Genomic DNA, 63,715 nt, shown 5'->3' with positions numbered 1-63,715 from the left:
TGTGACATCCCCGATTTTGGGCCTGAGAAGCCAAGAATAAGTGGTGAACGAATAAGCGAGTAGTTCGAGCTGAGGGTCGGTAATGAAACGAACAATATGGTCGGAATAAGTGTACATAGGGTTGATCGTGGTTCAATCGAAAGATTGTTCATGATATAGCCTAGGGATCGACAGTAGAATGACTTCCCGATCGCGTAAGTTGATTAGAGTGATATGGCTATGGATTGACCTTTCAACCATAAGGGCTGTTAGTGATATGGTTCGAGATAACTGTGGATCAATACCGTGTCGGCATGTGTCGGTCGCGGGTGATACCGCACGGCTATGCAGAGGTCACGGGTGACCATGAGTTAATTCCAGGGTACTGATTTCCACGAGGCTACATGACAACCGAGGGTCGACCATGAGACGTTGATACTCGAACGTGGCTCTGTCACGGATCGGCCACGGATCATTGCGTCGAGTTAGGTAGGCCATGGACGAGTCAAGTGCTAGGCCATGTACATAGTGGCTTGGATACGGCCCGGGCAAGATTGCCAGTCGCACTGGCCAAGGCCATGTGCCCGGACATGACCGGCCACCGTGCCTGTCAGCTGGGCCACGGACCGACTATGCGCTCGGCCGTGTGCCGGTCATTGTGCCTGACCCTCGTGCCAAGCGTTGTGCCCATAAGATCCAATTCCGACCTAGTTCCGTGCTTAATGAACTTGGCCATGAGTCATGCATTGTGCCCATTCATGAGCCAATGCTTGTGTTTAGCCCATGGACCAATCCCTCGCTCGTGTGGCCCGGCGTGGTGCTCAGCACGTTGCTCGTGTAGCCTGGCGTGGTGCTTGGCACGTTGCTCGTGCAGCCCAGCGCGGTGTTTGGCACGTCGCCCGTGCAGCCCGGCGCAACGCCCGTGCACTTGGCCACACGCCCGGCCATGTGCTAGCCGTGTGCCCGTGTGGCCCGATAGCGTGCTAGGCCATACGCCTGGTTAGACGAGGCCACGCGCCCAATCATCCGGTTGGCTTGAGCTGATTCCATTTAACTTGAACCTTGGCTTAGTTGTATTTGGTGATATTTGAGGACATTCTCGCACCGAACCTCATATTGAATGAGATTATTAAGTGAGTCTTGGTCGCGGAAAACCCTCGGAAATCATGGAATTGATTATGATGCGGGTTTGCGACTTAAGCATCGATTAGTTGTTATTGTGCAACCAGATGGTGCTGAGTTATTGTGAGTCGAACCGACATTTCTAGAAGGCCAAAATAGGCTCCGCGTTTGTTTTGTTGGGAAAAAACTAGAAGATAAGCTTTGACCTAGTCAAATCTTCCTCAAGAAGCCTCCACTATTGTTCTTGACTTAAGGACCCATTTCATAATTACAAACATTAATTGGCTTGGACTTTGGAGGCCCCTTCATCATTACAAGCCATAAATGACCTTAGACTTTTGAGGCCATTTCATGATGTTATTTTGTCTCCTTTTATTAATGGCCTAGAGTGATGACCAAGAAAGACTTTTATAAATAGGGAGGAAGAGAGAGAGAGAGAGAGAGAGAGAGAGAGAGAGAGAGAGAGAGAGAGAGCCTCACGTGAAGCCCTCCTCCCTCACGCCATTTCCTCTTCATTCTCACGTCATCACCATCTCGCTTCTTGCTTCCTTGCTTCTTGTTCACGCCAAATAGAGAGAGGGGGAGAGGAAGAACCGCACCAACCCGTCATACCTCTCTAGTGTTCGGCCACATAAAGTCCACGTTCAAGGGCCGTGTGATAGTGTTCGAGCCACACACCAAGAACTGCCCGAGACTCGCCGAGGCCCTCGTGTCCATCACGCACCTTTCATTTTCTAGTTCTTGTTTTATACCGTTGGGTAAGTAAACTTCCTAATATCGGGAACGGAAGTTGTGATGCGTTGTGACACGGTTTGCTTGGACCGTTTTTCGATCGTTTGGTTGGTCGTAGTTGGTTTAATCCCTTGATTTGACCATGTTTCATGTTTGATGTTTGTCTTGAGCTAGAATCGAGATTTGGCTGGTAAAGTGCACACGTTATAGCCATGCGTGGTGTTCTCTTGTATGAACTTTTCTATTGATCTGCCAGTGATGCGGGTGCGGTAAGAGCCGACTTATGTTAACGGCGATCCCCTCGTCCTTGCTTGATATTAGTAGGTTTACTTATTGAGTCTCCCCGACTCATCCCTCGTTGTTTCCTTTTCAAGTCCGAAGAATGGCATCTCTCCCGACCCGGTTCGGCAACCCCGTGGAAATGAGAGCCGAAGTGCTCACCGTGATAGATGCTCAAGAAGACCGAGCCTACCGCCGGATAACGACGTATGTGATGGTCAATGAGGGCCTAACGGACTTGATGCCTCACCCATACGTAGCATGGCATGGTTACACTGACGGAGAATGAGTTAGACCCCTACGTGAGTTCAATGGACTTTTTTTTACGGCACGGGCGGGCCGGCTCCAGGGCATGCTACCGGTGGGGTGTAGGTCGGCCATGCGGACGGGAAGCGGGGAGGAGATGTGAATGGAATTAGAAGCGAGAAGATGAAGTAGAGGGGATAGGATCACCCAAATCAAGTTTTGCTATTCATAGTCGACTAGGAACAGATGAGCCTCGAGAATATGCGTGTGAAATATGTGTTGTTTGCCATGGCCCGAAGGGCTTGTTAAAATATGTTTGCATGCACTGTAAACATAAGGTTTGCTCATGATGCTGCTCGTCTAAATTCCGCTATTGTTCTGAATGTGATTGTCCCGAAATTATACTTCCGCTTGTGTGTAAAGAAAGATAACAATGAACCGAACGTCACGTTAATGACCTCGAGGTGGGGGCATTACAGTATAATTTGGTATCAGAGCAGGTTCCCCTCCGGTAAGTGCAAGTTCGGTGTTGAGCCAAGAAGAGGCTGTGGAATCCTGAAAGGACCCAATTCGATGAGGGCAGGGAGTGGTCGCCGAGGTAGAACCTGATCAAGGAGTGGCTCTTGGCTATGAAGTGGACGCCGGGGCATGAGGCCTGATCAAGGTGCGGCTTCTAGCAAGAGTGATCGCCGGGGTTGAAGACCTGAACAAGGTGTGGCTCCTGTCAGGCTTCTAGGATGATGGGTAAGAGAGGAACAAACCGAACTATGCACTGAATGGGGGAGAACGATTCTAAAATCCAAGCAGAAATAAAGACCTGGAGTGATAAGGTGCGCTGAAGTTGGGGTAGTTAGCTCGGAAACAGCCCTGCACATGTGAATGGTTGATTGTGGTTGAATAGGTTGTGTGCTAATATTTGTTTGTGACCACTGACCTATTCTTGTGTTGTAGAAAGATCCTTTAGAATACCAATATGAGTGCTTGGGACCCGGCTGCGACCTCGACTTCAAAGGAAAAGTCAAATCAAGACCCCCGAATAGACGGAATTCTGCAGGCTCTAGCGACCGTGGGAGAACTGTTGGGACAGCAGGCCTAACAACGAATGCCCAATGCTGAGAATGTGGCAACAAATGGAAATGGGAATGGTGACCGAACGATGCATGGATTGGTCGAGCAATTCCTGAAGCTACGACCCCCGAAATTTGCTGGAACGGGAGATCCCGAAGAGGCGGAATCCTGGATCGATGAGTTACAGAAAGCATTTGAACTTTTGAGATGTTCCGAAGAAGAGAAAGTGATCTTGGCGACATACCAACTGTAGAGTAACGCCAATCAATGGTGGAAGGCGACGAAAGAAATTGTGTTCCCAGGAAATATGGCTGTCAACTGGAATGCCTTCGTCGAGGCATTTAATGGAAAGTATTTTTCCGAGTGTGCTCGTGATCGAAAAGTGAAGGAATTCTTGCAACTCCAGCAAAACAATATGATGGTAGACCAGTACGAAGCAAGGTTCGCTCAATTATCAAGGTACGCCCCTAGACTTATTGAAGATCCAATGGAAAGGGCAAAAAGATTCCGAGATGGTTTGAACCCAGACATCCAGAGTCAATTGGTGCCGCTAAACCTTAAGGATTACAACGAACTGTATGAACGAGCCCAACTGGTAGAGAAAGAGTCCTTGGAACAAGGTGCCACTGCGACTAACCAAGGAAAGCCCTATCATCCGGCTTCTCAATCCAACTAGCATCATGACAAGAGACCGATGTCGGGAGAAAAACGTTTCTCCACTCCCAATAAGAAGATAAAAAATCAGAAGCCAATTTCCACTACAGACGATGCATGCCATAGTTGCGGAAGGCATCATCGAAATGCTCCGTGTCCAGTACGAACGGGAGCATGTTTCGGCTGTGGTCAACAAGGCCACCGCATAAAGGATTGCCCGCAACGACACCAAGTAAAGCAGTCACAGCAACCACAAGTGATGCAACAAAACGGAGTTCCACCGCATGATAATCGTCCTCCAGCTCAAGGAAGGATTTATGCCATTACTCAAGAGGAAGCGGAAAGCTCCAAGAATGTTATTACGGAGACTTGATAATCGGGTGACTGAACTCTACTTGTGCTATTTTATCATAGTATTTATGTATGACATTTCAATATACCCGAAAGATCCAAGCAAGCATAAGAAATATTTAAGGATGGTAAAAGATAAATCAGAGTCGCATAGCGGAAGCGTGGGAAAGCCAAAGTTTGAAGACATTCACCGAAAGAAAATTTTTCGACGTTTTTCGAAAAAGTTAACTAGGGCTACCTTCAGAAAGGAAGGTAGAATCCAACTGTAATAACGGTTATCAGCAAAGCATCAAGATGGCACCATTTGAGGCATTATACGGTCGAGCTTGCAGAACTCCAATCTATTGGAACGAGGTCGGGAAAAGAAGGTCACGAGTCTAGAGCTAGTCCAGCTCACCATAGATGTTGTCCAGATAAGTAGAGAAAGACTTAGGACGGCACAAGTCGGTAAAAGAATTAGGCTGATAGGCGCCAGAAACCGCTTAAGTTTCAGGTAGGCGATCATGTCTTTCTGAAGGTGTCACTAATGAGGGGTGTGTCACACTTCGGAAGGAAAGATAAGTTAAATCCCAGGTACGTAGGACCTTTTTAAATTCTAGAAAGAATAGAGAATTTGGCCTATTGGTTGGCGCTGCCATCAAAACTTGCTCAAATACATGTTGTGTTCCATGTATTAATGTTGAGAAAGTATGAGCCGATCCGACATGCGTGCTGAAGTTCAACGAGGTCGAATTGGACAGCAGAATGTCCTATGTTGAAGAGTCGGTGCGGAACGTGGATCGTAAGGAGCAAGTGTTGAGAAGTAAGGCCATTCCCTTAGTAAAGGTCTTGTGGTGTCACCATGAAATAGAAGAAGCTACCTAGGAAAGTGGAGAATTAATGAAGCGTTCATATCCCCACTTGTTTGAGGAACCAGGTACGTTTTAAATTTCGGGGACGAAATTTTCTTAGAAAGGGAGAATTGTGACATCCCCAATTTTGGGCCTGAGAAGCCAAGGATAAGTGGTGAACGAATGAGCGAGTAGTTCGAGCCGAGGGTCGGTAATGGAACGAACAATATGGTCGGAATGAGTGTACCGAGGATTGATCGTGGTTCAATCGAAAGATTGTTCATGATATGGCCTAGGGATCGATAGTGGAATGACTTCCCGATCACGTAAGTTGATTAGAGTGATATGGCTATGGATTGACCTTTCAACCATAAGGGCCGTTAGTGATACGGTCCGGGATAACTGTGGATCAGTACCATGTCGGCATGTGTCGGTCGCGGGTGATACCGCACGGCCATGCAGAGGTCACGAGTGACCATGAGTTAATTCCGGGGTATTGATTTCCACGAGGCTACATGACAACCGAGGGTCGACCATGAGTCGTTGATACTCGAACGTGGCTCGATCACGAATCGGCCACGGATCATTGCGTCGAGTTAGGTAGGCCATGGATGAGTCAAGTGCCAGGCCGTGTGCCTAGTGGCTTGGTTACGGCCCGGGCAAGATTGCCAGTCGCACTAGCCAAGGCCATGTGCCCGAACATGACTGGCCACATTGCCCGTCAGCTGGGCCACGGACCGGCTACGTGCTCGGCTGTATGCCAGTCATTGTGCCTGACCCTCGTGCCAAGCGTTGTGCCCGTAAGATCCAATTCCGACCTAGTTCCGTGCTTAATGAACTTGGCCATGAGTCATGCATTGTGCCCATTCATGAGCCAATGCTTGTATTTAGCCCATGGACCGATCCCTCGCTCGTGTGGCCCGGCGTGGTGCTCAGCACGTTGCTCATGTGGCCTGGCATGGTGCTCAGCACGTTGCTCGTGCAGCCCAGTGCGGTGCTCGGCCCGGCGCAACGCCCGTGCACTTGGCCATACTCCCGGCCATGTGCCGGCCGTGTGCCCGTGTGGCCCAGTAGCGTGCCAGGCCATACGCTCGGTCAAACCAGGTCACTCGCCCAGTCAACCAGTTGGCTTGAGCTAATTCCATTTAACTTGAACCTTAGTTTGGTTGTATTTGGTGATATTTGAGGACATTCTCGCACCGAAACTCGGATTGAATAAGATTATTAAGTGAGTCTTGGTCGCGGAAAACCCTCGGAAATCATGGAATTGATTATGACGCGGGTTTACGACTTAAGTGTCGATTAGTTGTTATTGTGCAACCCGATGGTGCTGAGTTATTGTGAGCCGAACCGACATTTCTAGAAGGCCAAAATAGGCTCCGAGTTTATTTTGTTGGGAAGAAACTAGAAGATAAGCTTTGACCTAGTCAAATCTTCCTCAAGAAACCTCCATTATTGTTATTGACTTATGGACCCTTTTCATAATTACAAACATTAATTGGCTTGAACTTTGGAGGCCCCTTCATCATTACAAGCCATAAATGACCTTAGACTTTTGAGGCCATTTCATGATGTTATTTTGTCTCCTTTTATTAATGGCCTAGAGTGATGACCAAGGAAAGACTTCTATAAATAGGGAGGAAGAGAGAGAGAGAGAGAGAGAGAGAGAGAGAGAGAGAGAGAGAGAGAGAGAGAGAGAGAGAGAGAGAGAGCCTCACGTGAAGCCCTCCTCCCTCACGCCATTTCCTCTTCATTCTCAAGCCATTACCATCTCGCTTCTTGCTTCCTTGCTTCTTGTTCACGCCAAATAGAGAGAGGGGGAGAGGAAGAACCGCACCAACCCGCCATACGTCTCTAGTGTTCGGCCACATAAAGTCCACATTCAAGGGCCGTGTGATAGTGTTCGAGCCACACACCAAGAACCGCCCGAGACTCACCGAGGCCCTTGTGTCCATCACGCGCCTTTCATTTTCTAGTTCTTGTTTTATACCGTTGGGTAAGTAAACTTCCTAATATCGGGAACGGAAGTTGTGATGCATTGTGACACGGTTTGCTTGGACCGTTTCTCGGTCGTTTGGTTGGTCGTAGTTGGTTTAATCCCTTGATTTGATCATGTTTCATGTTTGATGTTTGTCTTGAGCTAGAATCGAGATTTGGCTAGTAAAATGCACACGTTATAGCCATGCGTGGTGTTCTCTTGTATGAACTTTGCTATTGATCTGCTAGTGATGCGGGTGCAGTAAGAGCCGACTTATGTTAACAGCTATCCCCTCGTCCTCGCTTGATATTAGTAGGTTTACTTGCTGAGTCTCCCCGACTCATCCCTCGTTATTTCCTTTTCAGGTCCGAAGAATGGCATATCTCCCGACCCGGTTTGGCAACCCCGTGGAAATGAAAGCCGAAGTGCTCACCATGATGATGCTCGAGAAAGCCGAGCCTACCGTCGGATCACGACGTATGTGATGGTCAATGAGGCCCTAATGGACTTGGTGCCTCACCTGTACGTAGCATGGCATGATTACACTGACGGAGAATGAGTTAGACCCCTACGTGGGTTCAATGGACTTTTTTCTACGGCACGGGCAAGCCGGCTCCAAGGCATGCCACGGGTGGGGTGTAGATTGGCCATGCGGACGGGAAGCGGGGAGGAGATGTGAATGAAGTTAGAAGCGAGAAGATGAAGTAGAGGGGATAGGATCACCCAAGCCAAGTTTTGTTATTCATAGTCGGCTAGAAACGAATGAGCCTCTAGAATATGCGTGTGAAATATGTGTTGTTTGCCATGGCCCGCAGGGCTTGTTAAAATATGTTTGCATGCACTGTAAATATAAGGTTTGGTCATGATGCTGCTCGTCTAAATTCCGCTATTGTTCTGAATGTGATTGTCCCGAAATTATGTTTCCGCTTGTGTGTAAAGAAAGATAATAATGAACGGGACGTCACATTAATGACCCCGAGGTGGGGGCGTTACACAAGTGATCTTTTTTTGCCGGAAGTGGTACTTAAGTGAGCGAAAAAAAAGTTGTGGCACTCCTAGTGTTCTTATCCCTCTTTAGTTATGCCTCCGATCCCAACATCACCTATCGCTCATTACGGTGCTCCCGTTGATTTTGAGGGGGAGCTATACTAGTTTACAGACCCTGATTTCCCTTCGGTTATATTCGTGCGCTATACCGCGACACTATGGGTGGATGTTGGAGTTCCGGGAGGTCTTGTCCCATATTGTTTCGTTTCGACCTTTGTGCTTGTGGACGGTCAGCTGGTTGAACCGATCCCCTACCTTGATGGTGGCAGTAGTGATGATGGTGATAATGGCGAGGAGTAGTTAGTGGGAGTTGGTGTAGTAGACGCAGGGGAGACAACTTTTGAGATATCACGATAGTGACTTTTTGGTGTGGTCTAATCGATCGGGTGAGTGATGACGAGTGATAGCCGAGGAGGCTTCGTCCAGTGGTGGCTAGGGAGTATATAACTTTTTGATTCCTCCCTACTACACCAACTCCTATTGACTACTCCTCGGCATTATCACCGTCATCACTACTGCCACCATCAAGGTAGGGGATCGGTCCAACCAGCCGACCGTCCACAAGCACGAAGATCGAAACGAAACAATATGGGACATGACCTCCTGGAACACTTAGCATCGCGGTATAGCGCACGAACATAACCGAAGGGAAATCAGGGTCTGTAAACTAGTATAGCTCTCCCTCAAAATCAACAAGAGAACCGTAACGAGCAATAGGTGATGTTGGGATCGGAGGCATAATTAAAGATCTGTAAAAATAGATATCAACGGGAGTGAGCTAATGCTCAACAAGAGATAAGACTAGATTATAAATCGACGGATCCTACTAACTCTCAATTCCTAGGACACATCTAACATAAAATAATTAATGTTTCCTATCATGAACGCACACTATCTAAAAGCAACATCAGTAATCACAAGTATCATGCCAGCATGCATCATAGCACTAACCATATCAAACGTCCTCAATCAACTCATTTCCAGATCATAGCAATCTATAAGAACAACTTAATAATTTGCAGGCATACCACAACCACATGCCACATTATTTCAATGTTTCACTTGTTTAGTCTCATGCCTAACTCATGGATTACGCTAGTTATTCACTGGTCCGCGCAAGGCACTCCAGATTATGCCGATTTACTAATTGGCTTGGCTTTTGTGGTTTATCGACCACAAGTATCTCTACTCCGAGGCATCGCAATTTTCTAATCACGACATCCCCGCACACAGCTCAGGGGCATCCTGATCTCCTATGGGGCATCATCGGCGCAAGGCCCGATGGACATCTTTTATGATGAATTCATATCACACAACTCAAGCACTTTCCTTTATACACGCAGCAACAAAACCATTTCACGCCATACATTTTATCATAGCTAGCAAATACATTGAATAACATGCACCTTAAGAGTGTTTTAACACCTGAGCATCACACATTAGTCATGCACATCCCAAAATTTTTCAGAATTTGTTATCACAAAAGTGACCTACTTTGCACAATCATATCACATCACATTGAGATCAATCACATCTCATTGGAATGCTCAGAATGTATAGATTTTATCTCCAGAAGACATCAAATTGAAATTTCAACGTTCTCATATAGAAAATGATGAATTTTTGCAATCTGGCAAAACTAGACGGTTTTGCACTGTTCATGAAATCAGAATTAAAAATATAGTACATGGACTCTGAAAATTCTAAAATTTGAATATGTCATAAAAAAAATCTTAACAAACATTTTTCATGAGAACACAAAATTTGGATCTTTCTGTAAACACAACTTTTAGTAGCTCAAAGACAGACCAAAAACAGTTCGCTGGAACAGAATCCTTGCTTCTCAAAGTAAGCTCTTTTCAAAAACCAAATCATCTCGAAAAATTCCCAAATTTTTATATGTTATATATAAATAAGTTCTCAACAAATTTTGTGAGGAAATTTGTTAAGAATCATTCTATAAAAACTTGTGGAAAATCAAGAAGGTGTAAAGGTCACAGAAACAGTAACACTGGATGGTTCAAACCTGATTAGAAAGTGATCCTTCGTACAAACAAAATCAACTTAGAAAAATATAAATTTAAAGTATGTTATACTTCAAGATGTTGGGAGAAACTTTGATGAAGAAAGTTTCTTAAAATTCGGTCCACAAAAATCTCTATAAAAATAGTAAACCGAGGAGGTATAGTAACAACGAATCTGGGTTTCAAAATCAAACTTCAAGGATTCAAACTCCAGTTGATACCCACGAATTTTCATCCCACAAAACTCAATCCAAAAGATCTAAACCAACATGCAATAGCCAATCTTACCTTTATTCAACAACCTAGACCCATCTTCTTCACATGCAACTCAAATTGAACATCAAAAACACACATGCTAGGCTACTAATGATCATAGAATGCACATGCAACCATTCTAGATGTCAAGAACCACACATGCACTCAATTTCCAGGTCTGGTCATACCCATACATGCCCAACAAACTCAAGAACAGCACATGCAAGTCATAAAAATGCATCCATAAATTATTTCTAACAAAACCAAGGGTGTAGGAACATTGATAGGCTTAGAATCAAGTCTCATCTCCTTGCCTTGAAGATCTAAAAGCTAGAATCTTTCCCTTCTATCTGCTGGTAGGTTCTTTAAGCTTGAGAATAGAGGAAATTAAGATGAAGATGAAGATGGAGATGGCGGTGAGAGGAGGTGAGAGTGAGCTGCCGAGAGAGAGAGAGTAGAGAGGGAGAGTAGCTTGTGGTGTTCTTGTGAAGAAAATGAAGGGGAAGAGAGAGCGAGATGGCCGTAGGTTTAAGGGGGAAGGGGAAGTGAAAGACAATGATGGTTCATCATCATTAGCTTCAAGGGAGAGTGTTAAGCCGACCTTGTCATTGTGCATGAAATTTTAGTGGTTGAAGTGGGTGGCCAACAATGATTATAAGACCAAGTCCTCAATGCTTATGCCCATATCCCTTGAGGTTGGTTCTAAAGCCTCTTTTGTCTAAAAAAAATACTTTTGACATGTATAAAAAATCAAAGTATGGTCCTCAACATGAACAAAAAATAACATTATCACTTTGACCGATACAGAAATGGTGTAATTTTTATATTGAATTCTAATAATTTAAATTTTTTTTTACCCCAAAACATAAAGTGCCTGTCCCACGTAGAATTGAGAACCGAATCAAAACCAACGGGTTCACCTTTCTAAAGCCTTTTTGTTCTTGTTCGTCAGTGTAGCACTCACTCATGTCTCCACGTTGCTCATATGTCATGCCAAATCGTAGCCCACGACTCAAGTGCTTGAGCTCCCTCACCGACTTGGCGAGCTGGCCTGTGAAGTCTCCCATTCTTCAAAGACAACGATTTAAGGAAAAAAATTATTATGAATGGGAGCTTGGGTTAGGTCTGGTATAGGGCTATTGTTCTTGAGAAATGACTCAGTTTGGGGGTGGGGCCTAGAGAAAGAAAGGTGGGTTCGGATCGGGTTGGATATGGGTCACTAAAATTTTATTGCATAAAAATGGATCAATACGGGTTCAATTGATCAATTTAGGGACGCCGAGATAGAAACTTTACAAAATTCAAGTTAAGTAGATCTTGGATAAAAATTTCAAAGAGCATATTGTAGATATTATATAATTGAGTCATCAAGCATCCACGATAAAGATATACTTCACGCTAGCTCTGTAGGTGTCCCTGGAGCAAAAGATCTTTAAAGCGAGTGTCATTGAGGCACTAAGAAAGCATACTTAATGAAAAGGAGCATGGCGTCTTGTGGTGTAGACAGCAGGGCTACACCGGTAGGGAAGCTTGGGCGGTGGCCCGGCGGTGGGTGTAGAGGGAGGCGAAGGGGAAATGGTAAAGAAGAGATAGGAAAAACAGGAAAAAGAATTCAGGACGTTCAAACTGTACTTGTATTGATGCATTTACAAACTACAAAACATATCACTGTCACTGCGGAAAAGCACATAAATAAAAAGATATGTTATCCTAAACTGAATAACCCTTTCTATAACTCAAAGGGCACAAGGCCAACTTAAGAGAAGCCAAACCTGTTGAGGCGGTAGAGACAGAGAGAGGTTGTCGTTGACTAGACCCCAGAAAATATGGGAGGAAGAGGAGGAGGTCAAGAAATTGATGAAGCAGCTCTTCTTGAATCTCCTCTGATCCAAAACCGAATCCAAGATCGCGTACACGACAATGGGGATGACAACCGAGCACATTCATACAGCTTGGTTCGAAGAGATGGGAAACGTGCGATCATAATCGAAGAAGTGAAGAAGCAGGTATGGCTGTCGGGGCCGCTGATCGGAGTGAGCATGTTGCAGGAGAGCGTGCCAGTGATCTCCACCATGTTCGTGGGCCACCTCGGGAAGCTCCCTCTCTCTGGCGCATCCATGGCCACTGCGTTCGCTTCAGTCACCGGCTTCAGTGTCTTGGTATACTCTCCATTTCATCACTTTCTCGTCCTCGTTAATTATGCTGCGACATTCATGTTCCTATTAGTTCATAGCAGTAGTTGCCGTTGTTGTTGTTGTGGTGGTTTGCCATTGTCTCTGATAATGGTCTTACTGGTTAAAAGACAGGAATAGACGAAGTAATTGAGGAAAATGTGTATTGAAGAAGACAATAACTCAGCACAAGATACAAAAATTGAGCAAGATATGATATAAATCGACATATCGAAACACAGTTTTTTAGGTACAATGCACATTCTTACTGTAACATTTTCGAACTGAAAAAAAGTTCGATTGGTTGCCTTGAGATGGCATTCGGGTGCTAAATATGAAGAAGTCATGGTAAAACTTTTCTGAGACTTATCTCGAGTTTTCACTATCCTGGTCTCTAAGCATATATCATGCTTCTCTGGTGTTAAATTTCCACGCGCGACACCGCTCGCAAAAATAACATGCTACATCTGCTCAGATCAGCTATTCTTTGAGCATAATTCACAGGTTGTGTGAACTTAGATTTTCATTTTGTTCGCAAACTAATTTGTTGTGATTTAAATGTCTGATGATAGTTAGGAATGGGAGGTGCATTGGAGACATTGTGTGGCCAAGCCTATGGAGCCAAACAGTTTCGCATGCTTGGAGTTCACACGCAACGAGCTATTCTTACGCTTCTATGCCTAAGCATCCCTCTTGCAGTCATATGGCTCTACACCTCCGACATTCTCATGGCTTTTGGCCAAGACGTCGAGATCTCCACGGAAGCGGGAATTTTCAACCGTTGGATGATCCCAAGTCTGTTTGCGTATGGCCTCCTCCAATGTTTGAACCGGTTCTTGCAGACGCAGAATAATGTTTTACCGATGATGATGAGCTCTTTGATTACTGCTTCTCTTCACATAGTCGTCTGTTATGTCTTCATCGTTAAGTTCAGACTAGGAATCAGGGGAGCTGCTTTGGCGAATTCGATTTCAAATTGGAACAATGTGATTCTGCTGGTGATTTACGTGAAGCTCTCTCCCGCTTGCATCAAAACTTGGACCGGTTTCACCAGAGAGGCCTTGCGGGGCATCGTTAGCTTCATCAAGCTTGCTGTTCCTTCAGCAGTTATGACTTGGTGAGTACTTATTTATGCTTACGTTAATTAATGTAATGCCAAAATTTATGACAAGAGAAAAAATTAGCGGTTGTTTTGTTATTTTGAATTGTTTTGATGATAATTGATCTAACTGTAAATCTATGTCCCAATTTCAGAGGTGAGAGTCAAAGCCTTGACTTAGTGTACTCACATCACTTGTCTCTTGATTTACTTTCTTTCGCAGTTTCGAGTACTGGTCCTTCGACATGGTCATTCTTCTATCGGGCCTTCTCCCAAATCCAAAACTAGAGACGTCTGTATTATCGATAAGGTATGAAGTGAAAATCACTGAGCAATTAGAAGCATTACAACCAGGACTTTCCTTTTTCACGGAATGATAAGTTCAGAACTACCTTCATGTCCTTGTTTTTGCAGCCTCAACACTTGTTGGATGGTCTACATGATATCTGTCGGTCTCGGCGGAGCAATCAGGTTCATTGAGTTATTCGCTTCGCTTGCAACTTATTATGAATAAGAAACAAAAAGAAATAAAGAGAACTAATCTTGCTTGGCATTACCTTCTCCTGGATGCATTTCCAGAACTATCAGTTGAGGGTAAAATAAATCAGATTCTGTGAGGACAAGTCTCACAATGCTCTTGATGCTGTGGTACGGAAGGAAACAACAGCATTGACTGCCAAATGTTTGATCATCTGTTTATTTATCGAGAATTAGATAGAATATAAATATCTGTTGTTGATCCTAGCTCATACATTTGGACAAAAACGAAAAATGTTAATATGTAAAACTCTCCGTGCTCATTTTGTGCAGTACTAGAGTATCGAACGAACTAGGTGCGGGCCGCGCTGCAAGCGCCCGCTTGGCATTGCGAGTTATGATTGCCATTGCCATCATGGAGGGCGCAATAGTTGGAATCATGACGATTTTGGTACGCCATGTTTTGGGGAAGCTGTGCAGCAACGAAGAGGAAGTTATCGAGTACGTCGCCAGAGTTTTGCCAGTTCTCGCTTTCTCGGATTTCTTGGACGGGTTTCAGTGTGTCCTTTCAGGTCCTAAATTTGACTCCTCTTAATTGTATTCTCATTCTATTACCGGCTAGTTTTAGGGTAGTGTCACGTATGTATCTCAGATCTCCTGATTACAAATAGCACAGGAATTGTTGGTCTTAACCTTTTCACTTGCTGTCGGATTACCATTTCAAGTCCTTCACATACATTATGATAGTGATCGATCACAGGGTCCGCAAGAGGATGCGGATGGCAGAACCTCTGCGTTTGGATAAACCTCGGGGCATATTACGTTGTGGCAATTCTGTTTGCGTTCAGTTTCCATGTCGGAGGGATGGTATGAATCTCTCTACACGTTTGTGCACGCGCCGTGCACGCGCCGTGCTAAATACTCGTCTGTTCCGCATCGGGCGATGACCAAGTGATTGATCTTGAAACAGGGTCTATGGATGGGGATCATATGCGGACTCTCTGTACAAGTCATGGCACTCGTCGCAATGATTGCACGTACCAACTGGGATCAGGAGGTACTTAACCCCCACCAAGCTCTCTCTTGTGCAAATGGATTGATTCAGTACCTCTTTAATACTCCTGCAACCTTTTTCCTTCTGTTCAGGCAAAGAAAGCCGTGGATGAAGTTACAGCACTAGGAGCCCAGTTTGATGAAGAACAAGAACAGAGCCAGACGTGCTAAATACTGAAATTAAGCTATGGGTTTGTACTGTTATAGTCTCTCTAGAATACAAAAATATAACTTGCTGCGTCTACAATAGCATCATCTGACTGAACAAAACATTTTTACTATATATAAGCATTTGACACGTAGATCCGCATATAATGTTTTCGTAAATTTTTAAAATTTAAAGATTGTTTTAGATTTTGGTGGAAAATTGAAAAAGTTGATTTTTGACTTTTACAAGTCCGAACAAACAAGCACTTCAACTTTCAAGTATTGACTGTGCATATCACGAGAACAATCCGTGCATTGAAGATTATTATATTTTCTTATTTAGTTGTTTAATAAGCATCACGAAGGCATTTATTGAAAAAAAATTATTAAAAAAGGTCCAATCTTTGATCAACTTGACCATCGACATGTTACTCTTTATGTGCTACAAATTTATGCATGTGTTTCACTAGAAATGGGTGTTGACCCAAATAGTGAAAAACAATTTACCAAAGGTTCACCTCTGGGTTTTCTTCAGATGGCTTAACAGTGATTTCTAACAGGAATTGAATTGGTGTGAAAAAGAAGATGAACAATAAACTTAAAAGTAAATGACTAGACTATAAATGATTGAAATTTAAAAGAAATTAATATTGATAAATTAAAAAGGTACATCGGGATTTTGTTCTTAATGATCGTGTACACTACAATAGTTATACACTGCCATATATATAATCTCTAATTATAACCGCCCATTAGAAGTTTTTATACTAAATAAGTTGTAACTACATTTCCAACTTCCAAGCTTTAGGCCTCTTATATGCACGCCGATCTCATCCACAAATGATGGCAACTCCCAAGGCTATCGTCACTCAATTGTCGATTGATAACTTTGTCGTCAATCGACGTGGTAGTCTTCGTGTTCTCCTCTCTATCTAGAACTTAGCTAGATTTAGTTGGCCAACTCGTTGTGCTCATTGTCGACATGTCTAGTTCATTGCCGCTCGACTACTTGTCGATGTCATCTTGTTGTCTATGGCTACATCATTGATGTAGAGATTCACACCTTTATTCGACATCTTCACTTTATTTCCTTTTTTTTTTCTTTGTCCAACACTTAGCCAATTTTGCAACATCGCCACCGATCGGTATTGTTATTGAATCGAGATATTCGTCAATCACTTGTCTTTGTACGCCGATAGCTGTATTTCATAGTCATCGATACTCATCATCCACAATCGTCAATAAGCTCTTTTTAATAATCATCGATAACTGCCTTATGCAATTATTACCGGATAACATGGCCTGTCGATATCGATTCCATTATCAAATTCTATTTGACCAAATTGACTTGGTGTTGATTACGAAGAGTGGTTATTTTTTTATGGGAAAAATTTCAAATAAGGGTCTGAAGTGGATTTTGTGTCAAATAAGGACCTGAAGTGGATTTTGTGTCAAATAAGAACATGAAGTGACTATATCTATTTCAAAGAAGAGCCTAACTTTTCTTGTGGTGAGGGCATTTTCGTCTTTTAATTTTTTTTTTCTTTTTTCGTTTTTTCTGGTTTTCCCTTCTTCCCCGGTGGCTGGTTGCCGACCATCGGCGAGGGTTGGGCGAGGGTCGCCCTCACCCGATCTGGCGAGGGCCGGCTTCGCCGGTAACAAGCGAGGAACGGCCTTGCCGGTAACAAGCGAGGAACGGCCTCAACTAGGTGAAGCGACCCCCTCGCCCATGGCCAGCGAGGGCGGCCCTGCCCAAGGCAAGGGTCGCCTTGCCCAGTCGAGGCCGTCCCTCGCCTATTGCCAGCGAGGGCGACCCTCGACCCACCCTGCCAGGCTTCACCGTTGGCCGGCCGGCCGGTCACCAGCAGACCGACAGGGGAAACCAAAAAAAAGGAAAGGAAAAAAGAAAAAAATTAAATTAAAATTAAAAAAATTGGACGAAAATGCCCTTGACCTCGTCGTTTAGAATATTTCGCCGACCGGTGATCGACGAGACCAGGTCCTTATTTGAAACTCTCATGGTCACTTCATGTCCTTATTTGATACAAAGTCCACTTCAAGTCTTTATTTGAGAAAATGACGGCACTTCACGCCCTTATTTAGAATTTTTCCTTTTTTTATGTAAAATAAAGTAGAAATACCTCAATTTAAAAAAAATGCCATAAGCTACGGAGCTCAGATTTAAAAAAAAAAAAAAAGAACAATCATAAGCTATCAAGCGGAGCCTCAAAAAAACGGCACGTCGTTTAACCCTCTGACCAACCGTTGTGCTTCGGTAACGTCGCAAGCTTTTTCCCATTTCGTTTTTTCTTTTTTTTATTTATTCATTCCATCCAACTTTTTCTGGGATAGAAATGGGAATTCAAAAATTTGTAAAAATTGGAAAACGAAGAAACTTTTTTTTTTTGAAAAAATACGAATATTCCCATTTTGCGATCGCCGCAGAAAATGGGAGGAAATCGTACGCCCCACCGGCCTCCCCCACCGCTGATCTTCCATCCCCGATCGTTCCGACACGTGGACCGCGCGATGACGTGTAAGGCCGCGGAGCCGCGGTCTCACGCTAGTTAGGCGGAGCTCGGCCGTAGAGGATCCCACGCAGCGTTCGCCTCCCCACTGTGCAGCTAAAACACACCCAAAGCAAGCAGAGCCTCCGCTGCAACCCTAGCATTTCTCTCTCCCTCATCTCGGAAGCCCCCAGCCATGGCTTCGCGCAGGCTCTTATCCACGTTCCTCCGATCCTCCGCCCGGAGAGCCAGCGGCAGCCGATCGCCGTTCCCGGGCCCCAAGAGCTCGCCGATCCACTGCCCGCACCACCGCCCCTCCCCCCTCGGGTACCTCCTCACCCGCGCGGCCGAGTACGCCACCGCCGCCGCCGCCGCCCCCTCCCCCGCCGCCCCTCCGGCCCCCGCGAAGAAGGAGGGCGGGAAGGGCCGGATCACGGACGAGTTCACCGGCGCCGGCGCGGTCGGGCAGGTGTGCCAGGTCATCGGGGCCGTCGTGGACGTGAGGTTCGACGAGGGCCTGCCCCCGATCTTGACGGCGCTGGAGGTCCTGGACCACTCCATCAGGCTGGTGCTGGAGGTGGCTCAGCACCTGGGGGAGAACATGGTCAGGACCATCGCTATGGACGGGACGGAGGGTCTCGTGCGGGGTCAACGCGTGCTCAACACTGGCTCTCCCATCACTGTGAGATCACTGTTTTGGATGTCATTTCTGATTGTCGATGGATGCTTGTGTGGTTCCTTTGCGATTCGGTTGCAGCGATGGAAATGTATGATTTTGATGGTGTTGATGCGAGTCGGTGTGCAACCTTGGAGTGCATTGTTGAAAGTAGATCTGGGCTGGCAGAATCAAAATTTTTTTTTGTCAGTATTGCTTTTTGGGGAATGTAGGGGAAGAGACTATTTCGTTCTTTTGGATTTCGAATGATTTTATGAGTAGTTGCCCTCTGCTTTCTCAAATGTTCGCTAAATTACATGAGAAGTTCAACTTTTTCTTTTCCATGTAATTCTTATCGTTTGCCTTCTTTCATCTACTTGTTCTTCCTAATTTCAACTTTATATTTGATGTGATGCTGTAAATAGTCCTACATATCAGTTATTTGTTTAAATTCTGCGGTGTGTAGTATTGTCTGTGTATATAGACTTCAATGCTTCTGTCTTTTTAAAGGAATTGGCTTAGGCTGATGATGCTGTGTGGCTGTTTGAGTAAAAATTATCCCAGTGCAAAAAGCGTTTTTTGAAATGGGTTTGATTCTGCGTCTAGGTGCCTGTTGGTAGAGCTACTCTTGGCCGGATCATAAATGTCATTGGAGAGCCCATCGATGAGAAGGGAGATATAAGTAAGGAACTTTGAGATGCTTAGCTCACTGGATTTGAACTAAAAATATTGTGGTACTCTTGTTATTTCAAGCCATTTGATCTTTGTATTTGCTTTTACTCATCAGAGACGGACCACTTTTTACCTATCCATAGAGAAGCTCCATCATTTGTTGAGCAAGCAACTGAGCAACAGATTCTTGTCACTGGTATTAAGGTAAATGTGCAATTGTGAGCAGCAAGCTCAATTTTTTTTCTCACTTGTGTTTCTTTTTCGTCTTTGAACAATCATGAAAGGCTTTCTCTAGAAGTAGAGATACATCTTTTGTTCTGGCCATAAACTTAATTTACATTTTTCTCATTCCCAGGTTGTTGACCTCCTCGCACCATACCAAAGAGGAGGCAAGATTGGACTGTTCGGTGGTGCTGGTGTAGGAAAAACAGTGCTTATCATGGAACTGATTAACAATGTTGCTAAAGCTCATGGTTAGTCTTATGAAAGTATATGTCATTGAAGATGTAGGTTGGCCTTTTCCTCCAGTTGTTCTAGATGTATTCATTCTTTATTGGTTCATTGTAGGTGGTTTCTCTGTGTTTGCTGGTGTGGGAGAACGTACTCGTGAAGGTAATGACTTGTACAGAGAAATGATTGAGAGTGGTGTCATTAAGCTGGGTGATAAGCAGGTCAGTTGTGTTAGTTACATGTAGTTTTGCTCTTCTCCTTGGCTTTTATGGATCCTTATTGATATTAATTATGCTCTGGTACTTGAAATGATTTATATTTCATCTCCATTTAATGCAGGCTGACAGCAAATGTGCACTAGTGTACGGTCAAATGAATGAGCCCCCTGGTGCTCGTGCTCGTGTTGGTCTTACTGGGCTGACTGTTGCTGAGCATTTCCGAGATGCTGAAGGGCAGGATGTGCTTCTTTTCATCGACAACATTTTCCGATTTACCCAAGTAAGATTGGCTTGGATAAATTCATCAGATTGTTTGCAGGTTTCACTTGCTTATGCTTACTAATGTTTAATTCATGCATTCTTCCAAACGTTTCTGCAGGCCAACTCAGAGGTGTCTGCTCTGCTTGGACGTATCCCATCTGCTGTGGGTTATCAGCCAACTTTGGCTACAGATCTTGGAGGTCTTCAGGAGCGTATCACGACAACGAAGAAAGGATCCATCACATCAGTCCAAGCCATCTATGTGCCTGCTGATGACTTGACAGATCCTGCTCCTGCTACCACTTTTGCCCACTTGGATGCAACAACCGTGCTGTCTCGACAGGTCTTATGATTCTCCTTTGTTCACTTTCAGCTTGTTGTGGTGGTACTCGTGATCATGCTCTTACAATCTAAATTCCGTTTTGAGCAGATTTCTGAGCTCGGTATCTATCCTGCTGTCGATCCGCTAGATTCAACATCCCGCATGCTTTCTCCTCATATTTTGGGTGAAGATCACTATAATACAGCTCGTGGTGTACAGAAGGTTCTTCAGAACTACAAAAATCTGCAGGATATCATTGCTATTTTGGGAATGGATGAGCTCAGTGAAGATGATAAATTGACTGTGGCCCGTGCTCGTAAGATTCAGCGATTCTTGAGCCAGCCTTTCCATGTTGCAGAAGTGTTCACGGGTGCCCCCGGCAAGTATGTGGAACTGAAGGAGAGCATTAACAGCTTCCAGGTATCTCTATTCTCACCCTATCTATTGCACATTTAATCGACCAACGTGATGCCCACAGTACATGCCTGTTCCAAAAATATAATCAAGATCACTAATGGGGAGCTGCTGAGTACAATAACATTAAAATCCAATGACAGTTATATGAAGTAGATGTTGTAGTAACATTATCTTTGTGTATCGACAGGGTGTGTTGGATGGCAAGTATGATGATCTTTCGGAACAGTCATTTTACATGGTTGGTGGAATCGAGGAGGTGATTGCTAAGGCTGAGAAGATCGCCAAGGAGTCAGCATCTTAAGGAAATCATCCTTGTGCCTTCTCTTTTCTTGTTCTTTACTCTTGATTATTGTGAAAATCAATAATTTAGGTGGTGCTGGCGAGTCCAGCAACAGGAGCTTTTTTTTCAACTATGACTAGATCTATCAGGCATTCCTGTTACTGTTTGACTTATATTTTTGAGTGTGAAGAGGGAATGGAGTTGAGATGAGACACCTGCCTGCTAGAACCTTTTTCTCAACGTCACTTAATAAGTGAAAAAAAGAAGGCGGACATGTATATTTGAATTTTTCTTTTCAAGAAATTGGATGCTTAAATTGCAAAAATCCCTGTTTCATGAGTCTGTTGCTGAACGATGTGCCTGACGGTTTTCTCTGTGGTACTGGTACCATACAGATGCATGCTCATGTGTTTGAAACATTGGTGGATGCAGTGTTGTGAGTTGTGAGGTAAGTTTCTTCGGGTGGATAGTAGCTGCTGGCCTGTTTGGCATGACAAACACGATGCTGCTATTTTGTGGAAGTGAGAATAGTTGTCAAGGTGGAAAAATTAGTTTGCGTAATGTTGCTATGATGCCGCGCTGTGTGCCTGGTTTTCCTGAACAAAATAATTACTATTTTCCGTCAGTAAGCGTAGTTTGGATAGTTCCTCCTTCAGTGAATGCACTGAACATGTGGCTTAGAAAACCTCGCGGTTTGTGGGTTATCATATCGGAGAACAGTGTATCTAAACCTCAGTCGTGGCATTGGGAAAGCAATGGAAATGTAAGAGGTAACATGAGATCCTTGGCGTATGCTTTGCTTGTGACACGGTTTATCGATTCCAGGGTGCCTGAGCTTATCATTGTCCCTTTCTACACAAATCCGAGAGTTCACCTTGTGGATTTTACTTATGTGGACATCGTAGATAGCATTAGATTTTGGTATATTCACACACTTCTGTCCTTATATTTGGTTATGTCGTGTATTTGCCATTTCATAATAGGTTGAAATGTTGCTTGATTTGGAAAGACTCAAAGATGAAATGAGGTGCTCCTTTAGTTGATTTAGGGAGAAATCATATGGAATTCTTTCTTAGTGAAATCAATTTCTCATGTATTTGTGTACTGCTCCATGAAAACTAGTTTAACTTCCAACGAGCTGTGCCAGAGGGCAAACAGGTATGTTTAAGGTTTCGTGGCAATCTAAAGAATACCGACATGTCTTCGTAGGCATAAAATCTAGTCACATGTGTTACGCTCGAACAAGGTAGTTTGTTTTTGAGCGGGCGTGATTTGGTTTGGTTCGACGTGGACTGTGGAAAAGCTTGAACTAAATCCAAAACAAGTCAGAACAAAGAGCAAAGAAAACTCTGCCGAATATTTTGCTCCAGATTCAAAATCAATAAACAACGCTTTGATTCGACTCGTAGAGACCTCTCAATGAAATTGTGCAAAGGAATCTTCAATTACGAAAGTGTAGCATGGCTAGCCTAAAGAAGAATATATTATACGTAGAATTTGACAATATTGGTAGGATTATATTGTTAGGTATGTATTAAACTTACACATTCGCCGTTGGATGACTGGTATGTGTGTATGGAGTTAGTTTTTGTAACCGAACTGTTCCACGTGTTCACAATCTAAATGTGATTGTGTAAATTATTTCTTACACCAGCAACGGATCTGATAAATCGATCTTACAAATAGATTTAATTTGTTATAAGAACCACTAGTCGTTCCGCTCAAACATTTAATAAATTTTGTCACGCTAATAAATTTTGCCACCATCGTAGCAGGTGTAGAGCATTCATGATTATCGTAAGGCCGAAAAACGAATAATTAATGTTTGGTCGTCCTTCTCAACGGTCCTTCTCAACGTTTTTACTAATCAGAAAAACCTTGAATATATATATATATAGTAAACTTTTATTATTTCCTAAAATACTCCTGCTCATTAATCATTATTGATCTGAAGAAAAAATGAATTGTTGTATTATTCGCCACTCCGGCTATCTTGGAAGACGGCGGCCTACGGGCGGTCCTTCTCCGACGAAGAACGCAAAAACTCTTCTTATCCATTCCCCTCCTCCCAGTTACCAGGCGACCCCCCGAGAAGCCGCCACGTGGACACCCACTCCCCCTCCCCTCCCCCTCCCCCTCCCCTCGCCCCTCGAGCCCCTATCGTACACACCCACCGCGCACGTTAACCGTCGCCACCTCATCGCCGCCTTCGTCCCCCAAGTTCAGCGCCGCCTCTCTCGAAGCTCCGCCGCCCTACCGACCACCATCTCCCTTCATATACGACGATACGCTCCCCAAACATGTCCTTTGCCCTCTCCCCTCCCGCGCCTCCCCCCTCCATCGCGCCCCATGCGCGCCTTAGTGCCGCCGCCCTCCCCCCCATGTCAATCCTCCGCCGCCTAGCCCCCCTCCACCTCCGCCACCCCTACCACCACCGCCGCCGACGCCTCGCCTCCGTCGCCGCCGCCGCCGCCGCCGCCGCCGTCCGCCAGGACACCGCCGTCTGGACCCCCGCCCCACTGTCCTTCGTCGAGCCCGCCGCCGAGTCCCTCTTCCACGTCACCATCGACGTCTCCGACGCGCCCGAGCTCGCCGGCTCCCACGCGCGGCCCGGGCAGTACCTGCAGCTGCGCGTCCCCGACGCCACCAAGCCGACGTTCCTGGCCATAGCCTCGCCGCCCTCGCTCGCGGCGGCGCGCGGGGAGTTCGAGTTCCTGGTGAAGAGCGTGGCCGGCAGCACGGCGGAGGCGCTGTGCGGGTTGAAGAGGGGGGATGTGGTGGAGCTGAGCCAGGTCATGGGGAAGGGTTTCGACATCGACCGGATCGATCCTCCCGAGGATTACGCTTCGGTTTTCATCTTCGCCACGGGATCTGGAATCAGGTAAGAAGAACTCCTTTTCTCGTTCGCTCGTAGAAATTTGAAAATGAAATCGGTTGTCACAGTGATGTGGTAGGGCCAAAACAAACTAGACCTTGAGCTTTAATCTGCAAAATGGTTTGCTGCTAGTGACCTAATGGGAAAGCTAAGAGTTGTGGTGTAGCTCTGTTTACTTTGGAAAAATTATGTTATTTATGTGGTGTTGAACTGATTTAAGCTGAATGCCATTCTATTTCGGTCGAAACATGGATCGGATGTATTCCAGGTTGTGGTTGTTTGGCAGAATATCCTACTAAAATTGAGGTTTCCTCTTGAAAAATCCGGGGTGCGATGTGAATGTCTCCTCGTACTTCTGAGGAAGTGATTGCCGTAGTTTATACTTCTGATACATTGTTTGACGGCTACTCCTTTTGATGCTCGAGTATATCAACTGTAACTAATTGCTGTAACATTGAGAATTGGATCATAACCATCACCTCAGCGGGCTATGCTGATGACATGGAAACCTCTGTATCTTAAAGCTATATCGGGATCCATAGACTCGGAGGCTTTGCTAGATCAGTTTTGGTTAATAATTGATGCATTGTGAATGATTGATTAACATGTTAACGATCAGGGAAAGAAGTAATTTCTAGCTGCTATTTAAGAGATGGCCAATCTGGAAGTGGGTGATCGAAGTTTGAGCAATTTTTATTTGAGTGTAAGCAAAATTTTGTGTCCTTCACAATTGAACTGTTTTGCCGTGATTAACAATGTCAATCTCCGTGTCTTATCTTATGACGTCAGTCTCTTTATTACAGCATGAGACTGCCTTAGGATTTTGGAGCTTTCATGTTTTGATAGTTTTTTACCTTTTTTATCGCATGCTTTTTATGAAAGTTTTGATCTTCCTTGACTTTTGGTTCTTGTATTCTGCCATTTATTGTGCCTCTAAATATGTGCAAAGTATAAATGTATAACCTAGTCGGTTACTCATAAATATTATCTCTTTCCTTATGCAGTCCGATCCGATCTCTAATTGAGTCAGGATTTGGTGCTGACAAGAGAACCGATGCTAGGCTCTATTATGGTGCTAGAAACCTTCAGAGAATGGCTTACCAGGTTTGAATAATTCGGCGTTTTGTTATCCTTATACAGCTGCTTTTTGTGCTCAAATAGTAATAATAAGATGAGTTCTTTCTTCATTCCCCACAGGATAGGTTTAAGGAGTGGGAATTGTCAGGTGTTAAGATTGTACCAGTATTATCCCAACCAGATGATAGTTGGAGTGGGGAAACTGGCTATGTACAGGTACTGTTATTTGGGTGTTGGGCGTTCATTCAGTGCGTCATACTCGACTAAGTTTATGAATCTTCCTATCCCACCACAGGCTGCATTCAATAGAGCCAAAAGGAATTTTAGCCCTCAGTCGACGGGTGCTGTGCTCTGCGGTCAGAAGCAGATGACAGAGGTTAGATGCTGTTTCATATCTTCCCAATTTGTTCCTTCGTGAGTTGTTCTGGAATCTTGGTGAGCATGACAATGTAGCTTTCTTTTGGCGAATTTATTCCTTTTACTTTTTTCTATTTATCTGTTATGTCGTGCTAAAGATTCTCATCAATGCATTGCATTTTTCTTTCTTGTGCTTCGGTTTATGCTGATGCCATGTTTTTCTGATTGTTTACTGGACTATTAGTGTCATTATTAGCTCCATCTCTCAATGACAAAAGTTTCTCATACAATGGCGATGTACCTCGTTGAAAGGATCATGCTTGGCGGTAGCACGAGGTTTGGTGCATGAGGAAGTTTCTGCTAATAAGTGAAGCATTCGAGGTTGATGTCTGGTGGTTCTGGAAGATGCATGAGGGAGTTGTATGGGCGATTAGATTGCATTTAGTGCAGTGTCAATGAGGTCTCGGGCATACAAATTGCACAACTGCCATAGGATAAGTTCTTTGTGGTAATAACATGAAGGATGGATTATTTTTATTTTTTTGCCAGTTGAAGGATGGGCTATTTACTTTGTAAATTTTGAAAGAAAAGCTGTGCGAGGGTCTAAATACAATGTTTGGAAATGGTCAACCCAATTTCTTCCTGGCATTTTCTCTGTTGACGCAATGGAGATGCCCATCACAGTTGTGCATACTGCATAGTACTTGTCTAAAAGAAAGGTATCTGCGCGGTAAGATCCCTCTTGCAGTTTTTTGGCTGGTATCTCCGATACCTCAGCCGTTAAAAATCATAGTCACTCTACTCTTTTAGTTAGTTTTAAGTATGGACATCATAGTTTTTAGTGCAGGGATTTAGTTAACTCAAATAGAGTCCCCATCTTGTAAGTAACTTGGAGTAAACAAGCAAGCATTCACATTGTGCCAAATTAAGTAGGGATTTTCTTCCATGTTGTGAAGATGAGACTCTTTTAGACTCCGTTTGTTTATAATGATAAGTTCCTGGTTTTGATTATTTATATCTATTAGTAAAATGAGTTAATGGAAAATGTTTTCTTGTGTTGAACTGCTGGTGTTTTTGAAGTTCAAACTAATGTGTCAAACTGCTTAGAGAAAGTGAGCCACCAGTTCAAGAAAGATGGGGCGCTACTATGGAACTAGTTGATTTTGATTAGTAAGTTAATACATGACCATTTAATTGAGTATAAGTCAGCAAAGCCTCCCGCAAGGAGTAGGAAAAATGAGATGTTTTTCAATTGTTGTCTGCACTGTTTTAGTCTGTAACTTGTTGGTATCAGTCAAAGTTCTATATGTAAAAAGAAGATGCTACCCTGGTTCAATGAAGGAAAACAAAGCTCCTAACCAAGATACTCTAGCTTTGCTTTTCTTGAAGAAATTTTATTTCCTGTTTATGCTTTTCCCTGTTGAAACATGATTCCGCACTGAAAAAGTTAGTTCCTAGAAAACTTCGAATTTCTCACTTGTGCAATTGTAACCTGTTTTTGGGAGGTTCTGTACCTTGTAATCTGGCACTGCTGGCAATTGGAGTAGTTTTACCATTTTAATCACTTTAAACGGTTTCTCACTTTAATTAAGGATACCATTTCCATCTTCGTCTAGGATTAGTGAGGTTCCCACAATTGGATTGGAAGACTGAATCTTAAGATCTTAAGATTTTTTTAAATTATAAATATAATTTCTACAGACAGAATGATCGTAAAAGTATACATGATTAGACCAAAGAATTAAACGAACTAAGTGGTGAGGTTTCATAGCATCAACACCAACATTGACGGCATATAATTGGATGAGTCAAAAACTTGCACAAGTAAATCTATTTATAGCACCTGAAATTGACTTTTTCAGAAGTAATATTAACAGTAAGATAAAACCTAAAAGTTTAAATTTGTTCACATGTAAATTATATTCTCAAATTGACAGTAGCGCTAAAATGTATCTACAGATGAACTCATGAAGAGAATATAATATCCTAATAGCAACACTCTACTCCAAAAGACTCAAATTTCTGTGGAAGAAAAACTTATATTAGCTTTTCTGAAAAGTTTCTCTGATTAAGAAAGTTTAAGCACACACAGATATATCAAAAAGTTCGTTCATGCAGTTCTAAAGTCGGAGTCTCTTCACTTTCCGGTGCTACTGACATTCTAAAGTGCAATTTTGGGGGCCGATGTTGGTGGTGCCTCTACCATTTATGAACAAGAAGAAAGCACGAAAAGTGAGCTTTCTTTTAGTATGAACGGAAACTAGAAACCCTATTTGTCCGTAGGAAGAACAGAAAGCCCTTTCCTGTGTTGATTTTTAGAAATTATACAGGTAGGCATTGGTGAACCAATGTTCCACTAAAGCCTGATGGGCTTATCTTACTTCGTAGAGCCGAAATCCCAAACAAAGTGCACCTTGCCAGCAAAAACGATTACCAGTAATTCAATGTGAGGCAACTCGCAAATTCAATGTTTTAAGAAATTTTTGCGAATTACCGGTTTACCCCTGCAAATGATGTTCTACCGAGTTAACATGATTCTCAGGATCCGATTTGTAAGATCATATCAGTTCTCAATTTCAACTACATTGGTTTAGAACCCTTGCCAACTTAACCCCTAATAATCTTGATTTATAAGAAGACCAGTGTATCAATGTCAGCCTAGTTTTCTTTTACCAGAGAGTATGAAAGTGAATTGACAAATGTAAAGCCATTATATTTAATTCCAATAGAACTTTTTCTTAACTTTTGATCTCCATTCCTTCTATCCAAACACCTGGAAAAGAATTACTTTTTTCATGCTCACTCGCTTCGACTTTCCTTTGTTGCTTTCTTCTTCACCAAATGCTGCCTTAATAGAACACGTCCGTAATGAGTGGTTACTGCCAGGACTTCATGAAGTGGAAGAGGCATTTTGTAGAGTTGAAAGCTGTTGCTGATTTGCTTTCGAACCTGTTGTATATACAGCAGGGGCATATTTAATTAGATGCTGATGTGAATTGCATCAACAGTATGGCCGGAGTTCTTGGTTTAACTGTATTGGCTGCTTGCAGGATCTGGAATGCCTATTTAAAATTTTGCTACTTTTTATGTACTTACTCTTTGGGACATTACGATATTGTGGGATTTGACTCTCGGGAGAGACTTTAGACATGAAAGGCAGTGTGCTAGAGGCTTGAGCCTTTTCATCGAGTGCATTTTGAGGAGTCTAGTGTGTGCCCGCTATCTGCTGCTTTTGGCCAATGCTCCAGTCCTGTGTCTGTTTTGGGAGAGCAACAGCTTCAAGGGTGGATGGAATGGAACAGCTTGTGTCGTACATGTCTTATAAAAACCTTTGGCGAAGGTCTGATCCGGTGGTAGGGCAATCCAGCCGTTTGTCTGGCTCTATATCCCGGGACAAGTCCCAACTTCCCCCATTACCATTGCCTGTTCCAGTTTACATATTACAGGCAGAAAATTGAAGTTGGCGGGTGATGATTCAGAGATATAACGAAAAAATACATTATGTGAATTGCTTGGTTGTGGCAATTTGCATTATTTCTTAATGAGCAAAGTCACTACATTTTTCTGCTTCAATGCTATTCCTAACGCTAGTATGAGACTCATCCTTGAATTGAAAGTTCTCTTTTTGACCATTTGCAGGAAATCACTTCGATTCTTGTAGCTGATGGTGTTTCGAGTGAGAAGATTTTGAAGAACTTTTGATCACAATGGATGAGGTCAACGTGTTGTACCTATTATTTATTTTATTTATTCCAGCTGCTGAAAATCAGTAACATTTCAGCTCAGGAATAGAATAATAAAACCAATTTTGGACATTTTTGCTCTATACTCTGCATGTTAGAATTCCATGGAAAACAGTCTTCCAGCAGATTATAACAAGTAACAAAAGATTATTTTTTTGACTCTCTATCTCTGCTTCCTATGGTGATGAGTGAAATCACCAGCTGGACTTGCTCATCTTTTTGTAAATTATGCGAGGTCAGCATCCCCCCACTGAAATGCAAGAAGATATCTAGAGAGAATTATCAATAATTATAATTGTTGCTAATCCGTCCTAATGAGGCTCGCCCTCTAAGTACTTCCAAGTTGTCGCTGATGTTCAACGCTGGTTTTCAGGGTAGGCAGGTACTTTATGCTTGCAAGCTTTCAAAACAAATGCCTACCTTCGGTGGAACTGCAGAACGTCTCTTGTTTCTTTGGCTATTCCGCAGCTGTCCTTGTCCGTGTACATTTATAGTTTCAGACATTAAAACATACGCTCACCTTCACAGTCGGAATGCCATTGGTCTCTTACCTTGATTGGAACTCGACCAAAACTGCCGATCGATTTTGTCTAAGTCGTCAACGGTCTGACGAAGTTGAGTTCCAAGGACAACAATGACATTTAAGTGGAACCTTATGGCTAAGTCTGGAATGGATCTACTTGATAAAAGACTTGGTCGGGAACGTGTTGCGCACATCCATTTTATGGCCCACGAACAGTCTGGAACCGTGGTACGTGTATTAGATTCCATTGTAGGATGCACTATTTTAAGGGCATTATACGGGAGCTTTTGTTCACCTACTTCGTTTGTCGCCTAAGAACATGTACTAAATAATTTGGCAAAGACTATAAGTACTATATGAGTTTATTTGTTGCAATTCGTAGCTGGGTCAACACTGTGATGTAGCAATGCTGTGGCGTTGAAGTTGGACGAGTCAATTTTTTAAAGAACGGTTGTAAATTGCTACAGCTACGACAATGAGAACGCTGAAGTTGCAAACTAGGACTTAGAAATCACAGGTGGCCACAGGAACTTTAAACCACGAAATTGGATAGAAAGCAAAGCTGAACTTGGAACGTTGCATGAAACCACAGATTCCGACCACATCGAGTAAACCAATGAGTTCAAGTTATTCGTGTGCACCCGCACTCATAAATGAAGCAACTAGGGAGCCCAGAGTTTTCATGCTCGGGCATCATGACAAACACCATCTTCTGCAGTTGGTTTGTCCATCGATTCCCCAATAGCTTCTCCAGGAGGCTGAGACTTGAGAGTACTGCCATTGCTGTTACCATGCCGCTGTTTGTGATGCTGGCCATGCTTGTGATGCTCAACCTTCTTGTGCTTTGACAGATTACTGGCTTCGTCATGGTTGTCGTCCGATGACTTGCCCACAGATCGACTCCTTCGACCGCGTCCATTCTCATCAGAATCTGATGGGTCCAAGTCCTGGCTGCGCGACCGTTTGCGATGCTTATGGTGCTTTGAATGCCTCTTCCTTCTTATTTCGCCATCTTCAACTTCACTTGAAGAACCTGAATCACTGGACTCCGAGTACTGCTGCCTCTTGTGATGCTTTGTATAACTCCTCTTCCTAACAGCAGCATCCTCCTCATCGCTCAAATCATCTGGACTACTCGATTTCACCTTCCTATTGTGTCTATGATGCCTTGCACGCCTTCTCCTCCGAATCTTCTCATCATCACTGTCTTCACTTGGAGAGTCAGCAGTAGAATCTGATCTTGAGTCATGATGCCTGCGCCTCTTATGACTTCGCTTCTTTCTCCTCTCTTCTTCAAACTCACTATCATACTCATCACTGCTATCATCACTAGTACCCGAAGATCCTCTCCTTTGTTTGCGCCTTGACTTCTTCTCCTTCCTCTTCTCATCATCACTGGAGCCAGAGCGGGCACGCTTCCTATGTTTCTTGTGAGATCGTCTCCTCTTTTTCTGCTCCTTAGAGTCAGAATCACTGTCAGTACCACTGTCAGAGGCTGACGAAGATCTCGTTCTGTGTTTTACAGCCTTCAACTTCCTTGCTTTAGCTTCAGCATCAGCCTTTGCCTTGGCAGCAGCTTCAAGCTTCTGTTCCCATTTCAAAGGCGCTTCCTTCTTCTCCAGAGCTCTCTTCTTCTTCTCCTCAACCATCTGAATGAACTTCTTGCAGTCCATTTGGACACACTAATAAAAACAAGCTCAACTCCTGCATTTTTGTATGATGACCGGAAGTACATCTCAAAAAAGAGAAAAAACAATGTTAGTTCCTCCAATAGAATAGCGCAATCCCAAACTTCATTATGGAAGCAACAATAACTAAGAAAACACTAAATGCATTCAATATTCAATCACACCATAGCTAGAAAGGAATAAAAAATCTTCCGCTACAGATCTCCTTCCCATCTAATTCATTCGTGTCAAAGTACAACAGCAAATAAGACATCATACTGGTACGTGACACACATTAAAATGTGACGTATTATTGAATACACGCAGACAATGTAAGAGGTTGTCTGCCAAGCATCCAAGTTTGACACTTGCTCATGATTCATCCTTTTATCTCAATAATATGCAGCATCCAGTCTAAGCTTACACCCAAAATCCACCACAATTTCACTGAACCCAGTATCCGCCGTATTCCCAATTTCCAATGGTTGTGAAGGATGACTTTGTGACCTAAATTCTTACATACAAGACTCTTAATTCCTCAGAGATCACATATCTGTAACTGAAAAAACCTACATATAATACTATAGAATTAGATCCTATCATCAAATTAGGTCCATTATTTCTAATTATTAATTGATTGGGGGTGGGGGTGGCAATTTGGCAAAGGTACAGAGCCGACAGATACATGTCGCTCCTACCATATCTAAGTTAAAGTCCCACCGACCAAATAACAAGATAAAGCCCCACAAAAGAAAACGAACTATCAACAAATAATGAGTTTGTAAATGATGCATTTATGACAATGCTATTTCTACAAAAATAAAGTGTTATATCTGTATAATCAAATTTATTTTATTATTAAACAATGAAGTATAGATCCTGCACATGGCAAGGACCATCACTTCAAGATGCAGATAAAGTTGACATTTTTTAAGCCAGTATGACCAAATCACTCATTGCACAATTGCCAACTGATCCTGAATATATCAATAACCTATCACAGCAAGCAACTGTCGCTCTAAAGGTCAACCAGGTGAGCGACTATTGGGATCAGGCTGATCAAGAAAAACTAATGAAAGTACAAATCACTAGGAATATAGACTAAAAAGTTGAAAGCAGGCGTTGTCAAGGAGTGCAAGGCATTGCCCTTCTTAAATATTAGAAGCTACTGATACGAAACACTCTACAATAACAGATGACTGCTTTTAGGGGTTTTACTGCACAAGGCCCCTGCAGAGGAAAGCTTTATTCCAGCGAATAGAAGATGGTTAGCTCCGCACAACATAGGGATTGGCATGCTTTCGGGAAGACATAGAATAGTAGAGGATCCAGCATGCGGAACACAGCGATCATTAGAAATTCACGAATTAGAGATGCCAAGATATACTCTTTCCCATAATTTCTCATAACAGACCAAACCACTAAAATGCAAATAGGGATAAGAAACGTGATCAATATCATGAAGAATAAAGAGATACCGTCTATACCCACATAAAAATTGATGTTTTCATAAGGAAGCCATCAAAAGATTTCCACAAATTGAGATTTGGCTTAGAAGGACCGAAATGTATATGAATAACGGAGGAATTCAAAAAAGCGATAAGAGAGGCGCACAGACCAATCCATCGCATCGGTCGTAGTCTTGAATTTGGAATGATAAAAAGAGTAATACAAAACACGGTCTCAAAATTCTCTTTAGAGATGATCCTCGATAAACTCTTTCTAACGCTACTCCGAGATAACTTAACAATCAATTCCAAAAAAGGAAGAGTTCCTGCATAAAGGCTCATTTGCCAACAAAATGAAGAAATACCACACGTTTTACTTCCCAAACTTGCCAATCTATCTTCAGACCGTCTCGGTACAAACACAAGTAGACGGTCATGCTCGAAAAACAGGTCACACCCTCATCTTTTTGCAGTAAGAACTTTAATGGTTACATCGGAGCCCAAAGGCAGTAAAAACCTACTCTTACTTACTAAATGAGCACAATTCATCACCTTCACTACACACAAGAAAGACTCTTGAGGTTTCCGAGCCATGAATTCTACGAATAAACCTGAGTCAACCGGAGCAATTAGATTAGGCTTCCTTACCTTGTGTGTACCGAGAAGCAACGTCGAATATCAGTGAGGACTCCGATGGAGCAACAGATCTGCCAATTCCAGAAAAATGAGGATAACGTCAGGTCACAAGAGCTCCATCAACATCACAAAACCTAATCTAACATCAGCAAACGAACCACAAGGCCCGAACTTGGCCCACTTTGCTCGGCACGGTCGCCTCAAAGCCAGAGCAGAAACTCTTCCCCTCTCGAATCAAACCGAAATCCTCACCCCTCGCGTTTCAAGTTCTTCCACAAACAAACAGTAAACCCCCTCCAGGATACGGAGAGCAAGGCAAGACGAACGCAAAGACCCCGGAACAGCGGAAACCCTAGCTCGGAAAGCACGAGAGAGAGAGAGAGAGAGAGAGAGAGAGAGAGAGGGAGCAAGCGAATCGGAGAGACGCGATGGCGCACCTGGATCGGCGGCGGGCGGTGGAGGAGCGGCGGAGGCGATGGGCGATCGGAGAACGCAGCTGATCACGAGCTCCTCCGGCACTAGGGCTGCTTCGACTTTCTTGTAGAGAGAGAGAGAGAGAGAGAGAGGGGTTTTGTTTCCAGACGCGTCTAAATATATTTTAGAGAGAAAGAGAGAGAGAGAGAGAGAGCTTGAAACGGGTAATCGGGTAATCGGGTCAAACGCGTCCGCGGTCTCGACCGGTCCGGGTCCGATCGAACCGGGGGGGCGGCGGCTTGGCCGGTAACCCCAAAGACCCCCAAATAATTTTTTTTGAACTAGTTCTGTTTTTGTGGAAACGACTTTCTAAAGCTTTTGTTATTCACGCAAAAATATGATTGTACTTCGGTTCTCTCTTTCCAATTACATTAACCATCTTCAGAGCTTCTGCCGGACCAACTAAAAAAAACATATTTCAAGTAAACTTAACCGACAATTTGATTGGGATCGTTATGTCCGATCGCTCGGGGATTACTGAACTGATTACACTCGACACAACAAACATCTTACAGGAAGGGGCACGGCTAGGAATCAAAGGAGCAATTTCTGGAAAAAAAAAAACAGAAAAACTAAGACAGAAACCCTTTCTTACCTAGAGAACCAAGGAGATGGTGCTCTATAATTCCGTAGAACATGAATGTGAATCACTCCCAGTTCCAATGTGCACGACCACTTTTAATGAAAGAATGTGCATTCCTCTTTTGTCCTGATCTTTGATGGGTGGTGTAGCCAAAGACGCTGAAGGCTTGAGAGACGATAATACTCGCGGACAATGATGCGAATGAAAGAGGAGAGGAGGCATGCGTGAAACATTTAAATAAAAAAAAAAGCAGTCGCTCCGGGTGGTTATTGATCCAGTTTCCCTTTGGAACCGATTCGGTCCGGTCCGGACGGTTTCTGTTTCGATCGGTACATCTTGCTCACCCTTGAACTTTAGGCTTGGTACCCAATAAAGAGAGAATGAATTCGAGAGTAAAAAAAGGTACTATTCTTATTTAGAATGTCAAAGTTTAAAATTATTATCCGACGATATTATTCGAAATCTTACCATAAATCAAAATCATTGAAGATTTCCAAAAAGAAGAAAAAAAGGGAAAATTTCAATTAAAGACCCCAAGTAGGGTCAAATTCTCAAAAGATGACCAAAAGTGAATATAGTGTCAAATAAGGGCATGAAGTGCCCAATCAGTCTCAAATAATGACCCGAAGTGCCCAAAAAGTCTCAAATAAGGGCCTGGGTCGCCGGCGGGCGAGAATGTTACTATTCCGGCACCGAAACAGTAAAATTTTTATTTTTTTATTATATTTTCCTTTCTGTTTTTTTTCTTTTCCTTTTCCTTTTCTTTTGTTTTTCTTCTCTTCCTCCGCCGGCCATAGCCGGGGCCGGCGGAGGTCGCCGGTCTCAGGCGCGGCCGCCCTCGCCGACGTAGGGCGAGGTCGAGCCTCGCCAGATCTGGCGAGGGCTCGGCCCCGCCGGCCGGGCGAGGCCGAGCCCTCGCCGAACCGGGCAAGGGCTTGGCCTCGCCAAAGAATCTGGCGAGGTCGAGCCTCGCCGGTCTGGCGAGGGCTCGGCCTCACCGGCGTCGGCGAGGCCTGGCTCGCCCGCAACCAGCAAGGCCGGCCTCGCCGACGCGGCAAGGTCGAGCCTTGCCGATTTGGCGAGGGCTCGGCCTCGCCGGCGCCGGCGAGGCCGGCTCGCCCGACGCCGGCGAGGGCGGCCTCGCCTGAGGCCGGCGACCTCCGCCGGCCCCGGCTATGGCCGGCGGAGGAAGAGAAGAAAAAAAAAAAGAAAAGAAAAAGGAAAAGAAAAAAAACTGAAAAAGAAAAACAGAAAGGAAAAAATAAAAAATTTTACTTTTCCGGTGCCGAAATAGTAACATTCTCGCCGGCCGGAGGGCATTTTGGCCGGCCGGCGACCCAGGCCCTTATTTGAGATTTTTTGGGCACTTCGGGTCCTTATTTGAGATTGATTAGGTACTTCAGGCCCTTATTTACATATTATGTTCACTTTGAGCCCTCTTTTAAGAATTTAACCCCATTTGGGGTCCTTAATTGAAATTTTCCCGGAAAAAAATGATAACACGAAACGCAAACGCAAACGCTGGCGCGTTCATCCTAGTAGCAGCATGCAAGACTGCAACGGAGCAGTAAGGTTTTCGATTCCGGACGACGTCGCTGTTCGCTCAGACAAGTCCGACGGTGTCGTGTCGTGTTTCCTTCGCCAGTAAGTTAAAAAAAAAAAAAAAAAAACATCCTCCTCCACCTCCGTCGCGACCCCTTCAAGGCCCAAAAAAAAAAACCAGTCTTTCTCTCTCTCTTCTTTCTCTCTCCTCTGATCGATCGTCTTCTACACTCCTTCCTGCCCCCAAATTCACCTCCGCAATCGATCGATCGATCGAGCAGGATGTCGGCGCCGCCCTCCTCCTCCTCCTCCTCCTCCTCCTCCTCCACCACCAACATCATGCTCGCCATCTTCGAGAAGAAGACCGCCGCCGTGGACCTCTACCGCCCCGTCCGCTCCTACATCGCCTTCAACTACTCCGAGCGCGAGGCCCAGAACCTGGAGGACGACCTCCGCGCCCTCCGCGACCTCCGCTCCGACCTCGAGAACCCCGCCAAGCAGCCCTCCCCCACCGCCCGCCGCGACCTCCTCCAGTCCTACTTCCGCGCCCTCTGCGTCGTCGAGACCCGCTTCCCCATCTCCCCCGACAAGGACCACGTCAACGCCGTCACCTTCACCTGGCACGACGCCTTCAAGCAGAAGCACAAGGCCTCCCAGCAGAACATCCACCTCGAGAAGGCCGCCGTCCTCTTCAACCTCGGCGCCGTGTACAGCCAGATCGGGCTCACCCACGACCGCTCCACGGTGGAGGGGCGCCGCCAGGCGGTCCAGGCGTTCATCGGCGCCGCGGGGGCGTTCGCTTACCTGAGGGACAACGCCGCCGCCAAGGCCTCGATGGGCAGCTCCACCACGGTGGACGTGTCGGTGGAGTGCGCCGGGATGCTGGAGAGGCTGATGCTCGCGCAGGCGCAGGAGTGCGTGTTTGAGAACACCATTGCCAAGGGGAGCACCCCGGGAGTGTGCGCGAAGATCTCTCGGCAGGTCGGTGTCTTGTTAATTCCTCTCGATCGCATTTGTTTGGATGTATGACTAGTAGAGTCCGTGAGCGTGCACTTGGTATGGACGGACTGATAGTGGATTGTTTGTATGCGATGGAGCGATCTATTCTCTCGGTTATGAAGTGGTCAAAATAGCCGAATTTGACATAAAACTGCTCTTGATTTGTGGATTCAATTTTCTCTTTGCTTGTGAATCCCCATGCATTTTGCTTTCAGAATCGGGAATCTGATGACTTGGAATAGGTGGTTTTTGGGGTTAAGTAACTGACGATTGATGTTAGGACTGTTGTTGTTTGGATTGTACAATGCTAACTTCTGGATTTCATTTCTGGTGGTTTATGGCTTATTATAGCACATGGTAATCTAGATTTTGTACTGAGCTAATATTAGTCCTTTCATGTGATGAAATTAGTGATCTTAGCACATAATACTTTTTCCAATACAAAACAGGTCGGATTGTACTATGAAGAAGCATTGGCAGCTCTGAATGTGGCACCTTTGAACCAACATTTTGACAAGGGCTGGATATCCCATGTGCAGCTGAAGGCGGCTTTTTTCTATGCAGAAGCATGCTACAGATACGGTCTAGAACTGCATGAGAAGGAAGAAATTGCCGAGGAGATTGCAAGGCTGAAGAGTGGGATTAGTACCTTATCAGAGGCCAAGAAATCGACAAAAGGTGCACCAGCTCAGCTTTTGGATGCAATTAACAAGTTGGAGGCAAACATTAATAGGAACCTAGACAGGGCCGTCAAGGAAAATGACAGAGTTTACCTTATGAGGGTTCCTTCCCCTAGTTCCTTGCCGCCCCTCCCTTCATTCTCTATGGTCAAGCCAATGCCGATGAATGAGGTTTTGGATGCCAGCAAGGAGAAGATGTTTGCAAGTCTTGTCCCTGATAGCAGTGCAAAAGCACTTTCTAGGTACACTGAAATGGTCGATGATATTATTCGAACTCAAGCTGAAAAGTTGCAGCAAGGAAGTGAACTTACCCGTGTGAGGCTCAAGGATATGGACCTACCGGATTCTATACTAGCTCTAGAAGGGCACTTCGCTCTTCCAGCAGATCTCAAAGAAGATGTGGAGGCAGTGCAGATCAGTGGGGGTCCGGCTGGTCTTGAAGCTGAATTACAGCAGCTTCGGGATCTGAGGCGAGTGAATCAAGAGCTTCTGGTTCAAACCGAAGAGCTTCTGCAAAAAGAAGCAAGAGAGGATGCCCAATTTAGGGGCCAATTTGGAACACGCTGGACCAGGCCTCAGTCCAGCACTCTGACGAAGAATTTGCAAGATCGGTTAAACAGATTTGCTGGTAATCTGAAGCAAGCAGCAGAAAGCGATGCCCGTATTGAGCGTTCAGTGAAAGATCATGCGGCACTCATGTCAATTCTTGATCGTCGGCCAGTAAGAGCTTTCATAGTTGCATTGACTAGGTTGCATTTTTTATGTAAAAGTTTGAGAGGATGCATCTAGCCAGCATGGTTATGACCCAAAATGTGCATGCCCAAAATTTTATACAGTCTACGGAGATCTCTTTTAGTGATTTATTTAATGGGATCAGGCCATTTTATTGAGCATCTTTTAATTGTATATGGATAACATACATAGGCTTTGTTGCGTATTTAGAAACTCACTCAATGAAAGCAAAATTCTTCAAATTGAATTGTTAACGAAGAAAACCTGCTAAAATTGTTCTTGTCGTAGTATGGCCATACGATCCTTGGGATGAGCTGTTCTCTCAACACAATACAGTAACGTATCATTCTCGAGAACATATTGGGCAATATCACACAACTTGTTAACCGGTAGCTCTGTCCGTTCTAATCAGTTGATGTCCATTTTCATCAGCCAGCAGTCGGCTACTCATTTTTGTTATGTTTGCAATGAAAAATTAGTCACGATCCTTTAACCATCTATATCCAGTTTGACTAATGCCACTCCCCTTGGCAGTTGGCAATGGGTGATTGTAGCACTTACCTAAATCATCTTTCACTAGGTCATTTCTGAAAAGCATTTTTTCCCCTTTGAATCACATGAATTTTGTTATATGCATGGACCAGATTTATGTTGGATATTTTCCATTGACTTTGAAGGCAGCAAGTACATTCTGAGTGTTCAAAATTTTCATTGAAGCTATATTTTGAATTCTGAGCTTGCACGAACGTAGTTCTCTTTTTTGTTTTCATCTGTATTTACAGTGATTGGTCTCTCCTTCCTTTTTCCAGATTGAATCAGCTCTCCCAAGTTTGGCTCGCCCGATAATGTCTTTGGATGCGAATGAAGATGCTATTGTGGGGGCCCTAAAGCAGAGCTTGGTAATTGTTTCTCTTGCATGACTCGGGCCTTTGATTATTTTTCTCAATGTTTTACATTCCTTGTTCCCGTCATCTCTTAATGATGTACTCAATGATATTTGATTTTTGTTTATTGTTGTCATAACTATATAATTTCATCGATTGTTCTTTTCAGAGACAATTGGAAACCCTCGGTGCACAGAGAGCAGGGCTTGAAGACATGCTCAAGGAGATGAAAAGGAAGGTTAGTTTTCTAGATAGTTCTTTGCTTACACCTCTGCCATAGAATAGATCAATCTAATACTTATAACGACTAAAAAAAAAAATTGAATGCCTTTTTGGAGATTATGAAGCTGCAGAACTTTATTCGTCAATATGTAATTTAACACAAGGAGAAGTTTTGAAAGAATCATTGGATTATTCAATAATTGGTTTTGTCCAACCTGGTACTGCAACTTCCAATTGCTGAATATTGGCACAATATTCATCCTTTTGGTTAAGACATGACTTCTTTTGGTAAGCATACTTCCGGGATCATCAATATGTGGCTTTTTATCTTTCAGTTAGCAAAGAGGAATTTCAAAGTCCATTTGCTGTAATAGTTTCTCGTATTTAATTTTTTTTTATGTAAGAAGGCTATGCACATTGTGCATGTCTCCAAACTGGGTAAGATGGTTTGGAGTCTCTGGGCCTGTGGAATTTATGTTCTCAGAGGAATCGGTACAATTGTTTCCGAAGTACTCGCTTGTTGTATGAATAATGGTTACATCACCTTTCTCCGTCTCATTTGGATCGGCATTTTGTCTATCACCTTTCTCCCCCTTTATGAATTGGGCATCGTGCAACTCTTTCGTTTATTTTTGAATTTTAAAAACTCCTAATTCTACCCAATATGATTTTTCTGGTGCAACGTCTCATCAACTTTGAGTAGTCGTCCTTTCATTTTCTCACAATTAGTAGTTTGGCCTCTTTCCTTTTCCTTTCCTTTTCTGTTTCCCATCGAGCACACGAGACTATAGTAGCTTAAGAAGTGCTATTTTTCTTCTCTGAATGGATATTCTTGTTTAAAAGATAATCATCTTGATTGCTGATGATCTGTGATGGAGAGCGTAAAATCCGGTGGTATAGATAAATTGGTTCCTTAGCAAGATATAGCCATTAATTTCTCTTAACAGTGTGTCCTGAAATTTAGCAGTTACTCTGATGTTAGCCTGAAAAAAAAGCATGCCTTTAGTTTCCCTCTGGCAGAGCCATTATTGCTCTTAGACACACTGGACTGAGCCTACCTTTATATTTGCTTGCATAGGATGATATATTACCAAAGTTGATGGCATCAACCGGCTCTCAGGAAGACCTCTTTAAGAAGGAGATATCAAAGTATGATCCTATTTGTGAAGACATTGCCCAAAACATTGAGGCGCAAGAGCACTTATTGTTGCAAATCCAGGTTTCCTGCTGACCAGCCACTATTCTGCTGTGAGAATGGTTCCATTGTCTTGTTCTTAATATTATGTATGTCTTGTTTCACAGGCTCAAAATGATCAATTTTCTTCCATTTTCAACCTTGAAGATTACAAAGGTGGGTTATGGCTGTTCCAAATTAATTAATCATTTGCTCATCTTCATTGTTAGTGAATGATAAGCATAAACCTTTTAGGAATAACATATTTTCTTCGATTCTTACGGTTTTGCATGTTTACTAAAATTGATCTCACTCCTTTTCCAAGGAGAAACTCAAAAGGCCCAAGGGAATGAATGACAATGTCTCCTTTTCTTACTTTATGGAATGTCTGACTTTTGTTTTGTTGTCCCAGATTCAACTATTTCAGCCTTGCTGCTCACAGTTCTTGCTTTTTCTTTTTTTTCTTTTTTTGTCTTTTTTCTTTTAAAGTTAAGATGGTAGACCATCTACTGATTTGTGGAGAAAGTTGAATTAGGCTTCAACCTAGTCCTGTGAGATCGTGTGCTTTTTTATTCCTTTTACCTCAAGTGCAATCTTTTACTTTTCCTTTGTAACAGCTCTCTAAAGGCCCTTTTTTTTGTTTAATGGTAGCTAATGGTATTTTCTGTTTGATTCAGATGTTACATTACTATTTCAAGAAGAAATAAATATCGCTTTCGTTCGTGATGTTTGCCTGGGGTCTGCTCTTTTTTGTCCAAGTCAATTTATTAATTGGGTATATTTGTGAATGCTCCCTTCAAATTTTCAGCATCGCGCGAGAAATGTTATAAGCAAATTCAAGCTGCCATAGCTAAATATCGAGAAATCAAGGAGAATATCAATGAGGGGTTGAAGTTCTATGTCACTCTTCAGGTAAGACATGCTCATTTTTGGGTGTTGTGATAATTGCGTGCTATTTAATTCGTTAATCAGCTTGTTGTGAGGATGTACTCTGGCTATTATCTGATGTTTCTTCGATTATCAAAGAGTTGTTTGGTTGTAATGGTTGATTTCAATGGGCTAATTCTGAACAAAATGTTTGGTTCATCCTCGAGTTGTAAGAACTGGTATCCTTTTTGATTTGACAGGATGCAATTACAAACGTGAAGCAGCAGTGCACCGATTTTGTGATGACAAGAAACATCCAGTGCCGTGAAATGATGGAGGATGTACAAAGAAATATGGCCGGTCTGAGTTTTCAGGATAAAAATGCTGGAGGATACAACAGCAGCTATCCTGCGGTTGGACACCAGCCTCAAAGACCCAATTCAACAGATCCCCAAAGTGTATCTCATCCTCCTCCTCATTCACAAACTCCTCCTTATCAGCCTACTGAGCAGACCTCCATGACTGGCTATGGCTACCATACTCCATCGTATGGCTCGGCTCCGCAGCCACCACCACCTTATCAGGTTCCAGCTCAACACGGTGCCCCTTACCCCTCTCATCAACAGCAACAAGCTCCTCCGGTCAGCCATGAGTATGGCCAACCTGCATATCCTGGGTGGCGTGGGCCATACTACAATGCCCATGCTCAGCAACATGGTTCTCTTCCAAGGCCTCCGTACACTGTTCAGCCTCCATACCCGCCGTCTCACCAGAGTGGCTACTACAGGCCACAATAGGCTGGCTGGGGACATGCCTTCCTCTTTCCTGTCTTGTTTGGTATATGTTACTTGACTATCGTTGCTCCTGTCCTGGAACTTTTCCTGAGGATCGGATCTAGTTAGAGTTCACTGTTCTGTCTTGATGCCCACTTATCATCAAGTTATTCTTTCCTTTGTATTATCGTTGAGTTGTGCTATATTAAGTGAATTCTGTACGTAGCTCTTTTTAAGGATTTTGGGTTGTATAGGGCTGGTTCAGTATACGAGCAATAAATGAAGCTAATTCTCGTTCTCCCTTCCAAACCAGATGTGTGAATGGGGTCAAGGATCCCCTTGAAATTACTACTTTCATGTTATATGACTTGATCTGACAAAAAAAAAGTTATATGACTTGACATATTAAGCAAATCCTGCGACTGGTAGATCTATATCAGTTCTACTGCGTGCACGACCACCACCAAAAAACATGCCCTTTCTAAGGTTCCATCACAAGTAGAATGTCAAAGAGAGTATTTATGAGTACTGTAAAGTTGTATTTGGCACATTTTGGAACGTGTTTTGTTTTGCTACTTCTTTTTGCGCTAAGCTCATACATCTTTTTGATTGATGTAACAAATGAATCCTACCTTTGAGAAGGACAAACAACACACGATCGACATACTTATGGGTCCATGGCAAAAGGAAGATCGAAGCAATTGGATCGTTCATCTACCTTAGTTGCTTCTCAAAATGCCAACTTGATTCGGCATTTCCTCAGACCCCTGCTCCTATACAAAGAGTGGAGGTGGTGAATTGCTGTGCTGAGTTCTCTTCTGTTTTGTTCAAGATATCCTGACAATGGTGAGCACACAGAGCACAAAATTAGGACTGATCGCTTCCGCCAGCTCCTCCTATGTTATGATTGGTATTTCACGGACATGCTGAGAGTGTCTACATTCACTTGTCCCCATTAGAATCGACATAATTGATCCCTTGAAGCTAACGGCACTGGTAAACGAAAATCCCAATAAACTTTGAATATATGATGCATTGCACTCGGTTGGATGGGAACTCGTGCTTCTGGAATACCAAATTGGATAAAAGCTTTACTATAGATGCCTCGTGATCATTCAAATTAGGCCCAAAAAGGCTCGGAAATTCCGAAAGATGAAAAAGTGTCGTGATTCGCGAATGGATCTCTCTCCACTCAGGGTCGGCTCTCGAGCGAGTCATAAAATCTATTGAATTTGCCATTGTGATATTTCGGATCCCCCTTAGCACATCGTTTGCAAAAGGAAATAATCCCTTGAAAATATCGCGGGTACAATCTCTATTGAGAGAGCTTCTACGTCCCGACATGAATGACCTATCTTTATCAGGACTAGGAAGGTGACCTCTGAGTCTAGGGCACAAAAAACTAGAATAAATACGGTAGGAAAATTATCAAAAAAGTGCTAAACTCATTAGATTTGTGCTAATTGGTCCTAAATATTTCAATTAAGCCAATTTAATCCTAAATTCAATTGTGTCAATTTAATCTCAAGCATTTTGACGATTTATCAATTTAGTCCTAAATCTTTTTATAATTTGCCAATTTAGTCATTCCGATCAATTTTGACCGTAAATTGTTGACATGGACAACTTTTTTAAATTTTGTAGAATTTATTTTTTTTCTTTCCTTTTTTTCTTCTTTTCTTTTCATTTTTTTTCCAACTCTGTCGCCGGCGAGGTCGCTAGCTGATCCTCATCAACCACAGGCGAGTCAGCCATAGGCGGCAACCTCTTCGCCCTCACAGGTCACAGGGGAGGGCGTCGGCCCTCGCCCAAATTCAGGCAAGGGTCACTGGCCTAGGGTTGGAAAAAAATAAAGAAAAGAAGAAAAATAATAATAGAAAATTTTAAGGAAATTAAGAAATTGAAAAATTATTTACGTCGACACCGGCCGTTCCACGTAAAACGGCTGGCGCTGACTAGACTGCCATGTTAGTGGTTTTAGGCTAAAATTGGTTGAAATGACTAAACTGACAAATCGTCAAAATGTTTATGAATAAATTGGCACAATTGAAATGTTGTAAACTGAATTGGTACAAGTACAATAGCTTTACGGCTTTTTTGGTATTTTCCCTAAAATGCCGATGATATTCAGAGTCGAAGAGAAAATAAGGACGAAGTGCCTATGGCGGGTCAATCCCAATTAAGGTTGCGTCATATGTATTTTAAAGAATGATTAATTATAGGCTGGGTACATATAGAAACATAAATACAATAAAGACCCCATAACACATGCAAATTACACATTAATAAGTACTATCTAACTCCTGCGACGGAAACAATAATTCGATAGTGCAATGGAAACAAATAAGGGAAAAGTATCAAAAAAGTCCTAAACATTTTGCATTGATGCCAATTCAGTCCTAAATCCGTAGGTTTACTGGTTTAGGACTGAATTGACACCAAAAAAAGGTTTAGGACTAATTAATACCAATGCAAAAGGTTTAGGACTTTTCTAACGCTTCTCTCAAACAAATAGATTTTCGATGTCCACCGCGGCACAATTCTTTTTCCTTTGTTCTAGTAGTTAACCCGCCCGATCCGATGACTAACTCAAAAGTTTATTCAACATCAAGAGCGACCAGAACAGGTCGAAAACCAATCAAAACCCAAGCAGACCAAACGAAGTCCCCATCGTCGCGAAACGTCGCCCAAAATCGAATAGCAAATTTGTCAGTGGACTTACCATTTAACTTCGCGGTTTCACACTCCACTTTATTCTGCATCTCCACATTTTTTTTTGACTCGACGAATCTGCCCAATATTAAGGTATTTGGTTTCACACTGGCCGACTAGAACTTAAGCATTAATAATAACTTGAAAATTATAGGCACGACATCTCTTTCAAGAATGTTCATGGAAAGAGAAGCGAAAATGATGCGTGACAAAGAGAGATGCCATGGAAAATCGTTGGGTGCTCTATAGATCAATATCATCGGTTTTTGGTATTATTCTTACGACAAAGACTTTGTATATTTAAATATTGACTTCGACAGATACATCGAGCGGTATAATGGTGAGGAACTTGGGTGTAAATCCTAATGCCCCCAAATCCCCCATGACCTAGGCCCACCGAATAGCCCCGAAACCATAGTCTTTCCACCGCCACCCGCCATGATCTGATGCCGCAAAGCCGCGTCCGAGAACTGTCCCCATCCCCGACACCACTACCTCTCCGGTTCATCCACCGCCAACCTCCCCATGCTTGGATATCCACGGCGAGGTTGTGATGATCTCCGGCAACCTCAGATCGAGGTCGTGGGAGCTCATTGACAAAGCGAGGAGGGAGGGGGTAATTGCTTTGAAATGCAATCCGGTGCCTAATTCGAAATTACAAAACTAGAGGTACAAACTCTTGGTTTAGTGTACGTGTAGAATGCAAAAACATTTTCCTACTAATGCAATACCCGCCAATTGCCCATGCATTCAATGTGGGAAGCGCAGGCGAACGCCTTGCCAGAAGATAATATGTTGCCCGCACTCGGAGCAATAGGGCCGATTCATCTCCGATCTATGGAATCATGTGTGATTCCTCGTGAGGTCCACGTGATCCCATGACTCCTCTGCACCGCCTATAGATACCGGTAAGAACTACTAGTTTTTCCTACGAGCATGTGCACGCAGGAGAGAGTACATTGTACCGTGTCGCGTTGGGAAAAGTACAAAAAAAAAAAACATATGACTTAGGCAACTTCGCTGCAGTTTCCCCTACCCTTCGGCCAAACGCGCATGCCTTTCTCAATTCTTCCGTGAAACGGCACGTCAACTTCCCACAACCTTCACTCCACCTTCCATCATATGTCTTGATTTTCCCCCTTTCACAATATAAAAACTTCCGGTCCGTATCTGTTGACCCTTACTCTCATTCCTCTCCATATATACACAATTCCACGCCCCTTCGCCTGTTCACAATACACACAAAACACCACAGACAGACATCTTTCTCCCTCTTTGCACGTCTCTCTTTTAAGTCTTCTCTCCATTCCTGTTCCGAGGGTGATCGAACATGGGGAACTACATTTCGTGCACGTTCATCACGCCGCCTTCCATGAAGAGCAGCTCGAGGGTCGCGAGGGTCATCTTCCCAGGCGGGGAGATCAAGCAGTTCCGGGAGCCGGTCAACGCGGCCGAGCTCATGCTGGAGTGCCCGGGCCACTTCCTCGCGAGCTCCCGGTCCCTGCATGTCGGGCGGCGGTTCTCCGCGCTCGGCGCAGACGAGGAGCTGCAGCTCGGCGAAGTCTACATCATGTTCCCCATGCGGAGGGTGAACTCCGTGGTCGCGGCCGGCGACATGGCCGTGATGTTGATGGCCGCGAGATCGGCCACGAAGAGGATATCTGCTGGGGCTAAGGTCCGGGTGTCGCCCGAGTCCGCCGGGGAGGTGCAGGAATCGCCTGAGGGGGGAGCCGCCGCCACCGACGAGATGAGGCCGAGGCTAGAAGAAGTGGAGGGGTTCCCCCTGGCGGAGTACAAGCACAGGCTGGCCGTGTGCAGGTCAAGGAGGCCTCCGTTGGAGACCATAAAGGAGTAGGCCGTTCTATCAAGGTGAAGAAGCATATGGGGAGATTTTACCTTAGTCTGCTGCTCTGATGCAACTTTTTGGCTTAAATAGAGGAAGGAAATTTACTCAAGTGGGACTTGGAGATCAATCTCTCTCCATGTACATATAAAATTTTCAACTTTTATCCTTTTGGGTGTGCAGTGAATCGCATTGGCTGTATGCATAAAGAGCAAAGGGAAAGACATTAGGATGTTTTCGCGTGTTATAGTTGAACAGTTGAACTCTAATCTAATCAAATGATTATCATTCCACTCGGTTACTTGTTTGCTGAAGATTCTTCTCATTCCAACTGTCTGTTTTGTTCGGCGAATGTTATTCTAACTTGTCTTTATTGTCTAAACACAAGAAAAAGAAGAGATTCCATTTTGTAATCTTTCTTTATCTTTTATTCTTTTTGGGGTTCTAGTTAGCATCTTTGATAATGAAATCCGAGACTTTTACGAGAACGGAAGACAGCGGAAAAGTATGAGTATGAGAGAGTTGTCCAAAGTTGACCGTAAAAGGAAGCTTCGGTTAAGACCACGCGGGGGCCGGCTGTCCGCGGACGCTACCCGGAGGAAGCCCCACTTGCTTTGCTTGGGGCTTTGACTAGGACTGAGTAGGAACACGTTTTGGAAAAAAATTTTGGAGTCCGAAAAGTACCGAAACAACCCCAATATGCACCGACGGATGAGCTGTGGTTTACGGGGGTGAAGTGTCACTCGAACCCACGCTGTTAACTGACCGGTGAGAATTAGTGGGATTGAAGCTACAGCGTCATCATTTGCGCACTACAAAAAAACATGATTTTTGCGACGAAAATTTACGATGGAAAATTTTTCGTTGCAACTTTGCGAAGGAAATTGCGACGGAATTAATTTCCGTCACCAATTCCGTCGCAAATTTGCGACAAAAAATAATTCCGTCGCAAATTTCGTCGCTAATTTGCGACGAAATTATTTTCCGTCGCAACTTTCGTTGTAAAATTGCGACGGAATGTTGGTCGTCGCTAATTCCGTCGCAAATTAGCGATGACTAATTTTCCGTTGCAAATGTGCGACGAATTTTGCGACGGATTGATCTTCCGTCGCAATTTTGTGCGACGAAAGTAGCGACGAATATTATATCTGTTGCAATTTGCGACGAAAATGGATTCGTCGCTAATTTGTGACGGAAAATTAATTTCGTTATATGCACCCCACCCATCAATTTCTCTCTCTCAGTAGTAATTCGTCATGTCTCTCGCTTTTCTCCTGCCTTCTCCCTCTTTCGTTTCTCTCAACAAGCCGTGCGCGCAGAAATCAATCTCGGTAAAGCTTTTCCACCGGTAAGTATCGTAGCTAATTTCGTGACTAAACATGCGACTAATACGGTCCTGTTATTTCTATTCATCGCTTGATGCGAAATTTTTTTTATTGACTTTTTTATTCTGTTTTTGTTGTAAATTGGTGGCCGGTCGCCGGATCGGCGACGGCCACCAATTTGCGACGGACGGTCTTTGTCCGTCGCAAACTTGCGACGGACACACCCTGGCGAGGCCGTCGGTCAACCTCGTCGCCATGGTGGCCTCGCCCAGATCTGGCGGAGGCCGACCGGCCTCGCCATGGCCGCCGGTCGACCTCGCCGTCGCCCGAGATCTCGAGCGACGGCGAGGTCGACCGCGGCCATGGCGAGGCGCGCGGCCTCCCTGCAGGGCGAGGCCGACCGGCCTCGACCCATGGCCGGCGAGGCCGCGCGGCCCGGCCATGGCCGAGGCGAGGTCGACCGGCGGCCATGGCTGGCTGCTCGGCCTCGCTCGTGATCAGGCCGGCTGCCGGACCGGCGGCCATGGCGAGGTCGCTCGCCCTTGCCAAAATATAAGAGAAAAAAATTTAAAAAAAAATTCGGAAAAAATAAAAAATAATTTAAAAATGAATGTTAAGTGATTTTGCTTTTATTTAGGTACGTGTCCAATTGAAGGTCTCGCAATCCAAGTGAACGTTACAATTTTCTTCAAATTGACCACTTTCTGCTACCAAGATTTCAGTCAAATATCTGGGTAAGTCTTTTTTACATGGTAGTTTTTTCAATTTTTTAAATTTCAAAGTAATTGTTGCGTGAAAAATAAAATTTTAATTTTCATAATTTTATGGTTTTAATTAACAACGGTATATATGATATTTTAAATATTTTACGAGATTTTTTTATTTTAATACAGACACAATGCAAAGAGACAGGGCTTGAATGTATAATAAGAACTTACCTGGACGTCGAGGATTGACCGATGAGTTTCGTACTGGGTTGGAACTATTTTTAGACTTTGCTAGTAGTAAATATGAGTTCATGGATGGAAATAAGTTAAGGTGTCCGTGTAGAAAGTGCAGTAATGGTAAATTTCATGTGTGTGATACAGTTAGAGAACATCTTTGTAGATTTGAGTTTACTCCGAATTATTATAATTGGACTTGCCATGGTGAACCATTTATATCTGATGAAGGATATCGAAGAAGTGACCAATTTTTAGTTAGGGAAGAATGTAGCTATTATGACCAATTGAACCCATACGAGAGGATGGTGATTGATGTAGCTGGTCAGAATTTTGTTTCAGATTCGAACCATGCAAGTACTAGTTTTACTCCTACACCTGAACAAGTAGGTATTAGTCATGCATCACAATTGGAAGAGATAGGAGTAACGGGTTTTGATGAGAATGTGTGTAATGGAGCTTTTTCATCTGATCAGTTCTAGGAAGTGCTGAAAGCAGCAGATGAACCTTTATGGCCAGGTTGTGACAACAACATTAAGTTATCAGTGACAGCAAGACTGTTAAATATTAAGGCAGAGCATAATGTGTCGCAAGATTGCTTCAACTCTTTTGTTGACGTAATGCGGAAAACAATGCCTCGTGACAACAGCATGCCAAGTGATTTTTACGATATGAAAAAGCTAGTGGATAACTTAGGTCTTCCGGTTGTAAGGATTGATGTATGTAGTAGGGGTTGTATGTTATATTGGAGAGATGATGAAAATGCAGAATCTTGCAAATTCTGTAGCCAACCTAGGTACAAGATTAACAGGAGGCAGGGTCGTAATCAGAAGCGTAGACCATGCAAGCAAATATTTTATCTGCCCTTAATCCCCAAATTGCAAAGGCTTTATGCGTCTCAAGCCATTGCTGAGCACATGACTTGGCATGCAAATCATGAAACAGAAGAGGATCTAATGTGTCATCCTTCAGATGTAGAGGCATGGAAACATTTTGATAGAACGTACCCTGAGTTTGCGATAGAGTCTCGAAACATCAGGTTAGGTCTCAGTGCTGATGGATTTGCCCAATTTGGGAAATCAGGAAAAAGTTATTCATGTTGGCTAGTTATTTTAACGCCGTACAATTTTCCACTTGGTATGTGCATGAAGACACCTTATATATTTTTGACATTGATCGTGACTAGCCCGTAAAATCCGAAAAGTTAATAGATGTTTATATGCAACCATTGATTGAAGAGTTACAACGGCTATGGGAGGAAGATATCCTTACATATGATGTTTCTACCGATCAAACATTTGTAACGAAGGCTGTTCTTCTTTGGACGATAAATGGCTTTCCAGCTTACGGAATGTTATCTGGATGGTGTACAGCTGGGATATTAAGATGTCCGATATGTTTGGAGAGATCAAAGTCATTTAGATTAAAACATGGAAAGAAGCCCAGCTATTTTGACTGTCACAGACAATTTTTACCGATAAATCATACATTCAGAAGGAATAAAAAATAGTTCATCAAGAATAGGACTGAAAGAACACGTCCACCATTGAGGTTGATCGGCGATCAAATTTGGGAGCGGGTGCAGGACTTTCCAACTGTTGTTCAGAACCCTCACGGTACGACTTTTGCGTACGGAAGTACACATAAGTGGACAAAACGCAGTATATTTTGGGATCTACCGTATTGGAAGGCCCATCTTATTCATCATAATCTTGACGTCATGCACATAGAAAAGAATGTTTTCGACAATGTCATAAATACTATGATGGATATCACCGGAAAAATAAAAGACAACTTGAACGCAAGAAAAGATATGAGAGATATTTGTGATCGGCCAACACTAGATGTGGATGCAAGCAGCAGGGGACCAAAACCAAAAGCAGTTTATTTATTGGATAGGGAGCAGAGGCGAGTTGTTTGTCAATGGTTGAAATCTGTGCGGTTTCCTGATGGATATGCTTCGAACCTCGGGAGATGTGTTGATTTGAATGAATGCAAGTTGACAGGTTTGAAGAGTCATGATTGTCACATATTGATGAAAAGACTAATTCCAATAGCTTTCAAGGAAGTTCTACCGAACTTTGTATGGGGCGCCATTATAGAGTTAAGCAATTTCATGCATGATATTTGCTCGATAGTGTTAAAAGCATCACACATGGAGAAACTGGAGAGATATATTCCAATTATTCTTTGCAACTTAGAAATGATATTTCCTTCATCGTTTTTTGATTCGATGGAGCATCTATTAGTTCACTTGCCTTATGAGGCCAAAGTTGCAGGTCCCGTCCAATTTCAATGGATGTATCCATTTGAGAGGTAATTTTTTTTAAAATAAAGTTAAAATTACTTTATTATATATTATGTTCCGATAAGTTTGTTTCTATTGCAACTAGATTCTTATATCATTTGAAGAAAAAAGTGAAGAATAAGGCATGTGTTGAAGCTTCAATTTGTAATGCATATATTGTGGAAGAAGTGACAACATTTACGTCATACTATTTTGAGTCGCACGTGCAGTGCAAGAGGCGGAGAGCAGGCAGAAATGATGAGGGCCCCAGTGATCCCAATTGCAAAGCATTCTCTATTTTCAATTATCTGGGTCGACCAAGCGGCGCATGTCAGTTTCGTTACTTAACAGGCGAAGAATTGCATGCAGCCCATACATATATTTTACTAAACTGCCCAGAAGTCGAGCCATACTTCGTGTAAGTGTAAATTTGCAAATATATGTATTGTGTGTCAAATATTTGCTAATATATAAATGGTATTTGTTACCAGGATTTTCCAAACTTCAATGTGTGGATTACCACCAAATGAGTTTGACCGTTTGTGCGATGAACAATTTGCAGCATGGTTCAAAACATATGTAAGTTGCCTATGGCCCAAAACCAAATTATTTAAATTTTATACATCATTTATTAAAATATATTTTATTGACCTTGCGCGTGTAACCTTAGGTTCACAGTAATCATAATGAACTTGGAGAGCAAGGATTGCTATATCATTTGTCATGGGGTCCACAAGTTAAGAGTACGAAGTTGGCCAAAGATATTTTATAAATGGATATAATTTTCACACTCAAGAATATGGAATGGGAAAAGCCACAATGAATAGTGGTGTGTGTGTTCGGTCATCCAATGGTGGCAGTTCAAAAGATAATTTTTATGGCTTGTTGGATGAAATCATAGAAATAGAGTACCCTGGACCTTTAATGATGCGGGTTGTGTTATTTAAGTGCAAGTGGTTCGACCCCGTCAAAGGAATGAAGGTGCATACAAAGTTTAATTTGGTTGAAATAAATCACAAGAAAAGGTATATGGAATATGAACCATTTGTCTTGGCACAACAAGCAATTCAAGTATGTTATGCATCATATCCTAGTTTGAAACGTGACAAAGCTGATTGGTGTGCTGTATGTAAAATCAAAGCACGGAGAAAAATCGAGAAACAATGGAAGGATAGAGCCTATCAACAAGAGAAAGTTTGTAATACGGTTGAAACTGAGGAATATAACATTCCAACTTTACGAGATCCATGTGGAGCAATGATAGATGTGGATCCAACTGAAATTTGCGAATAAAATGTACAAGATGGTTCAGAATTTGATTTTGAGACAGATGATGAGGACGAAGATGAAAATGAAGATTAAAATTGTTGTAACAAAACACTTTTAGTTAAATTATTATTGCGACAAGTGTTATTTTGGTTGTCATAATTATTATTATTGTTCTTGTTCTTATTGTTATTGCTATTTTCATTATTGTTGTTGTTATTATTGTTGTTGTCTATTATTCTTATTAATTTAATTGATTGTCGGAAAATTTGTCGCTAAATGACGACAAGTCAAATATTATTCGTGCGATGACATTTGGGATATTCTATTTTCCATTGGATTTGGATCGTTGCTAATTTCGTCGCTCATTTTACGACAATAACTTATTCGTGGCTACTGTTCATCGAAGAATTATCGACGGAAGTGAAATTCATGGCAATTTTCTAAATCCGTCACAAATTTGCGACGGATTCGAAAATGTCCTTTATTTTTGGAATCCGAAATAAATCCGTCGGAAAATTGCGACGGAAAAATATTGTCTTTCGCAAATTTTGGATAGGAAAAAAATACGTCGCAAAATTTGCGACGGACAAAAAAAAGTCCGTCGCAAATTTGTGACGGACAAACGGACAAAAAAATGCCCGTCGCAAATTTGCGACGGATCCATCGTAAATTTGCGACGGACCAAAAAAATGTCCGTCACAAATTTGCGACTGACCAAAAAATGTCCGTCGCAAATTTGCCATGGACAAAATTTCCGTCGCAAATTTGGGACGGAAAAAAATCCCTCCCAAATTTGCGATGGATCAAAAAAGTCCGTCCCAAATTTGCGACGGACATTTTTGTCCGTCGCAAATTTGGGACGGGAAAAAAAATTTCCTCGCAAATTTGCGAAGGACAAAAAAATGTCCGTCGCAAATTTGCGACGGACCAAAAAATGTCCGTCGCAAATTTGGGACGGGAAAAAAATCCCCTCCCAAATTTGCGACCGACTAACATTCCGTCGCAAATTTGCGACGGACAAAATGTCGTCGCAAATTTGCGACGGACCAAAAAAGTCCGTCGGAAATTTGCGACGGACAAAATTTCCGTCGCAAATTTGGGAGGGAATTATTCCCTCCCAAATTTGCGACGGAAAAAAGTTCGTCGCAAATTTGGGACGGGAAAAAATTCCTTCGCAAATTTGCGACGGACAAAAAGTCCTTCGCAAATTTGGGACGGGAAAAATTCCCTCCCAAATTTGCGATGGACAAAAAGTCTGTCGCAAATTTGCGACGGACCAAATGTCCGTCGCAAATTTGCGACGGACAAAAACGTCGATCGCAAATTTGCAACGGACTAGCATTCCGTCGCAAATTTGCCACGGACAAAAAATATCTGTCGCAAATTTGCGTGACCAAATGTCCGTCGCAAATTTGCGACGGACAAATTCCGTCGCAAATTTGCGACGGAAAAATGTCCGTCGCAAATTTGCGTCGGATAAAAAAAGTCCGTTGCAAATTTGCGACGGACTAGCATTCCGTCGCAAATTGCCACGGACAAAAAAATGTCCGTCTCAAATTTGCGACGGACAAATATCCGTCGCAAATTTGCGACGAAATGTTAGTCCGTCGCAAATTTGCGATGAAAAAATTCCCTCCCAAATTTGCGACGGATAAAAAAGACGGTCACAAATTTGCAACGGAATGTTAGTCCGTCGTAAATTTGGGATGGAAAAAATTCCCTCCCAAATTTGCGACGGATATAAAAGTCGTCGCAAATTTGCGACAGATCAACATTCCGTCGCAAATTTGCTGAGCTTTTCTTATTTTCTCGATCACTATTTTTCTCCTCCTCCTCTTCTTCTTCTTCCTCCCGTTGTCTTCGCCGAGTGCCCTGGACCGCCGTCGCCGTCGTCGACTGCCCGCCTTGCAGCTCTCAGCCGTCGCCCCCGTCGCCGTCGTCACCGTCCCCATCGTCGCCTCGCCACGCGTGTGATCGTCAGCTCGCCACGGAGCTTCGCCGCACCGGCTCACCCGCGCGCCTCGCCGCGCGCCTTGCGGCCGCCTCGTAGTCGCACGAAGCCGTCGCCGCCCGGCCTCGCCAGGCTCACCGTCGCCGCCCGGCCGCCGGCAGCCGTTGCCGCCCGGCGGCCGCCCGGCTGTCGCCGCGCACAGCTCGCCCGCCCGCCTCGCAGTAACGGCCGAAGCCGTCGCGCCCGCCTCGCAGGAGGCTCGCCGTTGCCGCCCGGCGCCCGCCAACCGTCGCCGCCCGGTAGCCCGCCCGGCCGTCGCCGCCCGGCCTCGCCGCCCGCCTCGTAACCGCCTTGTGGCCGCCTGAAGCCGTCGCCACCCGGACTTTACGAGGCTCGCCGTCGCCCGCCGCCCAGCCGTCGCCCCGCCCGGCCCGCCCATATCGCCGCCCGGCTCGCCCGAGCACTGCGTCGTTACCATGCAGTAATTTGCCGCCGCCGCCCAACGCCGCCCGAGGCCTCGCCGCCCGCCGCCCGCCCGACACCGCCTGGGAGGCCGCCGCCGCCGCCGCCGCCGCCCACCGCTGCCGCCGCCGCCGCCCGCACGCGGCCCGACGCCTGCCGCGCCGCCCGGGCCTCGCCCGCCCGCCTCAGAACCGCCTTGTAAGCGCACTCGGCTCGTCGCCACCTGCACGACTTTACGCTCGCCGTCGCCGCGCCCAACCGTCGTCGCCAGCCAGCCCGCCTGCACTGTCCGCCGCCTTACCTCGCCGCCTCGAGCACTTGCCGTCGTTGCCCGGCCCGCCGCCCCAACGCCGCCCGAGGCCTCGCCGCCCGGCCGCCGCCCGACACCGCCCGAGGCCGCCGCCGCCGGCGCCGCCGCCCACCGCCGCCGCCGCCGCCGCCTGCACGCGCTGCCCGACGCCGTCGCCCCACTCCACCGCTGTTCGCCTCTGGCCGTGGCCGACGCCCGGGCCGACTAGCCAACACTTGGGCCCACGCCCGCGCCGAACCGGCCACTTTCCGACCGGCCAAAATATAATTATTGTTTAGTTTTTCTTGGCCTTGAACCAAGTAAGCAGCTCTCTAAACCCTACCTACTATAATGAGTATTAATCGGATTTGTTTATGGATTGTTTAGTGTCTGATTGGTTGGCTAAGTTAGGGGTCGATTTCAGGATTGCATGTGGCTTTGATCGATGTTCGACTGGTTAATTTGTCCATTATATCGCCGATTAAGTGTTTAATGATGATCGGGTGGTTGATTAAGCGTTTATTCAGAAAATGCATTAAAATTGAACAAGTCTAGAAAAATTTAGAAAAATTTCGTGAAAATTATAAAAAGTCATATTGTGGGAAAATATTAAATTTGTTGAAATTTTTTTTAAAAAATTAAAAAGAACCAAAATTGCAAAATATCACAAAATGGCAAAAAATAACTGTGGCCACCCACTTTGAGTGAAATTTAAATTTTTTTAGGTGCCCAAAAAAAGAATAATAATAAAAAATTCAAAATTTTCAAAATTTTATAAAATGGCTTAAAATACCTGTTGCCACCCATTTTGAGAGAATTTGTAATTTTTTTAGGTGCACAAAAAATGTAAAAATAATAATAAAATAAAAAATTTCAAAACTTCACAGAATGGCTTATAATACATGTGGCCATCTACTTTGAGTGAAAAATAAATTTTTTTAGGTGGCAAAAAAATTAAATATTTTAAAAATTTCAAAACTTCACAGAATGGCTTATAATACTTGTGGCCATCCACTTCTAGTGAAATTTTAATTTTTTTACGTGGCAAAAAAAATTAAAAAATACAAAAATTTCAAAACTTTACAGAATGGCTTAGAATATCCGTGGCCACTCACTTTTAGTAAAATTTAAATTTTTTTAGGTGCCCAAAATATTTTAAAAATAATAAAATTAATTTTATTACAAAACTTCATAGAATGGCTTAGAATACTTTTGGCCACCCACTTTAAGTGAAAAATAAATTTTTGTAGGTGGCCAAAAAAAAATTTAAAAAATCAAAAATTTGAAAACTTTACAAAATGGCTTATAATACCTGTGGCCACCCACATTTAGTGAAATTTACCTTTTTTTAGGTGCCCCAAAAAATTAAAAAATAAAGAAATAACAAAATTTCAAAACTTTACATAATGGCTTAGAATACCTGTGGCCACCCACTTTGAGTGAAATTTAATTTTTTTTAGATGCCCACAAAAATTAATGGCTTATAATGCCTGTGGCCAGCCACTTTGATTGATGATCGTGTGGCCAAGAACGAAGATCATGTGGCTGAAATTGATGTTTCATGGTTGTTTTTGTACTTGATGAATTATCGTGTAGTTTGAAAGTGGATCGTGTGGTTAATTATGGCTAATGTTGGCTTAGCATGGCATATCGTGCTCATATATTGATGTTTGATATCAAAATGAGTGCGATTTATAGTATATTTGTTTGTAGGAAATTGCCAGTCATAAACACTCGGCATTGGCTAATTAAGAGGAAACATTTTCTGCTTCTGAATCAAAATGGTAAGCTTGATCATGTACGTCATTATGTGTCCGTAATACATGTTCATATTTTTTTACATATTTATCTAACCTTCCTACTTGTCAGTATAAACGTGGAGGTCACATGCATAGAAGACCAGCCTCTTCAATGTCCTCGTCCCCGTCCCTTTCCTCATCTCCTGTCCTTTCATCTAACCCTCATCCACAATATGCTGATGGACAATATGGATACGTTGGTCCTTCCTCCAACGCTCAAGAACATGTTATGGGACTTGGCCACATGTCAACTGAATCTCCTCCAGTTCCATCTCCTTTGGCTCCCTCTCCTTCCGTTCCTCCTTATTATTTAGCACAACATTCGCATAATGACGGAAACACAGGTGAAGAAGATCAACGATTCATGATATGCCTATTTGGAGATTCGTAAGTACTTTATTTTTTTTAGTATATGTAATATTTATGGCTTTAGATATGGATGTCAACTGAATTGTCGATGTTGCACAATATCCGTATGTTTGCAGATTCACGGATGCTCCGTTTGTTGTGAGGGAACTGAATAAAATAGTCAAAAACTATTGGATGGGTCAGTATATTAATTACAGAAGTGTTCCACAAGAAGTGAAAGATTTGTGGTGGAATGAGTTCAAGGTAAGTTTTAGATATTCTATTTTCTCACTAACTAAGTTCAGTATAGTATATTGATGGTCAAGAATGATGTAAAGGGACCAGAACAATTCTTTAGTTTTCGGTACTAAGGCTCCGTTCGTTTGGCGGAAAATATTCTCCTTTTGAAAAATATTTTCCCGGAAGTCATTTTCTGGAAAATGTTTTCGGAACATAATTTTCCGGTGTTCGGTGATCAATATGAAAAAGTTTCGGAAAATATTTTTCGCCGGCGGCGGCGTGCACGCGGCGGCGAGTGGCGGCAACCGGCGGCGACGGCCGGCGCCAGCGGCAGGCGGGCGCGGCGGCGGCGGCCGCGACCTTAGTGAAGAAGAAGAAGAAGAAGAAGCTCCGGAAAATGATTTCCACTTTTGAAGAAGCGGAAGTCATTTTCCATAGACTAGGCTATTTTGTGAGGGGAAGGAAAATATTTTCCCACGGAAAAGTTTTCCGCCCCCAAACACGGAAAACCCGGAAAATATTTTCGGGAGAATATTTTCGCCAAACGAACGGAGCCTAAAAGGACCAGATATTTTCCCGAGATGAACTTAACAAAGTCTATCGCCGAATTGTTTGGTGCATGGTAATGGATATGTGACCATCATAATAACTTTCAGTTTTTCTTGTATTGATTGCAGCGGAAGTTCGGGTGGGCTCAAGAGGAAGAGAATGAAGTGAGAAGAATTTTTCGAAGAAAGTCGGTGATTTTATACGAAATGTGATGAATAGAGCGAAGATCAAGAAAGTGAAGCCGGCTTTCATTACAGCTGACAATTGGACGGAAATTAACAGAATTTGGGAAACTGAAAAGAGTCAGCAAATCAGTGAGCAGAATAAAAAGAAACGATCTTCTAGTTCTAGTGAAGGGTCTGCCACATATGCCGGAGGCTGTATCAACATTGGGGAGCATCGCAAACGACTGGTAAGTCTGTTAAATAAGTTATAAGTTAATTTAATTCAATTACTCATGTTTACATTTTGTAGGCACAAGAATTAGGGACGGAACCGACATTTGCAGCTACATTTGAACGCACATTTCAAAAGAAACATAAGACATGGATTGGCGATCGAACAAAATCTATTAAGGTATGTAAGGTTATACTTTGGACTTTATGGAAACTAGAATGAAAACCGTGAATGCTTTTAATATTTATGGTAGATATATATATATATATATATATGAAGTTATTTTATTTTCATCTATATTGTTAATGTAGGAAAAATATGATGAACTTTTAATGGGCAATGCTAGTGGTAGTGATGGTTGTGCTGTGTCTGAGCCATCAGTTGACAGTATGGCATTATGGATGGAGGCAACGGGTAGGATGAAAAAAAGAAAAATATTTGTGATGGGATCCTTGTCAAGGATGTACATGCCGAATCATGCTGGAACTTCATCGTCCATTGCGACTGGTCGAAGGAGGACACGACATGACGAGCAATTGACCCAAGAAGTGAATCAACTGAAAAATATAATTGTAGAGAGGGACGAAGAAATAAATGACTTGAAACAACAAATGCAAATCGTTATGCGACACCTCAACATCAATCGCGGTGAGGTTCCTCCTGTACCTCCCGCCAATCCAATAGGTGATGGGCACAATGATGAGCAACACAATGATGCTAAGATTGATGATGATGATGAATTTCTCGGTCCTTTCTAGTTAAAATTGCCAAAATCGGGGGTAAGCTTGCTTCACAATCTTTTATGACATAAGTGCCGTTTCACCAAATATGTTCCTACTCTACAATTACTTTTTGTGCACAACTTTCTTACAACAAGGTTCTTTGCTTGCGAAAAACTGAAAATTTAGAGATCCCAGGATGGCATGCTTGTTAAAAAAAATCATGATATTTGAACATTGTAGAAATACATGCCTTAATTGACTTTGAGTCCTCTCTTCCTGGGAATTGGTGTTGGTAATTCACCTCTCTAAGTCATTAAACTATTGCAATGCTGTTTGGACAAGGATCTAATTTTTTCTAGGTGACAGGAATACGGTTTACAAGGGTGAAAAAAGTACAATGGATGTCAAAGTTGACTCATATTCATATGTAAGAACATTGATGTTCGTCCTGAAACGTTTTTTTGTTAACCCTCTTACTTGTTTTTTTATACCTAGTTCCACATTCATGCATAAACACTTCTTTTATATTCTGGACTGATTGAATATCTTTATTTATGTATCCACATTTCATCAGGTGTCGATAAAAGTGACTGCTTTTGGTGTCCTGCCAAGTACCACAGTTGCCCAATCTTGTGTCTGGTTTGTCGATTTTTCGTTTTCTAAGCAGAATCTATGGTTGTCCCGCCTTCTATGAATGTTTTGAATGTATTATAAGATTGGATATCAAATATCATCATGTCAGACTTTGCAACTTTGCATATATCATTATTTTTTTGCGAACTAGCATCTTTCCTTCAGTTACATTTTTCAATTATATGGTATTGTGTCTGGTTTGTTCGTTTTCTATTTCTGAAGCGGAATCTATGGTTTTCTCGTGTCCTTTGATTGTTTTGAATGTATTACATGATGTTCATTAATGCGTAACTATTGATATGTACAAGTTTTGATGACCGAAATGGTGTAAAATTTGCGACGAATATTTAGAGACGAATTTTGCGACCATTACAGGTCGTGGCTAATTTGCGACGAATAAGTAGCGACGAATCAAGTTCGTGCCTAATTTGCGACGAATACATTTTGCGACGAACAAAGTTCGTCGCAAATTTTGCGACGAATTTTACAACGAATTTTGCGACGAATTTTGTGATAAATTTTGCAACGAATAAAGTTCGTGGCTAATTTTGCGACGGATTTTGCGACGAATTTTGCGACGAATAAAGTTCGTGGCTAATTTGCGACGAATTTTGAGACGAATTTTGCAACGAATTTTGCGACGAATTTTGCGACGAATAAAGTTCGTAGCTAATTTGCGACGAATTATTTGCGACGAATTTTGCGACGAATAAAGTTCGCGGCTAATTTGCGACGAATTTTGCGATGGATAGTGTTCGTGGCTAATTTGCGACGAAATTTGCGATGAATTATTTGCGACGAATTTTGTGACGAAATATTTGCGACGAATTTTGCACGGGTAGTGTTCGTGGCTAATTTGCGACGAATTTTTTTCCGTCGTATGTTTGCGACGGAAATTTAAATTTTCCGTCGCAAAATTTTGCGACGACCTATTAGCGACGGAATTTTTTCCGTCGCTAAATTCGTCGCAAATTCGATTTGCGACGGATTTTTCCAAATTTTTCGTCGCAAAAATCATGTTTTTTTGTAGTGGCGGGAATCGAATATTTGCAAGATCAAGCTCACAGTCGAGCTCCCTTATGCCTTTGCACTCGAGGGCCAATCTCCGTCTGGCCTGGGAAAACTTTTGCACGCCTCCGTTACTTTTTGGGAGGCCTACGCTGCTTCTTCTATCACCCAAATAGAAATCTTTAGAGGCTGTCAAAACCCTATACTTATTTGTTACCAAATCAATTAATCGAACGAGGATGAATTTTTTTTTTCTTTGAATCATCCTATCGACGGGGCTTCGTGGGTCAAATTTATTGTTACGACCTTCATGATCGATGGGCTTGTTTAAGCATTCTGTTGGGTGAGCCTTATGGTTAATTGTATTGTTATAGCTTGATTTGGGCCATTCGTTTCTTTATGTTTAGGCTTAGATTTTGGGCCCGGCGTTTGACGTAGCTAGCAAGGATCATCTAGAGGGGGGTGAATAGGTGATCTAAAACTTTTGATCAATTTTTAAAGCGAAAACAAATGATCAAGATTAAAATCTGAAAGACATTTAGATTTTGAGCAGACTTTATAGACGATGTGCTAGTGTGCAGTATAAAAGATAGAACAAGAGTTTAGGGATAGAGAAACTGCACACAAGAAATTATAGTGGTTCGGCTTAGATCAAGCCTACATCCACTCTTCCACGCTGACAGCTTACCGGCTGGATTTCACTATGTGATAAAAAAATGATTACAAGTTCTGAGTGATATCACTCGGTGAATGATAGAACTCTCTATCTCACACAATCACTCTTACAAAATGTCCCTCAAGATTTCAGTGTTTGCTCAGGAAAGACAAGTAGTAGAATCGGAGTATGCTTAGACTTTAGACTTGTTGATTCTTGATTTCGTTCATTACTTCTACTCCTCGTTAATCTTTTTTTATACTCCTCCACTTCCAAACTAGCCGTTGGACAGTCTTTAGAGGATCATCTTCTAATCTTCAACTTGAACAGATTTGTATAAAATTGATTGAGTAGCCGTTAATTGACAAAAATCTGAATCCTGCTGAATTTGGTCGCCCATACAATCAAAATCTTGGTTTCCATAAGTAGAGCTTTATCCGTTGTGAGATATATACACACACACACTTGCCTTAATATTTGATTGTCAATCAATTATATCATTTTAAGATTGAGTCAATCAAAATTTTCCTTCTGTGAAATTCACGGCAGATCACTAACCGTTATGTTCGATCTGAATAATTTCTGGTTCTTGCTTCACATTTAGAACTTAAGTCAGTGTGCATCTTAAGTAAGGTCTGAACCTTTTAAAAATAGAGTCTGAAGTTCTTCATCTACTTAATGTATCGTCTGAGTGACTTTTTCAGTAAAGTCTGAATTTCTCGTTCTGAAAGCCGTAAAGTTTGAAATTTTCCTTCTGGTCCTTGTAAAGTCTGAGCGTCCAGAAAGTTTAGTTCTCTCGAAATAACTATTTCCAGAATATATCTACCTGAATCAAAATACTTCAAAGCACGTGTCAGACTTACAATATTAACATGGATAGTTTTGTCAACTTCAAAATCTATTAGGAAGTTTCCTCAATAACGTCAACAGGTGGTAAGGGTCGAATTGTGAAAAGTGGCCAAAAATATGTCAAAAAAGTGAATTTCGAGGCCGAAAACAGCCTCCCCTCGATCTCTGGATGAGCTTTTGAAATTGTTCTTACAAGTTTCGTAACTTTTAATCTAGATCAAAAGTTATAATCCTTGAAGTTGAGGTGCGAGATATTCATTTGTTCGAATGTAATTTGTAGATTCGAAGGCAGTAACATGTTAATGACATTAGAAATATAATAACAAGTATGGTAGTTTTTTTTTTGGTAAGGTTAATAACACGTATGGTAGTTTTTCATTTCTGATAAGAAAAATAAAAGTTTGAGACCCGAACCGGACCGGTGTATTTTGATCCGAACCGCTCTTTGAATGGCCCAGTCTTTTCGTGTCATGCTGAAAAACACCTCGAGGTCCGGCTAGTGTTCAGTCCTAACGTAACATTCATATATTCACGGATTTGCCAAACAAAGTTACCTTGACAAATATTCACTTATATCTCATTAATAGGAAGCATTACATTCTCGCCAATTTATTTACATGCTTGTTAATTTAAGTTGCCTTCGCACTATTTCCCAAACTCGAACGAATATAAAATGTAAGAATACATATCTACATGTAAGTTGATTCTATTTTTGAAATCTAACCGAGAACGAACAGATACGAGATGAGCCAATTTCCGCATCCCTTTCAATTTACTAAGCAAATCACCTCATAATCGCAAAATTTGACCGACCATTTATTAAGGTTTGCTCGTATTTTCCAGCTCTCAAGCTCCGCTTCTTGTTCTCAAAGAAACATGCAAAAGGA

The 63,715-nt window shown here is 43.0% G+C and overlaps 6 protein-coding genes across 10 annotated transcripts; 5 read left to right on the top strand and 1 right to left on the bottom strand.

The window, feature by feature from the left end:
• Positions 1-12,280: 12,280 nt before the first annotated feature.
• On the top strand, positions 12,281-15,585 carry LOC115662108 (protein DETOXIFICATION 16-like). The gene is made up of 8 exons (XM_030584292.2): positions 12,281-12,724; positions 13,309-13,853; positions 14,059-14,145; positions 14,250-14,306; positions 14,646-14,884; positions 15,073-15,179; positions 15,283-15,369; positions 15,459-15,585. Exons 1-8 carry the CDS (start codon positions 12,392-12,394, stop codon positions 15,534-15,536), a joined length of 1,533 nt encoding a protein of 510 aa, XP_030440152.1. The 5' UTR covers positions 12,281-12,391; the 3' UTR covers positions 15,537-15,585.
• Positions 15,586-18,156: 2,571 nt separating this feature from the next.
• On the top strand, positions 18,157-21,504 carry LOC115662111 (ATP synthase subunit beta, mitochondrial). The gene is made up of 9 exons (XM_030584297.2): positions 18,157-18,701; positions 19,281-19,356; positions 19,462-19,550; positions 19,702-19,819; positions 19,914-20,017; positions 20,136-20,294; positions 20,394-20,618; positions 20,706-21,017; positions 21,202-21,504. Exons 1-9 carry the CDS (start codon positions 18,216-18,218, stop codon positions 21,313-21,315), a joined length of 1,683 nt encoding a protein of 560 aa, XP_030440157.1. The 5' UTR covers positions 18,157-18,215; the 3' UTR covers positions 21,316-21,504.
• A 2,021-nt stretch (positions 21,505-23,525) lies between these two features.
• On the top strand, positions 23,526-29,507 carry LOC115662110 (fruit protein pKIWI502). 4 transcript variants are annotated; one of them, XM_056309218.1, is made up of 5 exons: positions 23,526-24,175; positions 25,174-25,273; positions 25,367-25,462; positions 25,542-25,622; positions 26,684-29,286. In XM_056309218.1, the coding sequence occupies exons 1-5, from the start codon at positions 23,595-23,597 to the stop codon at positions 26,708-26,710; spliced, it is 885 nt and encodes a 294-aa protein (XP_056165193.1). In that variant the 5' UTR covers positions 23,526-23,594; the 3' UTR covers positions 26,711-29,286. The 4 variants fall into 4 exon arrangements, with proteins under 4 accessions (XP_056165193.1, XP_056165194.1, XP_056165195.1 ...); XM_056309219.1 differs by lacking the exon at positions 26,684-29,286 and adding an exon at positions 25,916-26,528; XM_056309220.1 differs by lacking the exon at positions 26,684-29,286 and adding an exon at positions 25,848-26,528.
• An 888-nt stretch (positions 29,508-30,395) lies between these two features.
• Positions 30,396-34,192, bottom strand: LOC115662109 (uncharacterized). 2 transcript variants are annotated; one of them, XM_030584293.2, is made up of 3 exons: positions 34,058-34,192; positions 33,633-33,691; positions 30,396-31,604 (listed from the first exon to the last, which is right to left on the bottom strand). In XM_030584293.2, exon 3 carries the CDS (start codon positions 31,540-31,542, stop codon positions 30,550-30,552), a length of 993 nt encoding a protein of 330 aa, XP_030440153.1. In that variant the 5' UTR covers positions 31,543-31,604; positions 33,633-33,691; positions 34,058-34,192; the 3' UTR covers positions 30,396-30,549. The 2 variants fall into 2 exon arrangements, with proteins under 2 accessions (XP_030440153.1, XP_030440154.1); XM_030584294.2 differs by having other exon boundaries at positions 30,396-31,573.
• A 2,178-nt stretch (positions 34,193-36,370) lies between these two features.
• On the top strand, positions 36,371-42,859 carry LOC115664775 (vacuolar-sorting protein BRO1). The gene is made up of 8 exons (XM_030586659.2): positions 36,371-37,200; positions 37,668-38,618; positions 39,440-39,529; positions 39,684-39,752; positions 40,815-40,955; positions 41,039-41,087; positions 41,719-41,822; positions 42,038-42,859. Exons 1-8 carry the CDS (start codon positions 36,502-36,504, stop codon positions 42,572-42,574), a joined length of 2,640 nt encoding a protein of 879 aa, XP_030442519.1. The 5' UTR covers positions 36,371-36,501; the 3' UTR covers positions 42,575-42,859.
• A 3,477-nt stretch (positions 42,860-46,336) lies between these two features.
• LOC115664774 (uncharacterized) lies at positions 46,337-47,398 on the top strand. Its single transcript, XM_030586658.2, has one exon. The coding sequence runs from the start codon at positions 46,593-46,595 to the stop codon at positions 47,115-47,117; it is 525 nt and encodes a 174-aa protein (XP_030442518.1). The 5' UTR covers positions 46,337-46,592; the 3' UTR covers positions 47,118-47,398.
• Positions 47,399-63,715: the final 16,317 nt, after the last annotated feature.

This window comes from Syzygium oleosum, unplaced genomic scaffold, assembly GCF_021117445.2.
Source record: "Syzygium oleosum isolate NSW1041296 unplaced genomic scaffold, Sole_v2.1 Sole_v2.03, whole genome shotgun sequence".
Taxonomy (NCBI): domain Eukaryota; kingdom Viridiplantae; phylum Streptophyta; class Magnoliopsida; order Myrtales; family Myrtaceae; genus Syzygium; species Syzygium oleosum.
Note: the sequence above shows the minus strand (reverse complement) of the source record. Positions and strands in the feature narration are given on the sequence as shown.

Bases quoted from the DNA above. Each gene is read 5' to 3' on its own strand.
- LOC115662110 (XM_030584295.2), top strand. From the start codon at position 23,595: ATGTCCTTTGCCCTCTCCCCTCCCGCGCCTCCCCCCTCCATCGCGCCC. The intron at 25,463-25,541 runs GTACTGTTATTT...ATCCCACCACAG, and splicing joins GGGAAACTGGCTATGTACAG to GCTGCATTCAATAGAGCCAA. The intron at 25,623-29,242 runs GTTAGATGCTGT...GACCATTTGCAG, and splicing joins GTCAGAAGCAGATGACAGAG to GAAATCACTTCGATTCTTGT.
- LOC115662109 (XM_030584293.2), bottom strand. From the start codon at position 31,542: ATGGACTGCAAGAAGTTCATTCAGATGGTTGAGGAGAAGAAGAAGAGA.
- LOC115662111 (XM_030584297.2), top strand. From the start codon at position 18,216: ATGGCTTCGCGCAGGCTCTTATCCACGTTCCTCCGATCCTCCGCCCGG. The intron at 18,702-19,280 runs GTGAGATCACTG...TTCTGCGTCTAG, and splicing joins ACACTGGCTCTCCCATCACT to GTGCCTGTTGGTAGAGCTAC. The intron at 21,018-21,201 runs GTATCTCTATTC...GTGTATCGACAG, and splicing joins AGAGCATTAACAGCTTCCAG to GGTGTGTTGGATGGCAAGTA.
- LOC115662108 (XM_030584292.2), top strand. From the start codon at position 12,392: ATGGGAGGAAGAGGAGGAGGTCAAGAAATTGATGAAGCAGCTCTTCTT. The intron at 13,854-14,058 runs GTGAGTACTTAT...TTTCTTTCGCAG, and splicing joins CCTTCAGCAGTTATGACTTG to TTTCGAGTACTGGTCCTTCG. The intron at 14,885-15,072 runs GTCCTAAATTTG...GATCGATCACAG, and splicing joins GTTTCAGTGTGTCCTTTCAG to GGTCCGCAAGAGGATGCGGA.
- LOC115664775 (XM_030586659.2), top strand. From the start codon at position 36,502: ATGTCGGCGCCGCCCTCCTCCTCCTCCTCCTCCTCCTCCTCCTCCACC. The intron at 39,753-40,814 runs GTTAGTTTTCTA...TTGCTTGCATAG, and splicing joins TCAAGGAGATGAAAAGGAAG to GATGATATATTACCAAAGTT. The intron at 41,088-41,718 runs GTGGGTTATGGC...TCAAATTTTCAG, and splicing joins CAACCTTGAAGATTACAAAG to CATCGCGCGAGAAATGTTAT.
- LOC115664774 (XM_030586658.2), top strand. From the start codon at position 46,593: ATGGGGAACTACATTTCGTGCACGTTCATCACGCCGCCTTCCATGAAG.